This window comes from Prinia subflava, chromosome 2, assembly GCF_021018805.1.
Source record: "Prinia subflava isolate CZ2003 ecotype Zambia chromosome 2, Cam_Psub_1.2, whole genome shotgun sequence".
NCBI classification, from domain to species: Eukaryota; Metazoa; Chordata; class Aves; order Passeriformes; family Cisticolidae; genus Prinia; species Prinia subflava.
Genome location: NC_086248.1, coordinates 10218199 through 10290287, shown reverse-complemented (window position 1 = coordinate 10290287; position 72089 = coordinate 10218199). Strand labels below are relative to the sequence as shown.

Below are 72089 nucleotides of genomic sequence, written 5' to 3'. Positions count from 1 at the left end.
GTGGGACCAGGGGGCTGCCAGGAGCTCAAACACCTCCCTGGGATGTGGGAAGCACCCAGAGGGGCAGCCCTGCTCCTCAGGAACAAAGACAGCATGGTTCCCATCTTTGTTTGGTATTATTTTAATGTTACCAACAGCAAGGAAAAGAGACGTGCTTCAGTCTTTTAGGCTTGACTCCTTCCTGCTCAAAGGGTTTTCTAGGTGGCACAGTGATGTTTTAGATGACAAATGTGGCACTCCTTTTCTAACTGATATATAAGTTCAAACTGTACCATTTTAGTATAAAAAACCTGACATTTCCAGGGTAGATACAGCTCAACCTATATAAAATACTTATACTGAAAAATTTCTTATCAGTATAAGGACTTTTCCATAGTACAACTGTCATTTTAGCAATGTCTAGTTTTGTCTTTTTAAGTATGCCACAAAAAAAAACCCCCAAAAAACGCTTGAATGGCTCAAATTCTCAAACTTCACCATTTCTCAATATTGTAACTAAAGATAATCAGAAAAGGAAGGAAGGAATGAAGGAGGGAAGGAAGGAAGGGAGGGAGGGAGGGAGGGAGGGAGGGAGGGAGGAAGGAAGGAAGGAAGGAAGGAAGGAAGGAAGGAAGGAAGGAAGGAAGGAAGGAAGGAAGGAAGGAAGGAAGGAAGGAAGGAAGGAAGGAAGGAAGGAAGGAAGGAAGGAAGGAAGGAAGGAAGGAAGGAAGGAAGGAAGGAAGGAAGGAAGGAAGGAAGGAAGGAAGGAAGGAAGGAAGGAAGGAAGGAAGGAAGGAAGGAAGGAAGGAAGGAAGGAAGGAAGGAAGGAAGGAAGGAAGGAAGGAAGGAAGGAAGGAAGGAAGGAAGGAAGGAAGGAAGGAAGGAAGGAAGGAAGGAAGGAAGGAAGGAAGGAAGGAAGGAAGGAAGGAAGGAAGGAAGGAAGGAAGGAAGGAAGGAAGGAAGGAAGGAAGGAAGGAAGGAAGGAAGGAAGGAAGGAAGGAAATTTTCTAGGCCAGTTAAGTATGCCTTTCAAAGAATAATTTTAACAAGACTTTATAGTTAATTTTTAAAATAAGTAACATTGAGAAAAATTCTTTTGAAAAATTACAAAATTAATAGGTTTTGTCTTAGCAAAATAGCTCTGCATATTTCATTTAAAAACCCTTTCACTAAAAATTTTCCCTCTGTAGAAGAAATTCTTGGTGAATCAGCAATTATTCAATGCAAATATATTCTGTGTGAAAATTTCCCAAAAGCTCTGGCTGTAAATATTATCACTTTTATGGTACCTGCACAAAATAGCAAGCAGTAAGTGAGAGTATATGTATAAACATAAGTAACATACAATTTACTTGTCTTGTTTTAACCAGGATTTTGAGAGAAAATTAAGTTTTGCTCTTTTTTTTTTTTTAATAGATAATACGTGCTAAATTCATATACATTCTATTCGGTTATCTACTAACATTTTTACATACATCTTCTTTCAATAAAAATTATTTATGCATTTCTGAGACCCACTTTCTGCTACTTGTTTATAAAAGTGTTATCAAAATATTGGTCCACATTTCCTGTGTTATGAGGTTGAGACTCCTCTGTTCACACAAACATACACGTGCACAATGGTGAGTTCAGCAGTGAACCTCTGACTATAAGTATACAATGAAAACTGAAAGCACACTGAGATTTACTCAGGCAAAGTTTTTGTGTGAGAGCTAGTAGGAATTATAACAATGTTGGTCAAAAGAAAAAACAGCTCACAAGAAAAATAAATGGCTTGAAATGTATTTGAATGCCTAATTTTTTTAGTACTTTAACCTGAAGAAAAGAAGCGAGGCATCAATTTTTTCCCCACAAATTGGTCATCCAGTTACAAAGAGCAACAACGCATTTCTTTACAAAGACCCTTGCATGTCCTGCACAGAGCAGTGAACAAATTTAATTCTCTACAAAACTGGAAGTACCTGACCAGCTCCCTCCCACATCTCCAGTCCCATGAGATTTCTGCTGCCTCTATTTTCTCCATTTTCTAAATCCTTTAAGCATAAAAATAGAAATGAGGAAACAAGCCTAAAGATGTGAGGAAAACAGGGTGGAAAGGGGAGGATTTAACAGGTTTTTGAGGCATACACATGTTAGCACATGGTTCACATTACAGGCCAGTGTGCTCAGGGTAGAGCACCACACAGGTGGGAGTGTGAGGCTGGGAGCCATTGAAGTTGGAGCACTGAGAATTTTCCCAGTGTATCACAATTACAGAAACATCTGTGCTAAACAACTTTGTGCCAATCTGATGTGAAAGTTTGGTGTTCAGCAGGCCCCAACATTTCTAATTTCTTACTTGCTGTGGGGTGGTCTGTGACATACAGTGGTCACTGGTTTCAGAGCTATGAAATTGGTTTTTTTTCACTCCTTCATTTTATGTGTGTGCTTACCAATTCAGAAGACTTTCTGTTATATATAGCATGATATGTCCTTAAAGATAAGTAAAAATTAAATTTAAAAAATTATATACAAGGGAAATGTCTTGTGCTGGATCAAAAATATCAAACAGCTAAAAATACTAATTCCAGGGTTAGAAGCAAAACTTTAATTCCAAACTGATCTACTATTGCCCAAGGAAGTGAATGTGGGAATAAAGGTAAAAATTAACCACTTTTTAAAGATAATATTCCACATTTTGTAAAAGATCAGAAAGTTACCTCTGTGCCAACTAGGGTACTTTTAGGTATACAATAAATAGTACTAACAGGACTGCAGCAATTTCTACCTGGAATGTGGCAGAAATGAGAAGAAAATGTCTCTGAGACTCAATATTCACAGAAGCTGCTCCTAATTGTGTGAAACATATAGAGCTTCCTCACATGTCACCTGTCCACTCTCACTTCTGTTGAGTGGCATGGCCAAATCTTGATATTACTGTAATTCAAAAAGGATCATTTCATAAACTGCTGAATTCAACCTATAGTTTATGTCTAATTGTTGTTAATATTAGAGAATCTGCTCTGGGATTTGTCTCACTGACTTTAGCAGTTTAAGGGTTAGGTGCCTGCACAATATATGAACATCTCTCCAAATTCAAGGAGTCAGAAAGGTGCCTTCAGAGGACAGTCTATCCTGTATCACCACCATTGTCTGGATGCTGGGGTGCACCATCATCCAAAAAGACTCATATCTATTTCTCCACTGCCTACACAATGGACCTTAGTAACTAATTTAAACTCAGTGCCTAATATTTGAATGGTTAAAATCAGATGTTAAAGATTCCACTGTCAATAATGTTATTGGGTTGGAATTTATAGCAGTGACAAGTTTCTTTGAGGGATTTTTCAGCTTCTCCTGCAAACCTGTTCTTTGCTGTGCTGGTCCTTGGCTAACAGGTGGCCAGCAAAGCCCACAATCTGTTGGGATTAACCCTGATCTTTTTCATCTACAGAGAACCAGTACAATTTTGCTCAATGATAGATGGATGAAGACAGGCACAGCTTTTCTAAAAATTTTTATTTTTCTTAAATAAGTGATGCTGAGAACATATCTGGGGCAAATTCAAACTATTTGGCTTGCTTGCTTAATATTCCTCTCAAAAAAGGCATCTGATTATTTGTGCTGTATTTACAATTACATTTTCAGTCAAATTGAATCCAGATGTCAATAAATGCCCAAATATAGAGCAAAGAAGAAAAAGGTAACAGAAGTGGAAAATTGTACTAGTGGTGATCATTGACCATTCAATCAAAGCTAAATTTCTGTTCTTAGTTTAGAGTATATGCAAAATCCATGCAGTAATGAAACACTGAAAGATTTAAAATGTGACCTACTAAGATGAATCCATCCATGCTTTTAAGAGAGGATTTTCAGGGATGTTGGATGGTCTGTGTGTCAAAGACTTGTTTGCCTTTCAAGTTTTAGGAAGGCAAAACCTCTGTTTAACACAAATTTTTGAACTGTTTCTCACTCACTGCACAATTAGTTCCCTGAGTAACAGCTCATAGTTACATACAAGAAATATACTCCATGCAAACACAGCTGAGTTGCCAAAGATTCTCATTCTGGTCAAAATGTAGCCAGCGTTTACCAAACCAGTTCATCTCAAAGGAGTCCATTTCCACAGCAAGTTATGTGCCAGATTTTCTGCACATGAAAATGACCACAAGTCCCAGTTTTCCTACTGACATTTCCCCAGTTGTAGCAAAAAAGCATTTGGCTCTTCATCCTCCTCCTCAAGCTATCTTAATGAAGGTTGTTCTTAATAGACAGACTTTTTGAGATATTCTTTTTATGGGGAAAATAATGGCATTTTGTGGAATTGTTTTGAGTTTGGCATTTTGTAAGTTTGTGGGTTTTTGAAGGCTTTTTCCAAGTTTCAAGAATTGCTGGAACATTTTTATACAGATTTTCACCAAAAAAAATCACTTACAGACAGGAACTATTAATAAAATGTTGGAAATGGATAATGATCAACTAAAAAAACTCTGAGTGAAAGAATGTATAGAATAGAAGAGTTATGCAACTTTAAATATATTTGCCATTGCTCTTCCAACTATCAGCATTCCCCAGTAAAAGCAAATTATGAATCTTTTTAGCATTGTTTTGTATTATTGTTTCACATTATTACTCTTTGGCTCAATAATATAAATAATAAATACAGAAGAAACATTTTGTGTCTGAAATATTGGTTATTTCAAAGTGTCATGTTACTAATCCAAGAATATTGAGCCAATAAGGAAATTAATTTGATATTCAGCATCATTAGATTCACAATATCCATTTTGGCTAATAAATATTCTGGAAATATTCTAAAGGATTTTTAGGATGCAATATGTAAAAGGGGATATAGCAGCAGATTGAATGAACAATGGTAGGAAGATGCACAAAAGGAAAAATGAAATCTAAATGTTTTTTAAGGCTAACTTTTCATCCCTTTGTGTCTTACATTTTAATTTACAGGATTAACTTGAAGGTAAAAAATACCATGAAATGCACATTCACATATTACCTGCCCGTGGCAGCAGAATTGAAACTAGATGGTCTTTATGGTCCCTTACAACCCAAAATATTCTGTTTCTATGATTATGTGAAATATAAATTCTAGATAAAAGAAAATATTTTTAAAAATATGGAAGAAAGAAAAATTATCAAGGAGATCAAGAAGAACAGGGCTTTTTATCCTTTTCATATATAAGAGTATGGTAGGATTTCTTTCTGTAGTTTCAAGAACAACAAACAGTCAAACTTATGTAGAGCACTGTAGGGTGTTCCCTCACCTCACTCAGTGTAAACACATGGTCACTGAAATTGCTGTAGGGTAAAAACAGAGTTGCAAACAGATCAGAAAGACTCCAAAGCTGCAGAAAGATTCACTCATGCAACTTCAAGTGCAGAGTCAGAGCTTAAAACTGGAGTAATCTAAGTTGTTGCTGTGGAGGGGAAAAAAAATGCTAATAAAAAAAGAGAAGGAAAACAAGACAGAAAAAAAAAAAAGAAAGAGAGAGAGAGAAGGGAAAAGGAAAAGGAAAGGGGAAAAAAAGGGCAGATAGTATGATTGCATCTCCTCGAGTAAATACTGGAGGCCAGTCTGTGGCAGGGGGCCAAAGGGACGTGGCATGACTCACTCTCTCACCACATCAGCATTGCTGCAGCCAGATCACTCAGGCAGCTCCCCAGACCTTGCCAGGCACCGTGCAGGAGCTGCTTGCTGGCCAGGGCTGAAACCATGCCCAAAACCATGCCCAAAATTGTGCTCACAATTTAACAGCACGCCTTGGCCGTGTTTCACTCACCAGTACTGTCACTGCCACAGGGAACTCATTTGAGGAGGAGTGTTGGAGGAAGACTTGTGCAGAGAAAACCAGTGCTGTGACTGTATGGGGAGCTTTGCCTGTGAGTTTTTGCTATTCAGCTGAAAGGCCAACTTCCAGGGCAAAGCTGAACACATTTCAATAGAAGATCAAGTCTCACAAAGGGTTGCCCAAGTTCTTACTGTCTAATAAAGAGTCAGCAAATTTATGTTGTAGTAAAAACAATTGGGAGTAAAATTTCTTTTAAAAAATACTCCATTCATCTGACTACAAAGTGAGTTGCAATAAATACAGTATTGAGAAACAGAGCAGCTTAGCAGGGTTTTAAGTAGTCTCTGCATTCTCGCTGCTGCTCCCACACATGCACACACACACAGGCTGCCACCCTCTCCTCTCGTGCTGCTAAAAGCAAACAGAGGATACGATGGACAAACATTGCAGGCACAGATGTGTCCATTACAAGCAGTATGAGCCATGCTCATGAGGAGTGCTGTCACTTCTGAAAATCCAAGTGCGTCCGGCTGCGAAAAAGCAGTGGGGTGTGAGAACAAAAGAAAGATATGTTGTGATTAAGACAGGGCTAATGGTTCATTAACAATATCCAAGGCCTGGCTCTACAGCTTAGAAGTTAAGGACATATTTCAAAATTACCTTTTTCCTTTTTTTCTTCTTGCTGTTGCTGCTCATTTCTTTTCTCTGCCTTTTGAAAAGGATTTGTAGCTTCCTTTCTTGCCCTTTTGTCTTATGACTCCTAAAATATGAAGCAAATGAAAACATAGATGTAGAGAAAACAATATTTTTTTTCTTTCTGATCTCTTTTCAACTCTCTCTATGATGTGTGAGTTTAAGGCCAGGGTGGGGAGGAGAGGCTGCATTCCTTGGGTCAGTGATGGTCCTACCCCAGCTGTTAGGGGTCCTGCTTGGCAATCTGAGGGCTTGTGTCTGTGCTGATCAATGAGGAAGGCCAGTGAGTGGTTGAGTGGTCTTTGGTGCGTTAGGGCTGCTGTCAGGTGTCCAGAAACAGTCCACAAATTACCAAAAACCTTAGGTCAGCTAGGTTTTGGAACAGGTTGCTGACACAAGTTGTGCAGTACCCATGCTTGGATGTTTTCAATCCTATCACAGAATCATAGGATAGTTTGTCTTGAAAGGGACCTTAAAGACTATCTCATTCCATCCTCCTGGCATAGGTAAGGAGACCTTTGACTAAACCAGGTTGCTCAGAACCTCACCCAACCTGGCCTTAAACACTTCCAGGGATGGGGCATTCACAGTTCCTCAGGGTAACCTGCCAATGTGCCTCATTACTGTCACAGAAAAGAACTTTTCCTAAAATCTAAACTAAACCTGCCCCCTGTGAGGTGGAGAGATGGGGTGGCTTTCCTGTTAATGTTCTTATGTCAACCAATAAATAGAATAAATACTTTAATCAACTACACATAAATCACTAAAATTTGGTGCAAAGTATTGCGTTCTTGCATTCTGTCCTTTCTTTTGCCTACTGAGATTCAAACTTTCCAGTGATCATGTCCTGGGATGCTCCTGGAGGCCAAGGGACATCCAGAGGATACCTTGTGCAGAGAGCTATTATAAGATACATGGGTAATGCTTGTATTACTAAGTAAAATGAGAAGAAGGTGCTAACTAAAGCAGTGAATAGTAATTGCCTGTACTCTTTAGCTGTTAACACCCTCTCTGTCATGGCTGTAGCTCCTGCCAGATGCCACTCTCAGACATAAATCTTGGCAACATTTGGAGACTACCTTTTTTGGGCAAAGACAGAAAGCCAAACTGTGTGATTGCAAGCTGTGTTGTTCTGCAGATTGGAGATTATCTGTAACAGGCAGTCCTGCTGCCCTAACCGTGGCCAGTGGACAGTCCTGAGCAGAACTGGTATGCGGGTAATCCTTTCATGATCACCACACTTCAGTTTATAAAACCTGTTTTATTTTCCTAATAACTAAATGACCTTCCTGTGTTAGCTTCATGACTGGAGATTAATACACTCTGGGATCTCTGCCCAGTCACTTCTGCCAACACAGGAGCCATTCCAGGAGACATGTTCCTCTGACTCCCTGGTTAGATTTCAGTATATTGCAATTTTCCATTTGTAGATTATAATTTTTTCCAGCCCATGGTGTTCTGCTAACGTGCTAGATCTATTGGAAAGTAGAATCAGCAGCACTTTCCCATGCTAATTTATCTGTCACTGTGGCAGTATCTAAATATCCACTTGAAATCTCCCTGGATAAATAAATCTTCCCCTATTGTAGTGAACTGTGCAGTAATTTGTTCTTTACATCATCCTGCTTTAGATGTTTAACAGTAAGGCTGATTATTGGAGAAAAAAAATCTGTGGTGAAACTGTACAGTACATATCAAGCATCAAAAAACTGATCACAAATGTGAACAATGCATCGTTATGAATCTGATCTTGCCAATCCTTCATATACATTCAACTTCAAGTTCCTGTGGGAATGCCTACAAGTTTATTTTAAGACACAAATTAATAACAGATACAGGCAGCAAATATACAGGCACTTCCCAGGCATGACTGGAGGCCACCAGCACCCTCTCAGCTGAGCAGATCCCTTTAAACTGTTGGGATGACACTGCTCAGTTTGAAGCAAGAAAACCATGAAGTGTTACAATAGGTTAGAATCTCTCTAGGCTTGCCTGGATATGAGTAGAGGCCTTCTGAGTACACTTCCCTAGCCCTCTCCTATTCCAGATGCCTTTTTACCAAATATATGAGCATCCATATTATGGATCAGACAATTTTTGGATGATAACAGAATAGAAATCCTTCAAAATTAACATCTTAATCAACAGCTCAGAAACCATTCACTTCGATCACAGTAATGATGCTAATTTTAAATAAATCATTCATACAAGAGGTCATATGTGGGCCTTTAAATTTCTTTTGCATGCTAGCATACAGTTCTCCTTTCTCTTATATGAGTGCCTCACTGATACTGTGAGTATCACAGAATTATTACCCTGCCAGAGTAAGGAGCTGTGGCTGACACTGCCCTGGCTTAGAAACAAAACTGGCTGTGACTGTCTGGGCTGCTGGCACTGATGCACCATCCTAAACCTGCAAGAACTGCTCTTTTCAGACCAGCACCAGCCCAGGTGTGCAGCAGGACAAAACACGGTACGTGGGACAGCAGCACTGGCCTGCACACCAGGAGGGTGTTGGGATCCTGGGGTGGTTTTTGGGATGGGTGCATAGAGCTAAACAAAGGAATATATGTGGGTTAGAGGCTTTAAATGGGCTTGACAGAGCAGCAAGGTGAGCGACACGGGATTGGATCCTTTGGGGACCATAAAGAAGATGTGGAGGTTGGAAGTCAGGGGACCAGGAGCTGCTCCTGAGGGCAGTCTTCAAACAAACTCCATTTAAAAAAACTGGTTTATTTTACAGACTGCCTCCCACCTCTGGTAAGCAAACCAGAACACCAATCCTGTGGATGCTCAGCTACAAACCAAGGACTGATCTTGCTGCCAGAATGGGGATTGACATGAGTGACATTAAACATGTGCATGCAGTTTGGGTGCTACTGTGATATGCATAATAAATGCATAAAAACAGACTTACCTTTTAGCAGCCATATCCCATCTATATTTATAGATCCACAGCCATAAATGTTATAAATATAGCTGAAATCACCCCCTGTATATTCAATACAGATATTCCAGGATGCCATAAAACATGCAGAAAAATGTGAATTGATTACATAAGCAACTTTTTTAATGAATAAGGTCTATAGATTTTATAGTGTTCCTCTCTCTCAAATCTTGTAAAATACATGGAAGTCTTAATTATATCTGAAGATATCTGAACTATGTTGGCCTTTGATTTTATAATACAATATGCAATTCCTGCTCGCATAATAAACCAATAAATTCAGTATTTGTAATAAATGAGTTTAAGTTTATAAGACTATGAAAATACCTCCTGGCTCCTGTTAATGTTTAGGAAACATTTCAGAAATGTTTCAAGTTCCTGGCTGGTAGAATTGCCTCACTTTCTGCTGAGTTTCTATTGATCCAAAGTCTTGAAGTAATCAACAGTTATATGTATTGTAAGAGCAACACACATGGAGGTGTTGTGTATGTAGGTGAGAGAGGTATAGAAGGAATGGAAGAAAAGCAGAAGTAGTAGTTTCTGTGTAAGTATTTCCTCCAGTAAGAGGTTTGAATCCAAGAGGCCCATCCTGAGCCAGTTATAAATCACATTTTGCTTCAGAAGGTATGAAATAGATGGGCTGCATTTCAAATAGCACCCTCAGATGCCTGCAGGCCCTGGCCATGGACGTTGAGTTTTCTAGTGTACAGCCAGCTGGTGAAATTCATGCAGAATTACAGTCACGTCCTTGGCTTTGCAGCCTCATGTTGGGACTTCAGCTCTTGGTTCTTGGTCAAATTCAATCAGCAGTCATGTGAAATGAGTTCCACATCTCAACATGGAGATAATTAATGTCTGGCTCACATTAAAAGGAGCCAAGAATCAGGTGTTGTAGCTGAATATAGCTAAAAATGTTGCCCCTCGTTCTATGAGTTGGTGCCTCGATGTGGCTCCTGCAGCTGCAAAGATCCAAACCCACAGTTGGAAGAAAAGACAGTAAAAGGAGATGTGACATCTTTGCTTGTCATACCAGGTGATATACATAAAAGGAAGAGGCATCTGATTCTGATTTTAAAACTCCAATTTAGAGCATGTATTAACATAGTCTTGTAATGTTTTGTGACAGAAAAACAGTAAAATTTTCTTGTCAAAATACTAAATACCACAAAAAGGAGTTACAGATGCTGTATTTAGGTAGATTAGCTAAATCATGGCATAAACTGCAGTTTCTTGAAATTCTGTCCCCAAGGCAAAACAAAAATGTTCAAATTGTTGTTTGTTGTTTTTGTTGTTAAGCAAAACTTTAAAAATATCTTGCTTATAAAGTGTTATACCTTCTAAATTATGCTGGCTTTTGGCTAGGTACATGCTTTCTGTTGAAGTTCACACCACAGCCTTAGACATGTTAATTTAGGGTAGGCGTCTACTCAGTCAGCTGTTCAGAAGAACAATATAGAAATATCCATTCAAGTCCTTTCACTCCCTGGAAGCCTGAGGAACATTTTAGATATTGCCTTTCAGCACTAAAGCTGGTCAGCTTATGGTAGCATTTTCTCATTTCAGTTTTTGCAGGTCCAAACCACAACGATCCACAAGGGGATTAAAGCATATATTAATGAGCTTTTTAGCCCCTGTAGATTTTTCCTTCTAATTTGCCAGAATTTTATGTACCCCTTTCCTGACCCTAGAAGTGATATTTTCTTCCATCTGGAAGGATTGTTTCATGTTAATATGTTGGTTTGAATATAAAACACAAGAATGTTGGTTAGCACAAAAACTAATGAAGGCTCTGGGGTTTTTAGCTTTTTGGCTTTATTTATTTTTTCCTTAAAGAAACATTACTCATTTATTCAGGCCAAGAATGTAAAGCTTCAAGTGTTATTCATGCAAATCTAATGTAAAACACAAACATCAGGCAGTAAATCCATATTTAGGCACCTAAATAAGCAGCCTGATTTGACACATTAGCATTATGGTAAAACCCTATATTTCATTTTGTGACCCCTGTCATCTGAATTCAGTCTGACATATTAAAAATTCAAACTCCATCTCGTAGGAGGGGTCTGTGTGCTAATTGCTATAACCACCATTATGACAATGAGATTGGAATAAGATCCCAGAGAACGTTAGAACAACAAACAACATTTTATTTAGGTCTTCCATCTCCTAAATGACCATTGTGAGATGGAACCATTGTAGCTTGTCCAGGCTGGATTTTCATACAGTGGAAATGTATGAAAACATTAGCTTATGCATACTTAAGATGCAATTTATCCTGTAGAGGGTCTGGTAGCCAAGTATATTTTTGAGGTTAGAGTTTTCTTGTAATGTTCTCTTGCTGAGAATTCCAATTTGTTCCTTTTTTTGTTTGTTTTTTTATTTGGTTGGGTTTTTTATATTGTTTTCTTGCTTGTGTCCTGCTTATTACAAAATAAAAGTGTGAGCCTTCTCCTGAGTTAATGTAAAATCAGTAATCATTGGGCCCACTGATTTTTTAACTAAGCAGTTCTACGAGAAGAAGGAAAAAAATACACAAATGGTAAACACACAAGTGCTGAAGTAGATATCCATTTATGGTAAAACATATGAGTTAAATACTAAAATATTTGGCAGAAACACATGACAAGAATCCCTGTCCAGAGCCAAATCCTCATAGACAAAGGGCAGAATTTACCACAAGCTTCCCTATCTCAGCTGCACGCAAGGCACGTTTCCTTCTGGATGCATCTGGACCATCATCCATTATGCATTCCATATGACACACATCTCAATGGGGTCTACTTCACCTGCTTTCATGAAATGAACCTTATTCTTCTTGCTCTCATATAATAAGAACATTTGCTACTGAATATTAAAATGTGGGAAACATGTGGCAGACATCTGTGGTGTGCTGCCATTGCACTTGACTCGCACAACAAAGTGAGCCATCTCACCTTCCAAAATCAACCCTGCCCCCTTCAAAATACATCTTATTTCACAAATGCAGGTGCAAGGCAATGCACCTCAGCAAACACTGAACATTTAAGAGCTTCAAAGAGGTTTAGTCCGGCTGAGTTTTGCTTAGATGTGTCATGAAACAGCACAGGAATCAGTTTTCACTTGGTCTATTCCAGGAGTTTTCAGTCACTTGGGCTTTGGTTTTCCTTTTGTTCTGCTTTCACTTACTCTTTTTTCACCAAAATTTAAGATTACACCTAAAAATGCAGGTGACTGTTAGTGGAAGGCAGTTTCATGGATCCACACCAGCGTGGTCCATCAGCCAAATCATGGCCATGACTGGATTCCTTAAACTCCATGGTGAGATGGATGTAAATGGTGAGAGGGATGTAAAATACATGGGTTTTTTTACAATAAAAGGGATTTGAATGAACACATCTTAATTCAGATTTCCAATGTCTTAAGTACATGCACAAGCCAAAACTTTGTTGCTTGTGTTTTTTTTTAGGAATCACAGTAAAATAGAACTGAGATCCTTTCCTATTACATGGGTTCCTGAAACATATTCGTTATCCTTACCTAATCCACTTTACCATCTGATTCTCACTGCTTCTCCTCACCATGGTCTCATCAAGGTCTGGCTTGCAGATATGGAAAGAGGAAAATCTGCTGCTGATCCTAGGCTGCACCCAGAGAAGATGTATGTGCAAATGTCAAGGCTCTCGTGCCCAAATGTCGGCACGTGCAGCCTCTGCTCACGTAACTTGGAGTAATCACTTGCATCTGTACCATGAGATCAAAACTCAGGGGTTTCACCCTTATTTATCATCTGGCAATGTATAGACTTGAAATTACATTTTTTAAACATCATTCTAATCGACCAGGTAGCATAAGGGCATATTAAAATAAGTTTTCTCTCTCATCTATCTGTTATATCTATCTCATCTGCGTTAGTGGTTTTACACTTACGCTTGCTTTGCACTTGCCTGCTCACCCACCAATCTGAGCCACAAGAGCCTGAAAAACTCAACCCATTTTCTGTAGAAGCTGAACTTTTGTCTTGTATTACTTTCTTAAGGTTTATTGCATCAGAAATTCATCCCCTGATCAGATATTAGTATGTAAATGAAAAGGTATTCAAAATTTCTTCATGTTGCATTAGAATGAGAAAGATCACGAAATAAATTCAAAGCAGACAGGGTTTTTGGAATAAGTTCAAATAATTCAAAAGGAAACAAAAGATTTTCCAACACATAAGGAATTTCTGCAAGCAGGTTATGGGTCATTCCCATCTGGTGTCTGCAGTTCCAGGATAGACAGTTCCAGGCTGACTGCTCCAGGATAGCTGCATCTACCACCTGCCTGTAACCCTGTGCAATTTCTGTCAGAGCCAGAGGAGGTGACAGACAGGAACAGGAGCTACTTGTGTGGGCACCATATGCCACAAGGTGTGTTTCAGTACCCAAGTCCAATGCACACAGACACACATGCATTGTGTAACACCCTTATTCTTTGAAAAACAGCTGAAGGAATGTCTGACGTTCATCTCTACACCTGGCTGTGCAAGGTTTACCACTGTGAGCTCTGTCATGAGTGTTGTAGGCATGGAACATTTGTAATGGATCATAATTACCATTATTAAATTAATCATTACAAAATTTCAAAGCAATTTTGACTGAAAAGGCCTTATTTTATTTAACAATTGGAGCACTTCCATTACCCTTGCAGCACAAAATTACTTTAAAATGGATATAAGTAATCCAGTAATCCTAATCAATCCCTATCCAAGGGACATTTATGCCGTTTCAGTGCAAAAATGAAAGTTTAGGCTGAGAAGAATTATGTGTGCAAAGCACTGGCTGCTTGGACCCATTGCTGTTGTTTCTTCAAGGGCAGCACTTCAGGGCAAAGTACTTTGATTATTCCTCACAGCTTCAAATATAGAAATAGGCATATATCTCCTAGAGAGATGGTCAATGCTCCATGTCTGTCAGTGTTTAAGAGACCTTTGGACAATGCCCTTAACACTGTAACTTTTGATCATCCCTGTTGCTATCAGGCAGTTGGACCAGATGATCATTGTAGGTCTCTTCCAACAGAAATGTTTTATTTTATAGCATGTAGGAAAATAATAAATCAGTGGAAGCTATATACAGCCAGATCCAAATTAATGATACAGTAAAGGTTACAGATCACCCTAAAAACATGGTAGAAATCAGAATAAACAAGTGAAAAAATTACACGGAAAAGTTATTCTAGTCTAAGTAAATATTGTGTATTTACTTTAAGATACTCTGAGGCCTTATGATGTCTGATACCACAGATTTATCATGAGGGAACCGCACTCTAAAATCTCCACTATGTGACTTCAGGCATCTCTGCATTGTGTTTCCAGGTGAATCCAAAGTTATTTGCTCCCTAAGGTGCTGTGAACATTTGCAAATGTACTTGTCAGAGTGTAAGCATGAAAGAAGCTTGGCTCTTCTTCCCCTGTCAGCCTGCACTGCCTTCTGCAGTGGCCAGGCCAACTGCACACTCCCAGCCACAGGCTGTGCTGCCAAGAGCTTCTCTTGGTGGCTGTGAGCAGTCACACTTGGCCATAGAGCCACAGACCAGCCCCCACATCACAATTAGGTGTCTGTAATTTGATGGGCACAGGTGGGCACAGAACACAGCTGATGTGTCCTGGCTTCCCTTGGTGTCCCCTGCACAGAGCACCCCTGGGTGGCAGCATCCTGTGGTGCCTGAATAAAACACAGGTCTTTCCCAAACAGCTAAAAATCTTTAGGCATCACCAGAGGCATGGGGGAGCTGGTTCAGTGCAAATTCAAACCCCAGCATGCCAGCCATTAATCTGCTGGTTGAGGCAAACCCCTATTCCTCCTGCTTTATTGGAATAGTGAACTATTCAAGGCAAAGTCTTTTACTACATGTCAATTTGCCATCTAAGTTCATGGAGTAGGATCACAGAATCATAGGATGGCTTGGGTTGGAAGATACCTTAAAGACCATCCCATTCCAACTTCCCTGACATGGACAGGGACATCTTCCACTAGATCAGGTTGCTCAAAGCCTCATCCTGGCCTTGAACTCTTCCAGGGATGGGCCATCCACAGCTTCTCTTGGCAACCTGTTCCAGTGCCTCACCACCACTGAAGAATTTTTCCTACATGGAATTGTTGTTTGGGTTTTTTTTTTGTTTTTTTTTTTTTGTTTTTTGTTTTTTTGTTTTTTCTTTGTTTTTTTTTTTTTTTTTTTTTTTTTGTTAAATCCAATAAAGAGGTCTGTATAAATGCAGATATGGTCTCCAACAGAAGGCATTATGCAGACAGGGCACTTGTGTAAGTCCTTGTACCACCACACAGCAGGGCTGAGCAAGGCATGGCAAGGCTTTGCAGGAACAATTATGTGGAAGTTGGAAGTAGCAGAGCTGTGTTAGCACTGCTGCACCTGAACTAACAGTGCTGGCACCTGAACTAACAATGCCATGCTGAGGTGGTCACATCCTGAGGTGGGCAGAGTTAGATCAGTAGTTCTACATTACACTTTGTAATGTATTTGTGCCACAGGCTGCCCTTCCTCACAGAAGTCATCATAACATGGCTGGCTCCAAGCCTTGAAGAGGGGCACTCTGTCTCTTGTTTGGCTAAACAAGGACGATGCCAGCTGTCTGTGCCGAAGGTACAGCTGTGGGAGGTGTTGCTCATACCACACCAGGGAGGAATAGCTTCCCTGAGGACATCAGAGGCAGAGAAATAGGGAAAGTGAGATGAGAACTCAGTTGCATTCATTTTTCCCTGTCCCAGCTGATGTGTGCAGAGAGTGAATGATCCTTGGCAGCAGACCAGGATGAAGGATATTGAGATCAAAGGAGAAACCAACACACTATTCTGTACTTCACAGGATAGTGTGTATTTGGCACTGAAACACCTCTGATAAGCATTAAAAATATCTTTTTAATGGATATTTTATTCTCTTGACAGAGACTATTTAGGTTTGAAAGTGACACAAAAGTAATTTATCCTCACATGTAAAAATGCACTCTGCAGATAGAGATATCACATTAATTTTACTTATTCATGTAACACTCTGAAAACTAATCTTGGGTTCCTCCCTCAACACTGTAGAAAGAAAAAATTAATTGACTTGGGTACAAGGCAAGGAATTAATCTCCACCTGCTTTACTTTGAGATTCTGCTTTCAAAGTAAAAAACCTAGGTCATCTGCAAACAGTCATTTGTTTTCTACTATAAATTATGTTTATCTTAATATATTTAATATGTTATTTACTTATTAGTACATTTGTTCTTTAATTTCTATTTCACAGCACACTCCACCATCCACCATGTTTTTAATTTCTTCAGTCATCTGACATACAGTACCTATTGCAGCCATGGTTGCACTTTATATTTATATACTCTCTTTCAACCAGAAGAATCCCAAAGAAGGTTCATAAACTACCTTCTGTGAACAGGCTTAAAAACAATGGTTTAGGACAAATGTAATTATGAATCTGTTATACCTTCATACACATTTTTCCTGTCCTTCTCTAACTGGACATGCATTGCAGATCTGTCATAATACTGGCCATTTAATACTTATTTTTCTTGCTAATTGGGAAGCTTTTTCTCCTCTTTTTCACTTTGAACCTTCTCTTGGTTGCTCCTGGTTTTCTTATCAGAATTACAAAGCATGGAAAAATTTAGCAAGACATTGCAAAATTAGAAAAACTGACAGTGAAGGCTACAAGAGAGAACATTGTGTGCTTTCTTTGCAAGACTTCTTTGCACCAAAACCAAAATAGAGGCCTGTGTTTGAAAACAGAAGTTTCCTTAAAGGAAGTAAATTACAGTTCAGAGGTAACAGAGGTAGGAGATTATTGGAATTGCATATCTCCCATGGGGTAAATTTCAAGAGCTATTTACACAGCTCTGTGAATTACCTAAATCTCATGAAGCAGAATGAGAAAACTGCAGTGTGATCAGCTTCCTTGCCTTAAAGAGAGACAGACCCAAAGCCTAAACTAGTACTTTTTACAAGGTCCACAAAGGACAGTCCTATCACGTGGAGAAAAGTCAATTTTACTTTAAAGTGAGATTAACAACTTGAGGTCAGTGTTACATTCATCTATATATAAAGTAACTGAAATAAATATACTCCCCATATTTTTGTACAGGCATGTTTAAACATGAGACTGCATCATTGGAGAGGAGATCATACAAGATAGGTTTTCTCTGAAATGAACACGAATATATTTTGGAAAGATGGTTCTCTTGGACAATATTAATGACAACAAAATTTTTCATCTATTTTTTTCAAGGAAATCAAGCAGAATCATCGAACCATAGGATATACTGGGTTGAAAGGGACCCACAAGAATCATCGAAGTTCAATGCCTGGCCCTGCACAGGACATCGCAAAAGTCACAACATGTGCCTGAGTGGGTTAAACAAATGCTTCTTGAACTCCAGAAACAAAACAAAATTTTAGAAAAGACTGCCCCTGAAATGGGTTTGGGGAGCTCAAAAGACAGCAGTTCTGATGCCAATTGCCTTCCAGCTCCTAAGGCTCCAAAATCAGGTTACATTTTTTGGTGCTGCCCCTATTTTGTCTGCTCAGTGAGCTACTGTGTCGTAATATGGAAGTCTTTGTAGTTTTAAACGATGCCTTCAGTAATAATCCTCTTCCACAGAAGAATAAATTCTTGAGACTCCCAGAAACACCTCAGTAATATTTAACAATATCTTTCTCTGTTTCCTGGGCTACTATTTCAACAAAAATCCATTCTTTTTATAGGGAAAGCCAACACTTTCTTCTAGAGGACTACATTTAGAGATAAGGGCTTGAAAATACTAGTCTGGGAGATTTTTGATGAACCATGCAGGTTGGTGAAGTTCAGAATTAACCAAGGCTTACTCTACTTAACTTCTATACTTTTTCTCTGAGCCAATAAGTCATCCAGCAGCTGGTCACATACATTCTCTTTCCTTTATTAGTACCACCACCAGAAGATACGCTGGATAAAATTCTTGCCCATGAATTTGGACTGTATTCCTAATGAAACAGGGCTAGGTACAGGAGCAGCTAGGTACAGTCCTGTGATTTTCCTGACATTGAAGTCCTAAGGTGCTTCAAGGTACAGCTCTGGATGCAATGACTCACAGTGCATGAACACAGCTTGGAAACAGCACAAACTAAGCAACATTCCCAGCCTGGACAGAGTCATCCTCTTCAAGAGGTCTTGTTGACAAAAATTACCCTCTGTCACTTGGCTTCAGGACCAAACAGCAGCCCTGCTGTATTTTATTTAAGAGTATGGGAGTCATAGTTGTTAGATGAATGCTCCTGCAGGAGCATCCTCCCATACTGCTCTTCAGATGCTGTGAACACTCTTCAGCAAACACACACTTGGGAAGTAAGATGAATTGACAGCCAAAGGACTGATGGCATTTTATGGTTTCCCACAAGTTTTCATGTTGCAGCTCATATCAATTACCCTGTGAGTATAATAGATTTTTAGGTGGCAGGTTTTCATCCTCCCAGTTTGGCTACATGTATCCATCAGACATATTTTATTGGTGAATGTGATTCTGTTATTAACCCATGATAAGAATTCCAGATGCCTTCATTTCATATTTTTATCTCTAATGGTCCTCAGTTTAATGCACAGAGCATCACATCTCTCTCTGTTAATTTCTGAGACAGAGACTCTTGGCTTTCTAATCAGAGGATCTGATTTTTCAGAGTAGGTTATGAGATTTTCATATGAATGTTCTAAATAAAAGTATCACAAAACATTCTCCAATGACACTGTTACTTACCTGAAGTTATTTGGCTATTTTAGTCACTCTTAAATTACTTCATTGTGTATGAAAGTATCCTTTCTACACCTAAAAGCCTGAAATGCTATAAAGGCATATATGCAGAGTAGGGTTAGATGAGAGTCATCATTCATGCATTGAATTTCATAATATATATATACAAGGCTCACTGTCTTCTGTGGTATTTCAACAAGACTTGAACCATTGCTTCAAGTCAAACTTGTTCTGTGTTGTTTTCCTGAGCAGAAATAGGCTTACATACATCCCCCATTGGCCTGCTGAACCAGCAATTCTAAGAGCAATTAGTGTCAGCATTAAGACCCCCACCAAGACATGACACTGAAATTCAGCAAGGGCTGGATAAAATTGCAGCTTGCATTCTTTAAATATTTATACAGTACATCAAAACAAATGAAACTGGAGATTCCATTTCCAGCATGAGCTGCAATATTGCTTGAGTGGGGTCTCCAGTGTCATACCACTTATTTTCATTTCTTTGATGATTTTTTTATGACACTTCTACTGAATTACTAATCAGGGACAAGGGACAGAGTCATACTGTTTAAAATCTTCAGTATTCCTAAGAATAAACAGATATCCAGTGAAGCAAGTTGGAGTGATCTTTAATTCTGAATTATTTTGAGAGCATGAGTCATTTGCACAGATTCAAGTTTATCACAGCACAGAAAAGACATGTTTGTATTAAAATTTGCATACACAAAAAAAAAAAAAAAAAAAAAAAAACACCTAAGAAAAATCTACCTTTTTAAAACAAATTCCTCATTTAATTAATCAGGCTTGAGATACATAGCTTCTCGTGGAAGTTAATACAATCTCTGCAGGAAAAATGGCTGTAGGTTTTAATAGCAAGAATAATTTATCTGTTACTTTATTTCTCTATTTTGATGCAACGCAAATGCAGTAGCAGATCAGCTGTGATATGAGTGACTTCCATGAGAGCATGACATTTCCAAATATTTGATAAAGTATTTAAATAAATTACAGAATAGTAAAGTCTACTCCTGCCACAGTGCTCTTTAACAAACTCCTGAACATTGTGGTTGCACAGAATCATGGAATCCCATCCAAAGCAATGGACTGCATGGATAAAGGGCTGCATACACACAAGTTTCTGCTGTTGTCATTACTTTTAATACAGATTTTTTTCATTGCTTACATAACATAAATTTCTTTTACTAAAGATAGAATGGAGTATCCAGAGTATCCCAAATATGAACTCAGTGTACAAAATAAAACCCTAAAAGAAGGGCATAATAACATATACAAGACTGTGTCCAAGAAAATGGGAATAATACACTTTATACTGAAGCTGCACAGACCAAAAAAAAGAGTATGATGAAACTGAATCATGGAAGAGCCATGTTGGGTAATCGCATTCAAACACAAATAAAATTTCTGGAGAAGTCATAAACTCCTCTTTCTGAGGGTCTCTAAAATAGATTCGAGCAACTTCTGTCGGAAATTACAGAAGGACAATCCTTCAAGGCAGGAGAAGTGTGGGTAGTTTCTTGAGATCATTCTCAGCTCTGTGATTCTGTAAGCAGTTCTTGTGCTGGTGTTTGGAGGAAGAAATGGGATGCTCTGAGTTTTCATCAGAATGGTGTCTGTAAAATTTATCCAGTTGCATATTGGAGGAAATGTCATAACAATTTTTCTCATTAAAGAAAGTAACACTGTTTGACCAAGATCTCTTGGGTTCTTTCTTAAGTTCCCTGAAATGTAGGAGCAGAACACTGACATTCAGCTTTTTGAATAGTGATGAATTCTACAGGAGAGAAAACCACAGGACTAATTCAATAAAACCTTCAGCTGGTCCAGGATATGGACTCCAGCAGAAAGATGCCCACAGAGGATCAGAGAGCACAGTGAACCATCATTCCTTGTTGCCTTTTTACTTGCTTCACAAGATTCTACAGACCTTTTCCAGTCCATTTAGTTTCTTTCACTGTAATGTACCATACATTTTGGAGAATATGAACAAGGGAGAAATGATGGCTTGACTCCTTTATTCTTTTTCTGATAGGAATTGAGCATTTTCATTGACAATGAGACCATTAATTGCAGTGAGTTAACACACCTGTTTCAGTCTGAAACCTTTGACACCGAGACCCTGCAGAAATAATGGATGTCATTATTTCCCTGCATGGGGAGAGAAGCCTTAGATTCTGTCCAAATTCCACAGTTCATCTTCTAAATAATAGTTTAGAATTCATGATATGCCAGGAGAATTACTTCCTATCTTATAAATTTTGCCTACTTTACAAATCCCATGGATGAGATGCCATATTTTAAAGCAGACATTTAAAAACGTTAAAATTTTATTCTCTTATGGCAGTGAAAGCAAATTTTTTCTTACAACTTTGTTGGAAAAGTTACGATCTACACAAAACTATCCAGAAATGTGCTGAGCCAGAAATAAAATTTCAAAATAACCTTCCAAATGAAGTGTATTTTCCCAACAAGGTGTCTAATGTAAATGTGATCTCAGAGCACCAAAACTAAAAGCTGTGAACCCCCTGGCTGAACTCAACTCTAGAGTAATTCCCATCAATGTGAATTTTTGCTATTCCAATGACTTATGAACTTGTGCAGAATTTCTTAAAGTCTATGTTCTTTCAGCCATTTAAGCCTGAGTTTCAGAGTTTTGACTTTCAGAAACCTCCTCCTGCAAATTCAGAGCTAAACCAAATCCACCAGCTGAATCTCATCTGTTTATGTATTTATTTATGTATATGTATCTTTTATTCAATTATTGTCCTAGAATAGAAAGGGTATGAAATCCCCTGCCTGCTACTAGATTTTGTTAAACACTATCTGCTTGAGCCAGGCTTACTCAAGAATTGCTAAGGCTCGTGTTCTATCCTTCCTCAGTTCATTGCAGCTGTGGCCAAAGGCCAGTTCTTTCTTTTTTTCCCCATTTTCTCTCCCCACCCTCATAGCAGCACGTTACAGTGAATTTGCCATGTCTCCCTCTGCCCATGAGCTGAGCATGCTCATAAAGTTTTCAGCTCTCAAGTTCCTGAAGAAAATTTGGATTTGGCACAGCTTCAAGTTCTACTTTTAAACACAAACACTATCTTCCTTGCCTTGGCACTCTCCTTGTTTTTTCTGTCAGCCTTTCCCCCTCCCTTCCTCCTTGCTATGTCTGCCTTCCCCCATCTCTCACTCAACTCCTCAGCGAATAAAGCTAACACTCTCAGAAATATCCATGTTTATACAGTGATTGTCTTAGCTTAGAGCAGTGCTACTGGGCAACATCATAAATAAAACACTGTTACAGGGCACTGTTAGACAATCCATATCTCGCTCTTTCCTAAACTTGTATGTGTTTCTCTCATTTGGAAAATTGTTTTACTCCTTGTCAATGTTTCCAGCTTTTCTAATTTTGCAGGTTTGGAATGATGCTGCTTAAGGCTTTGCCTCACCATTGCAATGATTTTAGGGAAACTTTAGAATTCAAGACTGAGCACTGCAATTTCCAGCATTGATAAAGTTCTTCTGTATGACACCAAATTTTCTGTGGTAACTAGGTGCTCAGAAGAAACATCTGTATCAACATCTGGAACATCAGTGCAGACAGACAAGGAGCTGCTGAATTCTTGAGGCAGCCCCACTCCCAGCGTGGAGCATCCTGCAGTAGGTGCCCAAGCTCCCAAGGAGCTCTGAATGCAGCTCTTGCATCTGGGTGTTAATGAAGAGGCTCAAACGCTGTAACTGAACTTTGCCAACCTGTTACACAAAAGTCCTGACACAAGGAGGTTGTTTTACACCTTCCCAGTCTTTCCTAAGTGTACATGACCATGCATGGTTAACTCTCACTTAGTGAAAGAGAAATACTGCTGTCCCTGCATAAAGAATAATTGCCTGGAAAAATTAAGGCTGGGAGAAACTGCTGCTCTGAAGGTTTCTGTGGTCATTTTGCAATTGATATCAACTGCATGGGGATTTTCTTCTTTGGTTAAGATAAATTAGGTCTGTGGAAAGTTCTCTGAAGGTGAAAGAGGTTTTATGGACAAAATAGAACTTGCAGACCATATTTAGTCTTTTCAAATATTTTTCTGACATGCATAGTAGTTTACTAGAATAAACTGCATTAAAAATAAATTTGCCTGTATACATATTAATGTAATTTTTAAATAGAGTATATTATCACATATTAAATTACAAATATATCCTTCTTGTGGTTGTTGTTGTTTTTTCCTTAGAGGCTACATCTACTATTTATGATGGTTTCTTTCATTTGCATTTGTATTTTGTGACTTTCACAGGAGCAACTGATTGCTGCATTCATTGTGATTTATGTGCAAAGGGAATCATATTCATATTAAGCATATAATGAGAGACCTGGAACATTAATTTACATTTTGCTGGCAATCACAGTGACTTTAGCAACAGATTTTAGATGACCTTGACATCCACATCTAAAACACAAGCGATAGCCAGTCTCAGCCTTCACCCAGCCGTAGATCTTTGAAAACAGTGAATATAAGATAAAGATCTGTTGTGGTTCTCTTCTCAGCTCTCCATAACATTTCATAAATAGGTCAGTTTTAGCATGTTTATATAAATTGATTCCTCTTCTGGGAATGCTTGGCTGTGATAAACAGTTCTTTCCAATTAGTTTAGGGTTTTGGGTTTTGTCGGGGTTTTTTGTTGGTTTTGTTTTTTTGGGTTTTTTTTAATAGTTAGGGATTACTATTACAGCTAAAAATATTTTAAATATAAGTATCTGCTAAGTCAAGATTTTTTTTCTCTCTGTGAGTGACTGATGAACTGCAAATGCTTTCTCCTGTTCAGTTAGAAATCAATATTTCAGTCTGTGTCCATTGGACATGATCTTTTTGACAATACACAGCAAAATTAAGATCTAGTGGGGAGCACAGTGCCCACTACCATGAGCCATTTTAGCCATAAGGAAGGAATTATTTAGGCCAATGAGGCCTCTTTGGTTTTTAATCTCTGACTTTAACAGACATCTACAGGATCAACTATGTTTTGTCATATTTGCTTTAGAAGTGATTCTGTTGGCTTACTTATACATTCCTTTAGATGCCAGCCAGCCTTTTAATTCTCATTAATAACCCATTTTATTTGATTTTGTTGTCAAGTCCATTTCTAGAAACAATTTTCATGGAAAGTCATGTCAATTGGTGAATAGTCATCCAATAACCTCCATCAGCAATGAGTGGCACAAGATGAATCAGATGTAAGAAATGGTAAGAAATCATCACACAGGACAAGTGGACTTCTAGGTTTTCAGCCATTATTCCTCACCTTGATGATAATATCTTTCTTCAGAATACTTAACAGAAAGATGGAGACAAACCTTGTGCCTTGACTCCTACTTTATCATATCATTGAAGCCAGAGGGGAGAGACAGAGGCTCTGAGTGAGTCTGCTCAGTTTGTGGTAGGTTAGATCTGACAGCAGATGGAATCCCTGAGACATGTCAATTTAATTTTAGGTTGTGTGCCTAGTGCACATGTTGCCAATTACACTGGTGTGTGATGTCTTTCTAGAGAGGAGGTCTTTCTCTCTCCCACTGGGTGAACATGCTAAGGATAAATTTTGCAAAAGTTTTTTTTTAAATCTGGGCTCAGTCATGTTTTAACAGCCGACATCAATAGGAGAATATCATTCAAAGATTATTTCTGACTCTTTAGAAACAAGAGATGCCTCTCCCTCTACTCTCTTATCCAGTCTCTGAGCAGTAGTTCACTCAGAACTGAGCAAAACCTCCAGGTTTCAGAGGGACTTCATAGTTGATGTGGTTGTACAGTTTTGATCAAGTCAGGAACTTCAAACTTCATTTGCTGTGTGCCAAGACCACACATAGGAGGAAATAAAAATCCCCAAGTGGGCTCCCAAATGAGGGTTCAGACCCAGATTGGTGTTATCTAGCTTCTTGGTGGAGAAAAATACAGAAGAGAGAGGAAACTGATATTGGCATCCAAGTCAGTCTACTGTTAAATGCAGGACAGCTTCCAACAGCACTTTTCCTGGGAAGGAGGAGGAGGTGACATTTCCCTAATCCAAGTTTTCTAGCCCTTGGGAGCAGTGAAAGGAAGTTCTGTCTAGCACAGTGAGGCAAATCCCTTGCCAGAGAAACTGTGGTGATTATCAAACTGCTGGGTAATTTGTTAATTGAGCAAATATCATACCCATTGCTGGTTTTATGTCCTCTATTCTAAAAACCCTTTGCTTGTTTTCCTCTCTATCTCGTCACTTCTGGAGGCCTTCACTCCTGCTCACTGTATTGGCCTGGCTCCACAGACACACCAAACCATCAGACAGGACTCCAAATGAAACTTCCACCAGACTTCCTTTTAGCAGGAGCGTGTAAAAATCATTGCTCTTCTCCCTAAGGAATATATTCATGATACAACATCTATAATTCACGGTTTTAAACATTGTCCTACAGACATCACAAAGGGTTGAAATTATTGCATCCTTAAGATTTTTTATCAGCATGTGAGATACAATGTTTTTGCTGTATAAACAAAAACTTTCAGTGTTCATTTCACTGTTTATTCATAACTCTCAGAGTCAAGAGACCCATCCCTGACCCACTCCACAGGCTGGCACCTTTATAGCTTCAGAAGCATGTTATTTAAAAAGCTAACAGCTGTGAGCAGTTTGGATGCTACCCTGAAGACAATACAGGACACTGAAGCTGGGCTTTCTAGAGCTCAAACCTAACATTCGACCTCTGCAATACAAAGAAATAATAAACGTACATGTGCAACAAATAACTCACACTCATGCCAGCCTACACAGATATTGTGTCTACAGAACACCTATAAAAATTAAGTAGGCCAATTTGTATTTGCATATAATGTAGAAGAAAATGTCAAAATATTTAAATAAAAGTATTTTATCCTCCTTTTCAAACTGATTTTTGTAACAAAAGCCTGGGTGTGGACATTGACTCAAAAATAGATTCTGAGACATTCCAACTTGACTGTAAACCCTTCAGCATGGTCATGATTTTTGCTTCTGAATACATGGATATATGTTTGACCTTGGCAAGACACTACTCTGTGTCTGGAATTAAAGAAAAAAAATAAGACATCTGGCTTCTGATTTGCTGACATGAGAGAAATGACCAAGCACCATCCAGCCACCATGAGTACAGTAAGTTAAGCTTCACCTCTGTTGCAAAGTCTAACTCTAAACACTACTCCTTCTCCTGCCAAATGACCTCTTTCTACAAGTTCCCAAGATTCACATGAAAAAGGGCAAGATGCAAACTATGTTCAAGTCCAACTTGAATCTGAACCAGTTGGAATAAGAGAAGAGAATAAACTGCCACCCACACACAGTTTTCAAGCAGGAAATAAAATTCAATTGTTTAATTTATGTATATTTATTTCTTTATAAGTATCTGCATTGTCTATTACCAGAGAACAGTTGTCTGGGTGTTAGGCTGGGAAAACACTACAATTCATTTTCTATAGAAATATCCTTTTGCTGTTTTCATTAATTAATATCATCAAGCCACAGTTTCCACGAAATTTGCTGGCATAATGGATTCAGGCACCAGCTTTAAGGGAGTCATATACGAGTGTTTGTGGAACCCAGAACAGCAAAAATATTAATTGGAAATGTTATTCACACATCTAATCGGGAAAAAGGAATATTGCCAGGCAGCCAGTCCAGCCAGTGACAGTTTGAAAAGCAAATATTGGCTGTCCACACAAAATTTACGTAGCAAAGGTCATTTGGACAACATAAACACTAAAATACACTCATATAGTAAATATTTATTCATTAATTTGACCAATTTTGTATTATGCTTTAAATAAATGTTCTGAATGTATTTTCATTTTCTCCACTTTTGTCAAACTTCTGTTACAGATTGCTGTATCTAAGTTATGGACCTAAACACAAAGCCACGTGCTATGTGGCTTCATATGCTGTGCATGTAGAAACATCAGTGCTAAGTAAAAAGAGTGGCTGGTTTGGCTGAAGTGTTTTCATCCAACTTCTAATTCATCCTAGGTCACAAATGCTTTTGATTTTGGTTTCTCTTCAAGACACACTCTCTAAAACATTGACTTCACGTGAGACTATATGGGACTTTTGAGTTGTCACTGTGAATGGTTTCCATGACAAAGAGATTAAAAGAATACAGGAAAAAGTTCTCAAATTTAAATATTATGAGGCAGTCTATACTACAGAGTGATCAAACAAACCTTTGGTACTACTAACTCACAATTTTAAATCCAATACTGAATTTGTAACAAATCTCCTTTAAGCAGATCAATCCTCACTTCACATCAGCAGAAAGGGTGGAAGAGTTAAACTTTGGATTATCTTCCTCAAGTAGCTTGTCAGCATTTTGAGGGATTAATTCTTCACAAGATCCAAAAAGTCTTGAAATTTTCCCTGAAATAGTTGACAAAAACTCTAAGCTCTACCATCTAGACAGGAAGTTCCCCACAGGTCAAAAATGATACATGAAAGCAGCCAAGGAGCTATGCATGTGCCTATTCACACGTGTATGTTCAGGCAGGAATTACTGCCCTCAGCAATGGCAAATTCAAGAGAAGTACATATTCTCAACTGGATTTGGTAGCTCTTGCTTCTGAGAGCAGGAACACAAAAAATGCCCCAAAGATTTTGGAAATTGAGAGCCAGACTTACCATGTCTTAATCACCTTTCAGTGTCCAATTTATTATTTTTTCAATCAAAAGTACAGGTTATAAATTCAGGATGTGTTGTTTTAAAAGTCCTTTTTACGCCCATAAAACCAGGCAGAAGAACTATAGTATTCTAGATAGTGTTGAAATATCTCCATAAAGTGAATAATTTCACCCTAAATATATTTAAGCTATATTTCTGATTGTAGTCTTCATTTATGTGATGTATTTTTGTTTATATAAATAGGCCAATTTTTTCTTGCAAAAGCATTTCAACATTTGAACTTTTTTTAGTGTGTTCACTTTCAATCTGTTGCGTAAAAGTTTTTACCTGTGTTCCAGGAAGCTGTTCTGCAATGAATTTTTGAATCCAGATCAGGAAAACAGTCTTTTTAAGGACTAAACTAATTTATAGCTTTATTAGGTCAAAAGTGTTTATTTGCATTTTTTCCTTGTTTTGTACCTTGACAGCAAAAAACAAAAATAAGGGGGGACACAGAATTCCCCATGGAGATCTCCACCCACCTCATGAGAAATAAAATTTGATTTACGTGAAGCACTATCATCACTTTTTGATCCACTGAGATTTTTGATAGCCTGTTTAACAGTTAATAAACTTTCCTTCCACAAAGAGACAGCAAATGGAGAAAACAGGATCTCAGAACTTTCTTTAGATTTGACGATGTTTTGCTGTTGAAGTTTACTGAAGAATACAGGCAAATACATCAGTATTGCAATGAGAGCTTGATACAAAACTTTGCACATCTCAGGCTGACCTCCCAGTCTTTTAGCAGCATAAAATCTAAAACTTAAAACGCAGTTTACATGACTTCTCTTACCCTGGTTAGAAATGGGCTAATTCATGTTGTGTTGTACTGCAGCTTGCTTTTCCCATAGCTGGGTGTTCATTACAGCAGTTGCTACATCAACTCACAGGGCTCAGTGTCTGAATTAGGATTCGAGCCAAAGACAGAGTTGCTGTGCCACAGCTCCCTCTGCAAAGCAGCAAATGATGCTGAATGCCTGGACATTGCAACATGAGTGAATCCATGGCATTCATTTATTAGCATAACAAGACTGTGCTGCTGACCTAGTTTGCTCGTTAAATTAATGGAAGTTGGAGAAACTAAAAAGAAAATCGTAGGGGGGTTTCATTTCTGTGCCTACTTGGTTGGATCAGTAGTTCCCTTTATTTTCATTTCTTTTCTCCTGGCTGTATAACCAGATGAATTTGTTTTAGATTATTTTCCTATTAACTAAAATTTCCCAGAGGTTCCTGGTATTTGCATTCAGCTCTTTCAGTAGCAGATACAACATTGCACTGGATACACCATCTACTGAAACAATGAAGTTGTAAGGAAATCAGACACATGTTCCTTACAGATGTTTGACCTGGAGCATATTGGAGTTGCCAAATCCACCTTTGGGTCACACTCTTCTCCATATGGAGATCTACAAACCAGTGTTTGTCCAAATGCAAGGAGTGATTTATAAACTTGGTACTTTACTGAAACTAACAATCATGAATTTAAGTTACAAAATCAATTCTGTGAGTGCTAAACACTTGCAGCCAACAAAGTTGGGACTTTCTGGCATTTTGTGCCTCTGAAAATTGGGACACCATGAGTTTGGTGCTCATATGTTAATTTCAGAAGTTAACTTTGGAATTCTGACTTTCAAATGCTCACATCTCCCAGTTTAGTCAAGCCTTTCTTAATATTTTTCTTCCATATTGTCCATAATGGTAGGAATTGGTCTGAGAAATATGCCAGGGCCAGACAGACTTGTACCCATCATTTCTGCTTCTTAGCTTGGCCATGGAATTTCCCAGAAGAGGGGCTTGTTCTCTCATTCACCATTCAGTCCCTTCTGATGCATCTCATTGCTCTCACAGGAGTGTCAGCAGTAATGAGAGCTTTGTACTTATGATCAGCTTTATCTGTGCTCATTCCATTTTTGCAAGATTGCTATTGAAGGGAACTTGGTAAGTCTCCTGCACCCCAGGAGAACAGGACAGTATGTTCCATCCACCCAGGGATAAAATGCCTTTCTTATTAAAATAACTGTAACTGTATTACAGATATTTCTCCTGAACTCAGAAGGAGAAGAAAAAAAAAAAGAAAAGGAAAAAAAAAAAAGAAAAGAAAAAAAAAAGGAAAAAGAAAAAAAAGAAAAGAAAAAAAAGAAAAAGAAAAAAAAAAGAAAAGAAAAAAAAAAAAAAAAAAAAAAAAAAAAAAAAAAAAAAAAAAGAAACACCACCTGGTAAGGAATACAAGATGTCAGTCAGTAAACAAGACAAAAAGTCTTGAGCTATGTTTAATACTTAAACTCCGTGCCAGAGGAAAAGAGAAGAAGGCTTCTTGGATCACAGAGTTTCTGACTAAAAGGCAGCAAGCACTGAGTCCTTCTTGCTGACTGTTTTATACTGCTAAAATCTTTGCAGGAACTTCTTGCTGTTTGCATAATGTGATAATCGAGCTGATACCAGTTCAGTGGAAATATTAACATCTTCATCTAATTTCCCCTTCTATTCTCTCCAGTGGAGGGAATTACTTTTAATACCCTTCGTGCAGTTTATATACTCGATTAGGTAAATTGGAAAGCTAGGGAAACTGAGCCATTTATTTAAACATTGAGGTGCAGGAAAAAAAGGGAGTTTGATGAAAACACTGTGTCTCTGTGAATTTTCTTCCTTCCCCATTTTGAAAATCTAGTTTTCATTTTTGTAGCACTTTGAAATAGACTTATTAATCCATTGAGGGAAATAAACAGCTGGAAATAAACATTTCCTGACTGCTGGAGAGACACTGTTTCCTAAGCCATATCCAAGTGGTCACCAAATAAAAGCATAAGAGAAAACCAATTCTTGGCCTGGATCTAAGTCTGTACTAATGAAGAAATCAACAGTAGAGGGCTGGGTGAGTCATTCTTCTTCATGGATCATCAAATATCCAGCTTCTTAATTATTTATTGGTTGCTAAGGCCAGCAGCCAGCACTGTTCTCAGAGTTGTTCAGGGCAGCCTTCACCACACAGTCTAAATCTGGCATAAGCAGTATCCAGCAACTCACTGGATGTTCAGTAGACATCCAGCAATGCACTTGAGGGGTGGTGAAAGCCAGAGATGTTTGTAAAGTGTTAGAAAAGTTGTTTTCCAAGTGAAGTGTGTTTTAAGGAAGAACACAAAAATAAGTACACAATAAGCACCAAAAGAATTAACTGACAGTTCAAAGGAAAGTCATGGAAAGTGGCACATTCTTGATGGTCTGTGATTTCTCCTTCTGCCACAGACGATGTTATTTCTCATGTTCTTTTCAAGAACACTTACATAAACCCACTTTCACATGTGCAAAGGGATAGGGAAAAGAACCTGCCAGCCTGTAGCCAATATAGTTTCACTCCTAACACAAAATTTCCCATCTGAAATGAAAAAAAAAAATCTTGAGAAAAAATAAAGAGGTTTGTTAAATTCAGATCAAACAATTCCAAAACAAAAATAAAACTGTGTAAGTAGCTGTCCTATCACCGTGCTCGGTTACAACAAAATGCAACTCACAAGAAAAAACATCTTTTAGTCCTCACGACAATAGGGCCAGCCACAGCAACCCTTGGGCAAACCCCAGTGAGACCAGCTCAATTCAGACTGGAAGAGGCACTAGCACGAGGCTGCAGGGGCTCTCAGCAGGCAGCAGAGACATCCAGGAAAGAGGAAAATGGGCAGAACAGAGGTGGCTGTGAACACTGAAGTGGCCTCAGCAGTCTGTGTAAGTTTGGGAAGAAACACGGGCAATTGTTACTCTTAAGGTTTGAGAGTTTCACTAACATGAGATGGAGGAGCCTGAAAGAGACTTTTCCTGGGCAGAGGAATAGTCCCACAGCCCTGTATTGCTGACATCCTGCTTTGTTCTCTGCCATGCACTGCAGCCCTCCCTCTGGACGTGTGTCTGACCAGCCTCGAGGGCTGTGGCAGGTGAAGAACAGCAGGATCAGGAGCACACTCATCAATATGGAGCATTCCCAGTGGGTACAGTTTAGCACACAGATCCCTCCTTCCTCATATAACTTTAGATGTGATCTGCTTTTATCTCTTTCTATATTTCCTTACTGGGAAGTTTCCTCCTCTCTTCTCTGAAAATGTACCTGCAAGTTCTTTTTTTTAGCCCAGTACTAACTCCTGGAAAATGAATAGGTAAAAAGCAAGCCTCAAAAGAATTTTCAAAACATATATAAACTGAAATATCTTTACATACATTTGGAAGAAAGCTATGTTGTGTCTGGACAATTCTTGAAAGGATAAAAAAGTTGTTCAAATAGATTAATCATTATTCACTCATAAATGTGATTTGAGCAGCTCCAGTTTGAAACCAAAAGACCAGAAGGAGAAAAGGTATCATGATGAGAGAAGGCTGGAAATTATGAGGCTATTTGAAACAAGTGAAGAAAGCAAGAGGATGAAGAGATTAATTTATTCAGAGACTTGGGAAAAAGAAAGATTTGTAGTGAATTTCATTTACTAACTTGAGCTTGATGAAGAAGACCAGAGGGTAGCAAAAAGAAAAAAAGAAAAAAAGGCAGATTGAAATAGATCCAGTGATGTGACAAACAAAAATAAAGTTTCAGCAGCATGAAGGCAAATTAAAATGGAGCTGAATAAGAGGCAGAAACAGATTGAAATGGGCAGGACAGGAATTCTTCTATCAACACTGAGGAAGAAAAAAGATGAGAGAAAGAAGAACTACAAATATGATTGTTTGTTTGTTTTCAAAAAGAAGCAATAATACCTGAGAAATAAAGATTGAGGAAGGGAAAAAAAAAAAGAAAAACTGAGTATCAAGTCTCTAGTACAAGTTGATGTATCCTGTTGAAAAGTTGATAACAATTTCATTTTTTCTCTCTCCTAAATGGAGAGACTAGTGGGGACAGAAGAAAAAGAGGTAAATTAAAACTTGAGAAAATTAAAAATAGACAAAAAAGTGATAATTGGTCTCAATAGTATGGATTTTGTGGCTGCAGCAAAACCATTACTAGGCCTAATTCACAACTTCAGCTGTAGAAGTAGAATAGCTCTGTTTGATTCTGTCAAGTTGCTGTAAAAGAGAGGAACAAGCCCATAAACTCAGATTTCATTACTACACACATATAATGTAAAAATATTGAAAATTAAATGTGACTTCAATCACTCGAAGATCTAGTAAAGACAGAAGGCACATTAGAAATCAGGAAAAGAGGAATGACATTCATCCCATGGGAAACAGCTGAGGTCCCTCATAGGACCAGAACACATGTTCTTCTACTCAGACTTAGCAATGCAGTTCTCTAGTTGTTCAAATTGACTTGTTCCTTAGAAGATGCAATACGAAAACAGAATGAACTGACCTTGCAAATAATTTAACTGATTAGTGGTGACAACGTTGTAGACAAACTTTTGGTAATCACTGACACTGATCAAATTGTTGGTTTATTTTTCAATAGCCACTGAATCAGGAACTATAATGCTATTATAAACTTTTGTATATGTTTGGTGCAATGTCAGACTGCAGCTAAAGCACAGAAGTAAAGTGTAGGGGGAGCCATCACCAGCAGCCAAGTCACAGGTGGAGGACAGAATGCCCCTTTTTGGTTCTCCTCAGGTGTAACTGGTAATGGAATTACAGCCCCAGAGAGCAGCATAGAGGGAGATGTGAACTGGGAGTGGCAGAGACCTTTGAGCATGGCAGGGACCCTGGAACAGCCAGGTCTGGTAAAGGGCAGAGGGAACAGCCCCGGCACAGCACTGTGCTGAGGCCACTGCTTTGCTCTCCCGCTGGTGCTCCTGCAGGGCACTGCCCTCTGTCCTGGAAACGAGCCTGCTGGGGACCAGTGGCACCTGCACTGAGCCTTGGACAAATGCAGAGTTCTGTCAAAAGCTGGGAATATTTTAGAGCAGCTAGGCTCCTGTTTCTTTGAAGTTCAGCTGGATGCTGAGCTCACTTCGGCTGCTCCTTGAGTTTAAATAAGGTAAACTTGACTGTGCAAAACAAATCAATGGCTTTGCTTGTGTCGCCCAGACTGAGAAGTGATTCTTCCAAGGGAAGAGAAGTTTCCTTCACCGCTGCAGCTCTCTGAGCAGTTAAATATGCATGTGGTCAAACTTGGTCCTTGTAAAACCCAATTGACTTCATTCAAAAAACTCCTATAAAGATGACTGATGTCATTGGAGTCCCACCAGGGATGAATTTGGCCCATGCCATTCCTCCTGTGTAGTCACTGGATAGGAATGTAGAGAAGAAAAGCATACTGGGCTCTAGGACTCCATCTCTCAACAAAACTGCCAGGGCTGGAAAAGAATTACACGTGAATATAAATTTGTCATACACACTCCATTAGATCACCCAGACCAGCCCCTGCTTTCAGTTGCCCTCGTACGAATTGGAGTTTCTCCTTTCACTACTGAGGGCTGAGCAGGGGTTTCTGCATGAGCGTGCCAAGTCTCCAGGGAACAAAATCAGCAGCATTACCCCCAACTTACAGATGAAGAAACCGAAACAGGGAACTGAAGTGATTTGCTTCAGTTTACATGTGGTGACAGAGGTAGAAAAGGTACTGAAACTACTTATGGCTCCTCGCCACTTAGGCCGTGTATTCCTGTGATATATCTTTTTAATTTCCCTCTCTTTTCTCCATCTCCCTTCTCCCCTGCCCCCAACCCCATCCACAGTGTCTCTAGCCACACAACTGGGAAGCTGGGATTAATCCATCCCTAGGGAAACTGGGATTAATATACAACTCATGCGGAACCTTTAAAAACCCAATGATTTGTGGTCCCCTTTTCAGAGGCACATGCAATCCACAGCTGAAAAGAAACGATTTGCTGTTCCAGTGCATATTCTGAGAGAGGCTTTTGCTCTGTTCCATGAATGTACACTGAAGACCCCATCTGACAGGATTTCTTCCTGCATCCAACAGAAAAACAGGCTTAGTAGGCTGTGCAGAATCAGGCTCTTGTGGAGTACTAACAGTTTATGGGCAGGAAAAGAATGACTGGAATGCAAAGGGGGGGAAAGAGAGCAAGAGATGTGCCAACACATCTTTATGTTTTCCTTCTGTAACTGGAAATGGTTAAAAAAAGAATTAAAATTTTTTAAAAATTGTGTTTCCCTCATAAATCTTGCAGGAAGAGGCAACTAAAGTCAGGTGCCCTGTTTTTTACTCTTGCAAACTCCCATTGAGTGATGTTTTTCTGATGAAAATGCAAAATTTAAAGCAACTGTGAAAACAGAATCAGCTCTCGATTGGCAGAGAGAGGCCTAAGTAAGTTTTATTCACTGCATGAACGTCAGATTAAAATACATGCAAAGACAGAAATGGAAAAGGAAGAGAGGGAAGGCAATTAATCATTTAAATTGTGATGCTGATTCAAAAGGCACATTTCCTATCTAATTCCTTTCATTTATTTTGGGGCTTAGTACAACTTATCTCTTCTGACTGTCATGGTTTCATCTCTACTTTGCTTTCCTTGGAATCGCTGAACTGATACTGCCTAGCAAATTTCAAAACACTGGAGGGAAAAGGCAAACTGTTCCCCCATGCAGCTGGGAGCATGACCAGATAGATAGCCTTTGTTAGCACCAGGGCAAAAGCAGCCTTCTGGGAGGAGGAAATACACACACATTTAAGTGTAGTACAAGTGACATTAAGAGGTTGTATGTGCATCCTGTGCTCGGCATGCCCATGTAGTTTTAATACATCTGTATTTCTAATTATGTCAGTTCTGGAGGGTTGGGTTTTGTTTTGTTTTGTTTTTTTCTTTTTAATTGCACGCAAAAATGCAGGTCCCAAGAAATTCTTGGCAGTCAGATCACCAAGCTTCAGTTTTTCAAATGAAACCTTTTTCATGCCCAGCTGGGAGGAGTGGTTTCTCCGCTTTTGCGACCCCGCAGCTCTAGTGGCTCCCAGGAACCAGCTGCTGACAGGGTTTCTTACCTTGCACGGGTGTTTCACTTTCCCGGCGTTAAGGAGACGGTGGAGCGACCGTGGGAAAGCCTCGGTGGAGTGACCTGAGTCCCTTCCTCCCTCCCTCTGGACCGACTCGGATTTCTGCCTCGTTGTTACGACCCCTGAAAACCTGTTTCCAAGCGACAGTCCCTTCACTCTCTCGCTCGGCGACAGGACCCCGGGTGCATCCTTTGCTCCCGTACTTGGTGCCAGGGGCGGCACAAGCTCGACGGGGAGGTTGATCGGGGATTTTCTCTCTGATTCTCCCTTTAGAAGGGCACGGAGGGGGATGAACCACCCAGCCTTCAGGCTGCCCCTTAACGCCGTGTCAGTGCTCGGGGCTGCTGGTCCGCCCTCGGCGGGGCGCGGTGCCCGGGGGCGGCCGGCGCGTCCCACGGAGCGCTCCGGGGCAGCGACCCACGCGGGGAAACGCGGCCGCTGCTGCGGGGGCTGTGCAAGGCAATCCCTCCAAACCCCCACGGGGGACCGGGGACAGGCGCGGGAGACGGCGCCTTCAGATTGCCTCCGAGAAAAGCTGCCGAGCAAACGTCCCGGCCCGGCTCGGCAGAGCGGGGCCAGCGCCGCGAAGGGGTGGGTGGATGGAGGGGTGGATGGGTGGATGGAGGGGTGGATGGGTGGATGGAGGGGTGGATGGGTGGATGGACGGGTGGATGGAGGGGTGGATGGGTGGGTGGATGGAGGGGTGGATGGGTGGCTGCTCCTCTCTCCAGCCGGGCTCCGCGCACGGGATGCCGGCGGAGCGGCGCGCAGGGCTCCGCGCTCGTCCCGCCCTCCTCCCGCGCAGGGCCAGCCCCGGCTGCCTGCAGGTTACTGCAGACCTCACCCCGCACCCCTCACTTGCTGCTTTTCAGATGCCAAACCCAAAAGTCTTCAGGCGGTGTGGGAGGCAAAGCCAAAGCAAGCCGGCTTCAAACTGTGCCCGTGCTCCCAGCCCCCGGAGCTGGATGCAGGCACAGGCGGCTCTTCGCATCCCGAGCTCCCCGAGGGCCTTCCCACGTTGGAGGTGGGCCCGCAGCCCGGCCTGCAAGTGCCTTTTCATTAGTTACGGTCCGCTCGAATGGGTGTCCAATAAACAAGAGGGGGAGAGAGGTTCCTCCTCGCTCCTCTTACATTAAATGAGTTACGGCAACATTTTTTCCTGTCCTTGATAGGATTCTTTGACCAAATAAAGAAATAATTACTAAAAACACCGAGGGGGAAGGGGAAAGGAGCCGCACCGGACGGAGCGGCGGCGTCGATGGGCATCCGCGGCCGCGCAGGAGCCGCTGGGCAGCTCCGAGGTCCCCCTGCCACATCGCTAATTTGCAGGAGAAGAGGCTTCTCTTATCGCGGAGCACTGACTTGTGACGGGAGGAGGAAGGTTTAGGTTTGCCGAGAGGACCAGAAGGGACGGCGGCAAGAGGCGCTTCAAAGGCTCCAGCGGATGCCCCAGCACTGAGCTCTCTCCCCCGTCTCGATCCAAAGAGGTTTCGCAGTGGAATAAACATCTCTGATCTAAGACAGCTGCCGGGAATCAAAGGCCGCCCCAATCAGCGCGGAACCGGCCGAAGATGTGACTGAAAAATGCCCGCTCCTGACAAATTTAGGAACGGGGGTGCGAAGGCGTCTCTCCCCGCAGCGCCTCCAGGCTCCGAGAGCAGCAACAGTTCACCCATTACTCATTTGATTTGTTTTATAACACTTCTGACACCTAATCTTATCAGCTAATACCCACGGTTTAGTTACCCAAGACGGGGGTTTTTTCCTCACTAGCAGCAAAATTATTTGACTTTCTGCAGATGTTTACTTTTGTCAGAAAAAAGAAAAGAAAAGAAAAGAAAAGAAAAGAAAAGAAAAGAAAAGAAAAGAAAAGAAAAGAAAAGAAAAGAAAAGAAAAGAAAAGAAAAGAAAAGAAAAGAAAAGAAAAGAAAAGAAAAGAAAAGAAAAGAAAAGAAAAGAAAAGAAAAGAAAAGAAAAGAAAAGAAAAGAAAAGAAAAGAAAAATTAGGAGGGGGAAGCTAATGCACAGAAAAAAAGATCCAGATTTTCCAAAACTGGTAGAAACAACCACTGACAAAATAAAAACTTAACTAAGGAAAAAAAAAATAGGTTCTGAATATTGACAAAGAAAGTTTGCTGAGGAAGAGATCAGAAACCAAATGAACTCATATGTAGTCCATACAGACTTGCCTGTAAAATAACAATTTATTTTAATACTTAAAAACCACACACAATCCAGTGATAAATGTCAATTACCAATAATCAGCATAAAGTGCCAAACAGCCATACAACTTTTTTTTTTTTTTTAATAAACAGAACTTATTGGAATGTCTCTTAATTTGAATACACTGTTCAGAAAGCCAGCATTTAAAAAAATACGCTCTCAAGTTGAGATTTGTTCTCTCACACCAGGACACACGAAGACTTTAAGTACCACTAAAACCACGTTGTGCATACCATCAGTTTGACATATTGCCATCTTTCTTTTCTCTGGTTTTTTAAAATAAGTCCAGAAGTTACAAACTTCCTCACAGCACACTAGACCACAAGGTCGCTGTGTCCCATGAACACTGATCTGTCCCAACACCAGGAACCCGTGGGTCTGAGATCTGGATGCATTTTCTAATGCATGATAGGACTCCCCACTTGAGAGACTTAGGTCATTTCCAAACATTAATTTTCTTCTCCTTTTCTGAAAACAAACTAGCAAATGAGATTTGCAAGTTGCCCCTCTCCTTGTCTTAATGGTGCTGTGATGAGAAACCTTTTCAGTTCTTAATCGTCTTCTGGAATTCTTTGTATTTCCTGAAGTGTAAAAATAAGAAGCTTTATACAGTCAAAAAAAAAAAAAAGTATAAAATAAGAGTTTGGATTTTTCTTAAGTAATACTTTTGGAAGATACGATTTTGGTTTGTTTTTTTAGGGTTTTTTGGGTGGGGGGGTTGGTCAGGGGCATCTTGTGGGTTTTTGTTTGGTTTTAAAGAGATTCCTGTCCAACACGTGAGCACCACCTTTTGGCATAAAGTTTATCAAAGCCACACAAGTCAGCTAGCACTCTCTGTATCATTCACATATATTTTAAATGCAAAACAATCTTTTCACCCACGACTTAGGAAGTTAATTGCTTGGATGGGGGATTGAAGGGGTGCAGATGTTGCCCCTTTTAAAGTAGAAACAAAAACAAAGCACAAACTCCAGTGCTCCCGTCCTGAAAGATTTGTTTCTGCTCTAGTTTTGCTGTAAAGTCTGAAGGGGAGGAAAAGTTCATAGAAGATGGAGATTCAGCACTTAAGTTTGGCGGGTTTGAGTTCCTTTACTTGCGTGTGCAGTGTCTTGTGGACGGCTAGTGTTCTGGACTGGCAAAATCCTTTCCCGCATTCTTGACACTTAAAAGGCTTTTCTTTAGAATGGATATATCTAGAGAGAGAGAAACAATGGAGATGTCAGAAATACCTGGCCTAAATTCAGCAGTGAGCCACCTGAGGGAGAATATGCTGGAAATTTCCTACACCTACAGCTGAGATTGAGAGTGCTGGAGTGCAGTTCTTGGGCAATTGTCTGTATGTGTGTATACAAAAGGGGGGACATCAGAGTCCTAGGGTGCCTTTCTTAGGGATAAAGAATTTCTGTCTTGCTTTGGGGTCACCAGACTGGATGTCTTCATGACAATTCTGAATGATCATAGAGGCAGAGGACACATGATGCAAATGGAGGGTGAAAACATCTGTGGAAGCTAAAAAGGATGTTGTGAAAGTTGTCTTTATGGAGTGAGTAAGGTATATCTTTCACTGTGAGTTACCCGAGCTCTTCCACCAACAGAGGGGAAAGGAAAAACTAGAGCGAACACTCTTGGTTGGATGGGTACGTAACTTTTCTTATAAAAATCTTGATTGTATATGGGTAACTGGGAGAGTACAAATACACAAGAGAAAAAGAACACGAAAAGAAAAATTACCTGTGATCCCTCAGGTGATCCTGTCTTCTGAAAGCCTTGTGACAAATATCACATGTGTAGGGCCGTTCGTCGGTGTGGGTTCTTTCATGGATCAAAAGGTTGTAGGACTTGGTGAAGTGCCTGCCACAGAATTTACACACAAACTCCTTCTTGGTTTTGGACGGTAACCTTCCCCGCGTGGGTTTCTTTTCCGGAGAGAGTTTAGTCACCTCGAGCAAAGACCCCAGCCCCGCAGGTGAGCCCTGACTGTCTGCCTGTCCCAGTTTAGAGTGGTCCTCCTGTGTGGCAGCCACCGCTAAGTTGGCAAAGTCAAAGCGGGGTTTGGCTTTGAGGGTCATGCTGGCAGCCTCTTGCTTGGGCTGGATGACGTGTGGGAAGAGCGGGAAGGTGGGCAGCTGGAACCGCGCGTCCACCAGGCTGGAGACGCCGGGCACTTTGGAGAAGGAGGAGCGGGGCAGGTGCATGGCCGGGTAGCCCAGAGTCCACTGGTGCAGGTGCACGGCGTGCAGGGCGCTGAAGCCGTAGAGGTTGGAGAGGTGGTCGGAGGGCACGGCGGGCAGCCCGTTGAATGCTTGCAGGAAGGAGTAGTTGGTGAGCTGGAGGGAGGGATGGATAGGCACTGGGGCCGGCAGGGTTTTACTTCCCATGGTGGCCGCTCAGGAGGAGGATCTTGGGAACAGGGGAGGAAAATACCTGGAAAATAAAGATGGAGGGGGGAAGAGGGAGAGGTAGATTTAGACGGAAACAAAAGCACCTTACCTCACCCCTCATCAGTATCCCTCTCCAAAGCCACAGGAGGAGGTTGCCTTGAAATTAGAGAGGCCCGACCAGGTCTCTACTGTGAGTGTATCCTCCATCACCCTCTCCCTCTTGCACACAAATTTTGTACTGCATCCATAATCATTCACTTCCCAGCAGCATCCCCTGCTGTGGAGACTTCCAGCGATCCTGTACATGGCAACAGCCGAGATGCCATTTTGGCCCAAAAAGCTCTGTTATCTCTCAGTAATTTAAAATCCTTTCCCAGCCTTTAGAAAATAGTGAGATACTGCCCAATACATCTGTCCACAAAAACTGTGTTTAGCCCTGATTCTTGAGGTGACGCAGGGAAGGGTGCAGAGCTTGCTGCCTCTGGGTTGCTCAGCTCCTGTGGTCTGGCCTCAGCCAAATCTCTGAAATGATGGAGGCACTTGGATGCTGAGAACTGCATGTTGTACCTCTTCCAAAAAAATAAAATAATTTTGGTTAAATGAACATTATGGGGAAAATACCAGCCAAAGCCCTCCCTCTTGTGTACTGCAAAAAGAAATAGGAAAATGCTGAATTTGGGTGATGAATCTGCTGTGCCATTTGCTCTTCCCAGGGAGAAGTGCCTGGCTTCAAGCCCACATCCTAATCTAAGCAATTGCTTAATTAGAGCCCTTCAAAAGGCTAAAAGACAAGGACTGGCGAGACCCTTCCCATGGGGCACCCAGACCAGCAGCTGCAGGGCCTCAGCCCTTCCCTGGGCTGGGTGCCACCACTTTGGTCTGTGTTTCAGGGTCCTGCCAAACCCCTAGTCTCTCTTCTGGGCCAAATCTCTACCCATCCCACCCCACAAGACAGAGGGAAAAAGGCTACAAGGCAGCAGCACTGAGGCACATCTGTCCCAGTCTGAAAATTCAGCCCTGGCTGCTGTCAACCATTTGGCAGGAGATTGCTCCCGAGGGTTGTTGGTGGGGACACAGCTTCCTCCCTTTGTGGGTGTGAGAGAGCACCCATGGCTTTTGGAAGCATCACATCCCTGCAGCCCAGAGAGCCTCCTCTTTACTCCACAGTCCTCAACTGATAGTCACTTTTCCCTCAATGAGCTCTGGGATTTGCCTTCAGTGGGGCTATTTTCTGCCTGAATCCCCACAGGATTGCTGCAGGGTTCCCACAGGATCCACACAGGCTCTCTATAAGACCCTGAAAGGGTTCCTGCTGAGTCACACAGGTTCCCCCACAAGATCCCCACAGGGGACTCCAGCAGGGTCCTCGTGGTATTTGGATTAGAGTTCATCCCCAGGTGAAGAGTCAAGCCCCTCTGGACAAATGGAGGCAGCAAAGTACAGCAGAGCAGTAACTGAGCTGCTGCTCTGAGCTGGAAGTCTGGGGGTGTGGAAACTGCTGGTGGAAGAGGTCTAAAGACCAGGGCAACAAATCTGATTTATATGTGTGCTGTTGCCTGGAAAGAGGAGCTGTGGCCGGGAGGGTGTGAGAGGGAGAAGCTTGCTCTGAGCAGCTCTATACTCCAGGCCCACCTTTCACTCTACTTTACATAAATCAGCAGCAGGAAGAGAGGCTCAGACCTTAGAGGAATTCCACTGCAATGACCCAGGATAAGAGACTGTGACATTTTTTGGTTTGCAATTGGATACATTTTTGATAGTGGCTGATTGAAAAATGCACACATTACATTCTCTATTCTCCTCCCTTTCCTCTTTTTTTCCCTCTTTCTATTTTTTGGGGTTTTTTTCTGGTTTTTTTTTTTTTTTTTTTGGTGTGGGGGGGGGTTGGGTTAGGTTTTTTGCTAAACTATTTAGGGCTGTTGAACCAACCAGACTGTTTTGTTGCTCTACTGGGGATATACTTTCATTTAGTTAGTGCTGCCTATACACTAAGCATGTCCGCATCACGGCACAAATGCCTCAGCTGGTGACCCCGAGGACAACGTGCACAGAAAACACTCTTGTCCTCTCCTCCGGGTACCTGAAAATGTCTGTTTCTGTCTGTCACAATGGCTCCGTGTCTCTTTCCCTGTCTAGGTAGCTCTAGATCTCTCAGTCATGAAACAGGTTATTTCAAATGAAGTTTATCCATCTTTCTTTCTTGTATCCTTAGAAAACACTTAATGTGGAATATATAAGCAGAAATCTACAACGTCAATATGGGTAAATTCTCAGTTGAAACATTTAAAAAATTCTCTTTCGATTTTCCCGATAAAGAACAAGGCACAAAACAAGGAGAAATACAGTCAAGTCATAAAGATATCCATTGCACCCATAGTTTTTTAGTTTTTGTTAGAGCAGCTCTGTTAAAAAAAAAAAAAAAAAAAAAAAAAAAAAAAAAAAAAAAAAAAAAAAAGAAAAAGAAAAGAAAAAGTATGAAAACGCAAAAGACAAAAAGGGATGGGGAAAAAAAGAGAGCAGAAAAGAAAATAGTAAGAAAAGAGGAGGTGGGAGCAGAGCGTTCATGTTATTACAAGTTTCTTGGCCCTTTTCCAGAAATGTAAGCTACACTTTTGCTCTGTACAGGGATAGTCAGAAATACGGACGAAGAGCAGGCTATTTCATAAAGAAGTCCCCTCACTTCGGGACATCAAAGCGAATGTGTTTCACAGTGTACTAACTCTCTGGTCTCCCACTTGCCTGCAGAGAGATCAACGCTTCTTTGATTTCGGTGCCACCTCCACCTTTAATTCTGCTTCATGTAAACAGATCGTTATCGAGTCTTTTTTTTTTTTTTTTTGTCTTTTTTTTTTCAGAAGAAGACCCCTCGAGTTCTCTGCTTGAATTTTCCCGTTGCAATAAAATTGTGTGTTTTTTTTTTTTTTTTTTTTTTTTAACACAAAGTAGATCTATGAGTAATTAAGTACGAACCACTTGTGTTCTGACTGAAACAAAATCCACTCATGCCAAGATAAATTTACCCTGCAAAATAGGATCATAAACTTGAAAGTCTACATCTGTCTCCAGCTTTCTTACCCTTTGCCCTGATTGAAGATACGGTAATGCTATTGTCCAGTTGCCACTGTTTTCAGACCATTTCAATCTTAACCCTCCAGATTAAATTCTACCTACTCTATATACCAGGGGAAAAAAAAACCAAAACCTACCCGCCTTTCTGCTGGTAGCATAGCAAGAGGGGAAATTAAATGGATTTTTAAGTAATCATGTGGCTAATAGGTATTTTTCCTTTCTACATTGAATTATCAGTTTCCGATGTACCCTTTGAAAGGGATATTTGTTACATTAAATACCTGACTCATAAATAATGAGGTTTGCTAATTAGTTCCACATGGAAGATGGAGGAGGTAAATTACCCTGAGAACGCTGCTTATTTTTACAAACATGATAAAGTAGCGGGCATAAAATGATGCATTCTTGTAAGGACCTCAAACAACAGCAATCAGGTTCTTCTGTCAAAAAAAAAGTTGCCCAATTTTGCCTGAACTTTTTCAAGTCTGGTAGCCCCGTCCTTTCAGCTGCACGCATCGGTGTGGAGCATTTTGCCACCACGTCCGCTATTTATTTTGTCTCCTCTGAGGGGAAGAAAAATTCCCTTCCTAAAGTTAAAGGGGGGAAGTGGAGCTTACAAGTTATCTGTATTGGGGAAACTAAGTGGAAAGGGAATAAAACTTCCCTTTCGCTCCACATTACTCGAGCGTGGTGTTCTTGAGGAATAAAATGCATTGTTCAGCACAGATTTATTCAAAGTATTAATGAAGTGTGCAGAATCTATTAAAGCAGGTTTATTTGGGGCTAATTGAGCGTGAAAGAGTTAATTGCTAACATTAATGAGGACTGGAAGGACTCAGTCAGCGTGTGCCTTGGATATCTCCGCTCAATCCTTATAAAATCATCATTCACATTTTATCACGAAATCGGTGTTGACAAGCCTCCCCAGACCACCACGGCGAGCGCGGGTGAAGGAGATGGGCTTTCTCAAATAATAATAATAAATAATAACCCGGGCCCGAGTGCACCAGGACGGCTCCAGTGCCCGGGGCAGCCTTTACCCAAAGCAGCGAAGTTCCCGGGCTCGGCCCTGCAGGGACAGCGGCTGCGAGCCCACGGCGGGCGGGGTGGGTGCTGCGGGGCCAGGCTCCTCCGCTTCTCCCCGCAGAAGAGTTTAGGTATGTTCGCGGGTATTGTATGTGCGCTTTTGCAATCCCCTCGGGTGCTGAAAGGCCCCCAGCACAACATTCACCCTGGCTTTCTCCCTAGAGAAATACCCAGCGCCTCCCCTACACAGGAATAAATCGTCCTTGCTCTGTCCCGGCCGCAGGGAGGATTTTTTGCCTCTTGTACTCCTCGCTTCCCACGGTCACAGCCGCGGGTAGGGGCCAGGCTTTGCGGTGACAGCCGCGGGGCAGCCAGGGCAGGCGGGACTCTCCGCAGAGCTGCACCCCGGGCCCGGCGCTGCCCTAGGGCCGGGCCCTTCCCCGCTGCCTCCGGACTGACTGAACCGGACCTCCCGTGCACCTGCCCGGGACCCTCCCGCCTGGCTCGCGATTCACGGAACAATTCCTGCAGCGCTACCATAATCTCCAAAATGCTCTGTTTTTGCAGTTTTCCTCCCAAAAGCCAACTATAACAACCATACCCTAATCCCCGGCTTGCCACTGACACTTTATAGGCTCAGCCTCCAGAGAAGCTTCGTCTCTCCTGTGCTGAACTTGTTTCAGTCCACTCAGACAAATACAAACATCAGGCTCGTTTCTGCTATGGCCTTGGGAGGAAAGAGAGAATGCTTTTCGGATCTTAAAACACTGGAGTTCCAAGAAAAGGAAAGAAAAGAAAGAAGAAACCTCGCAGAAATGAAGAAAGAAGAGAAAGAAGAGGAAAGAACAGCCAGTAATAGAAAGGAGAAAAGCCGCTAGAAGTTCAAGGCCGTAAAGGACTTGCAGACTTCTGTTTTGCTCGTATGTGTCATTTTTAGCTCGGGTTAGAAACACTGCTTCTCCGCAAGGCGGGAGACACGTCTTTAAAAGGGGAGGACAAATCTTTAAATAGCATCAAAATATCCGAGACCCATGTGAAGGTTTACCCCAGCCCTCCGCCCGCCCCAAAAGAACAGTCCTCCTCACGTGAAACACAACTTCCACGCTTCTGCACCATCCAGTGGACCGTGGGAGGGGATGGGGCAAAGAAAGAAAGGAGAGTAAAGGACGTGTTTGAATCGATATCCCCAACCCCCGAGGCTTGGCAAAATAAAAACCAAACAGAATGAGTTGTTCTTTTTATTTACCTAATCCCGATCTGTGCTCCACCGCTGGCAGCAGTTAAAAGATCCTGGGCTAAATTGGAGCTGGCAAAATAAAATAATGGAAAAAAAAAATAGGGGAAGAAAAAATAAGGAAAAAAAAAAAAGAAAAAAAAAGGAAAAAAAAAAAAAAAAGGAGGTTGGGCTAGGTCAGTGTCTGTGCTGGCCCTGGGGGGCACAGCTCACCCCACCCACCCCACTGCTCCTCCAGCGGGTACGGCAGATCCGAGCCGGGCCAGGTGTCCAGGTGCTCCGGCCGGCGCGGCCGGAGGTGCTCTGGCAGCTCCTGCTGCAGGAGCCGGCTGCGTGCGCTGGAGTGCGAACGCGCCCGGGAGCAGCCGCGCTCAGACTGAACAGATCCCTTCCCTGCTGCCTCCTCCTTATTTCAACCCCCTCCCGCTCCCCCCGCAGCCTCCCACCGCACTCCGGGCATGCGCACGCACGGAGAAAGTTTCTGGCTGGGAAGAACCAACTTTCAACCCGCTGCTCGCGGAGGCGCAGCAGCCCGGGGCTCGCAGCCCGCAACCCTCTCATCAACCCCCCCGCCCCGCTCCGCAGCCTCCCCCGGAGCATCTCCCCAGGGCCCGCTGCCCTCGGCGGGCAGTGCTCCCGGGGGCTCCCCGCAGCTCCGCGGGGCCGGGACGCTGCCCCGGCCGCGCTGCCCGCGCCGCTCCGGCCCCGCCGCTCCGTTCTGCACCTCACGGCTGCGAACCGCGCCGAACAGCGCCGAACAGCGCCGAACCGAGCCGAACCGCGCCGAACAGCGCCGAACAGCGCCGAACAGCGCCGAACCGAGCCGAACCGCGCCGCTCCCGGCCGTGGCGCTGCGCCCCCTCCCCGCCGAGCAGAGCCGCGGGACAGGAGTTACCGGGACCTGCCCGGAGAGCGGGAGGGGGACAAAGGAAGAAAGGATGAAAAAGTGGGGATATGAAGGGGGGAGGGAATCTGCTCCCGCTCGATGGATTCAGGGATCTCAAGTTGTTCTGCCTCTCTGAAAAAGTCTTCAGAGAGGATCCCGGGAGCCGCTTACCTGTCAGGGGTCCACCCCCGGGTTAGAGCCGCTTCCTCCGCCCGTCCCATCATCCCTCCTGATCCCCACTTTCCCACCCCTGAGCTGGGTGCCTTCCTCCTGTCCTTCCTCCCGCGGGCCGGGAGGGTCCCTGCCCGCGCCCCGGAGGGGTTCCACGGTGTACGAAGCTCCGCGGATTCCCGCGGACAGGAGCCGCAAAGCTTTCCTTACGTCCGGGGGAACTGCCCGGGCGACACAGGAAAAGCAAAATAACCCTCGAAAGAAAAAGGTTAAACGTGCTTTATAATTAATCCTGAGGCCGTAATCTCCTCGGTTATTTGTTTTTCTATTCATCCATCCATTCACACTCCTTTAGATCCGGGAAGGGGGGAAACTTGCTTGGGTATATTACATTGTCCCGAGAAGCCAGGGTAATATAATAGGCGAGCGAAGACAGATCCGCCAGGATAACACGGTACGGTGCTCAGGGGCACGCATGTGTCCTTTTAATGCTCATGACACTCCTGTTATTACACCTTTTTTTTTTTTTTTTTTTTTTTTTTTTTTTAATCTTCGAAGGAAAAAGAAGCAAACAAATAAATCCAAAATCAACAAAACAGCAACAAGAAAACAATGCGCTACCATCCTGCAGAATAAGTGTTCATGAACATGAGAGCAGCGTGGCGAAGCAAGCCTAACCCTACCATTTCAGCTCCAAATTCTCTCTATTTTTATGAACAATTTGGGTCCAACATCGCACTTTGCCCCAGCCAGGCAAAGGGATTTTCGTTCCCTTTTTTTGTAAACGAGTGGCATTTTTATGAGGCAAAGGAGAAGCAAAGACGCTCCCAGTTCTTCTTCAGTTCTCTCATATTTCGTGCTGTTATTTTCTCTCTTTCTTTACTATATTCACATACACCCAAAAAAAGAACCACAAAACCCAAAAGAAAACCACACAAAACATTCCCGAACATTAAAAAAAAAAAAAAAAAAATAAAATAAAAAATTTAAAAAACCCACAAAACCCTCAAAACCCAAATGCCTAAACCTCATCTTTTCATTCCTGTCGAGAATGTGATTCGCTGCTGTAAGCTGACTTCTGGGAATAAGTTTGCATTTTCAAATATAGTTTACGTCCAGTTGTCTGAACGTGCATGTAAGATTCCCAAGTGTCCCCAGACCAGATACAGACCGCAGAGAGGCTCTTCTAACTGGAGATGTATCTCTTCCCATAGGAAAAGTCTTGCTATAGATGAGGGTGGGTGCATGCACTAATAAAACAAAAATCGCAATTCTCTTAAGAGAAGTAGTGGATTAGCTGAGGCGGTAAACACAAAATTAGCTATGATACCTGCACGTGCTGCCTTTGAGGGAACAAAATAGAAACCCCATCATTCCAAAATAAATACTTAAACATCGAAATAAGCGGCAGTAAATGATCCAATTGTCTAAAGGGAAGGGGAGACCAAAAAAATGAATCCCACGCGAAAATAGTTTATAATCAAAGCAGGTCGTTGAGATATCATTCTATTCTAGCGTAGTACTGGAAGCTGTAGCTGAAAGCTGCCTGGATAATTTGCCGTCTGATATTTACGTATTTGTTAAAAAACAAAAATATTTGGACTTGTCAACCCACTGGCCACAGAACTGAAGTTTCAGGTTAACTGTCTTGTTTAGTGTATTTGTTTTAAATGGCTGGTGTTTAAGTTATGAAGCGTATGTTGTTCCAAACCCTTTATTCTCGAATGGATTTTTATGATGTTCCTTGCTAATTTGCATTATGTCAACTTGCAGCGGTGGGGAACCTCATACGGGGAACGGGGAACAAAACCACTCTGACACGCAGGGAATATGCTGCGCTTTTCCACAGCGAAGATCTGCTGTCGATTAGGAATGTTACGATTCAAGAGAATTGTGAAAAGGGAAGGCATCTGCTCCCAAAGCTAGCCACGTTTGTACGATTTAGACGTGACAGCCGAAACCCAATTTGTTTCAAGAGAAACCCGTGGGATGACTGGGGAGACCGGAGCCCCCATTCCTATGTCCTACCTGTGTCCTCTTCCCAAAATCGTCCCTGTCCCTATCGTGTCCCACGTATCTGCAAGCCAAAGGCCCCCAGTTCTGTGCCCCATTTTGGGGAGCAGCATCGCGGACCCCAGCCCGCTCCGGCACTGCCTTGTCCGCTGCGCTCCCACAGCGCCGGAGCCGCTGCCGGGCGCTGCTGCCTCGCCCCGGTGCCGCCGGTGCCGGCGGTGCGGTGCTGGTGCCCGAACCGGGGGGAGAGGCTTGTGACCCCTCCGGAGCAGACTCAGGGGCACGGGGAGAACATCTGAGGGCATTTCCTCGTCCCTCCCGTGGGAAGCCTGTTGCGCTTGTCACCTCCTCTCTAACGAGTTCTGGGTTCAAGGGCTAACTAACCCTGCGCACCGCGGGCACTGGGGACCGCGCCTCCTCTGGTTCACACTCCTGGGGATGCTGGTCATCCCTGGATGCACCTACACGTGTGCTGGGAGAGGGCTACACAGCCTGACTGATGTTCCTCTTCCCTGCTGCAGCTGGGATACTCAGCTTCACCCACTTAACCTTTGCAAGGAAAACGATTCCCGGTCCCATTCCATAGCCATGGGCAGGATAAAACTCCCTTTTTCTTCCATGGGACTTTCTGTCCATCGGGGAACCGCGCTTGTCCCTTAAAAATTCTTTTATTGAGAAGAAACAACCGTGCTACTCGGGAAGCATCCTCCGCCGCTGGGGCTGCGGGGAGCAGCGGCTCCGGCGGAGCGGGGCGAGGTTCGTGTGCTCGGCGAGTCCAGGGGCTCCACGGTCCCCGGAGCCTGGCGAACGCAGAGGAGGCGGTGGGTGGGGGGTGGCTGGGCAAAGCCGCCTCCGCTCGGCAGCCCTGCAGCTCCTGGGGAAAGGAAGCGGGAGCAAGACTGAGCAGCCGGCAGCGCTCGGCGGAGGTTCCAGAGCTGCTTCGCTCCCGGATCTTCACCGGGAGGATAGAGCAGCCCCGGCGGCAGACACGCAGGGGAGAGCGGGCACAAGTGCACTTAGCATTCCCCTCCTTGTCCTCACGCCTCGCCGGGCAAAGTGTAATGTCCCCGTTATCTGTGGCACCCGGGATACATATATATACATATATACATATATACATGTGTGTGTGTATGTATTCTGCTTCTCTTCGCTTTGCCTGGTCTCTCCTCTTCCTCCGCTGACGCCCGCGGTGAAGGATTAGAGTGTGAGGACTCTGCCCTCCCTGGAAGGAGGCCCGGACTGAGATGAGAAGGGCGAGTCGGAAAGGGGCAGCAAAGGCCACGATCTCTCGGGGGCCGAGCGCGGAGCGGGGCCGGGAGCTGCGGGTGGCGCTGGGCGCGGGCAGGGCCCGGAGGCAGCGCAGGCGTTCCCGCAGCCCCTTTCCCAAAGCGATCCCCCGCTCCCTCCCGACCACAGCTCGCTCCTCAGGTTCCATGTAGCCTTAGTATTTTAATAGCTGCTAATGACAAGAAAGGGAAGAATAGCGGCAAACAACGCGGGTGGAAACTGCTCCCGCGGTGCGAGTAAACGCTGCTCAAATAGGAACTCCCGCCTCCATCCCTCAAAAAGAAAATCGGTGCATAGATGGATATAACGCTGTTCTGCCAATTTTGAAGTTTTTTTGTTTTTTTCAAACTTCTAGGGCTCCCTGAAAATAAAAGCCAAACTTTGTAACATCTTCATTTTGTTAACAAGGGGAAAATCGCTTTTGCTCGACTGCGATGCTGAGATGTAACCCTGCGCTTTGCCAAATTGCCGCCCGTCTCCAGAGAGTTACTGCGGCCGAGAGAGATCCGCGGGCGCGCAAGTCCCGCTGCCCCCCCCGCGCAGCCGGCGGGGACAGCCCTCTGCCAGCAGCCTCTGCGGAGCGGGAAAGAAAATCCACGGAATGGAGTGATAGGGGATTTCTCTTCAAGAACCACAATGGATTTTGCAAGCAACTAATTAAGCGCAAGATCTCCCCCCACCACTCGTACCCCGCCCCGCACACCCCTTGTTTGCAGAGCGGTGTGGAGTCGGTCGTGTAAATGATTCCACTTTAACTTCCAGCCCCTTTAGATCGCTAATAATGCCTTGGTGGTGCTGCTCACACTGGCGCAGTGAGAGTCAGCATTTCCATTATAATTTCCTATTTTCAGGAGTTTTTACAGTGGTCATAAAAATTCAATCCAGGCTCAAACTTGGCATCCTAGGGCTCCTCCCAGGAGTCATTTCTTTTTGTTGTATTTGAAAGAGGAAACCATTTATCTGTTTTTACATCGAGAGAGAGCAACAAAAGGAAGCAAAAGCACAGTTTGCAGAACATTTTTGTATTTTATATCACTTGCTTTTCCTCATCTTTACAGTATCTGCCATAGCTGTTAAAGGAGTACAGTACACAGTAATTAATAACACACGAAAAACCATCAAGTTATAGAAAAACCAGAATCTGCAATCAGAACTCGTCATATAAAATACTCTTTATCATTCTGAAATCCTTTTCTTTTCTAAACCAATAATTTATTAGCAATACATCCAAAATGTAATTTGACACTGGGGATCACTTTGATTCAAAATTAACTGACCATTTTTGAAATCTGAGAAAGTTTTTGTATGTTTTCATTTTTAAGAAAGATTCTGTAAAAGTACAGATGTTTTCACTGCAGATTTGAGGGGTCTATCCTCCAGCCTCCTCTAAGCAAGTATATGTACAACAGTCAAATAATCTTTGGATTTAGGTGTCCCTAAGTATTCATTTATATGATGGATTGTAATGGCTATATGGTTCCCTTGAAACCATTATGTTCTATCAGGTCAAAACCAGCTTCTTAAAAAAGTTCATTTAATACAAGGGTGGCTGGAATGATTTGTGTACATTACATTTGCTCACATACAATTCCCATGTCCGTTGGAAATTGAGTAAAGATTTAATGATCCCAGAGGAACTGAGGGCTTTGGTGACATGAGTTCCAAAGGGGCCTGTGAGACAAAGACCAGTGTGAATTGGGACACTGAAGTAGAATGCCAGTGAAGCCTGGACATCACATCATTTTGCTGTGGATTATGCCTATGCCACATGTTTTAAAGGGAAATCCTTTCTCTACTGCTATAAAATACACACTCCTTCTAGCCTGGAAACTCAGTAGGAGTATTCTCCAACTCATCCAGCTCTGGTTTGTCTATGAAAAAGGATCGCCAAGAGCAATATCTCAGACTTCAAAGAGTGACTTCTAGGTAGTACCAAAAGATATGTATGGAATTAGAGTTACAAGTGTATACATATAAATACATATGCATAGAAAAGGGAAGAACCCTTGTATATATATGTAGGTACAGAGAGGTTAACACAGACAGCATTATAGGATGCACAATGGAGGTAGGAAGGTATATTGAGTCAAGGAATATCAGTGACCTTTATAATTTTAAATTGTTTTGAATGATAAGTAACTTGATAAGGCTTATATTTACCATTGTTAACAGTTAAAAGAGGACTCCATAACTTTCAGTGAATAAAGGCAACATTTGCTTGCTATGGTCTGTCAATCATAGGACTGGAATCAGAATTCCACAAGATTTATCCTCCATGGAGTCATTTCATCACAGTGACATTGAGCTAGTAACCTCCAGTGGATCCAGCACTTCCTGAAAGCAGGGAACTTCCTGTTGAGATCATTTTAGAGAAACCTTTCCCTTTTTTTTTTTTTTTTTTTCATTGACCATATGCTGGCACATACACAGGCCAAATGGTCCTTGTTTTCGGTATCTCAATTCATAGCCTGAAGGTTAGGGGGTGGGTATAAGTCTTTTCTATTTCTACATTTTAATCAGGCTTTATCTTCAGGACTTAATGAAGTATATATCTGCAGTAATTGATAGGTCATACACCTATGTGACAACAAACTTGTTACAAATGAAAATATGAAACATTTTCTGTACCAGAAGTGGTTAGAAAAGCTTTTCCTAGGACTGAATTACACAACATTTCACAGCAGCAGTTCAGCATCTCATTTGGGATTAGCAGGACTTGAGATAGCAATACAAATTGACAGGACTCCACAATTTACATCCTAATTACTTGGTATCTTGTTTTGGCTTTGTCCACTGCATAGGTATGTAATGAAACAAGGCTATGAGTTCAGTCAATTGCCAATACTCCTGTCCCCTCATCCCAGACTGGACACTGGAGCCCAAAGATACATTCAACCCATGTGCAGTAGCATGAGGGTGACTGGACCATCATTTGTGCCACAGAACTCTAACAATCCATCAGGAACTGTGAGCTTTCCATGCCTTTGGTACAACAGTTGCCTGGTCTGTCTGGTACTGCTAACAGGGAGAAGAGGTGCTGAAGATAGAGAAGATCTTATCCATCCCACTCCACAGTCTGGGACAGGCTCCAGGGGCAGATCTGCTGGGTCAGGTCTGTAGAATCACAGCCTACAGCTCAGAAATGTGGGTGAACCTGAACCTTGTAAAGACATCCAGGGAGGGCAGAACCTGGCTTGGTAGTCAATGGGAGTCAACTTTAAAAACAGGTTTTTATCCTTCACTATTTCAGCAAATATTTGAAACTGCCACTATTTCATGTTCTGTAGAGGGGTAGAAGTTCTCTACAGGACTGAGAGGTTCATGCACTGGGGCCATCTTCCCTGCTCCAAAGAAATGTGTAGTCCATAGCTGCTGGTCCCAGCTCTGCTGCCAGCTCCCTTGGCTGCAAGCTCACTGACCAGTGCTGCTGGCAGACACAATGGCCAGCTCTCCGCAGGGGATGAGGACATTTTAAATTCAATTACATCAATCCTTGGTCCTCAAAACCACATCTGTGCCCCCTCTCTTGTATAATATGATGATTACCAAAGGCCAGTTGGTCCTCAGCCAGCTGGTACACTGCTGACATGACTGCATGACATGGAAGCAGCCATGGTGTTTAAGTATTCTTTCTCCCACAGAAAACGATATGATTTTTTTATGATTGCCTTCAGTGACATGAAGATCTAACAACTGTAGTACTGTGTCACTGCAGATCCAATTTCTTGGCTTTTACTTAGTGGAAAGGTGTTATTTTAACACAAAGTGTTGTTTTTAATAATACAGAACTATGCCTGGCTAAAGTATGTAGAAATATTGATCTGGTGAGAATTTCATTATTTAGAACGACCCTAAAATGGTGTTTATTTAGGATAACATATAAGAAATCAGAATCTTTAGTTGTATAATCACTCACAATGGTTTTCCTGTTTTTTAGCAGTTTCTAAATATATAGCAGCACTATAGAAAAATAATAAAAAAAGAGGGTTTTAAGGTTTTTGTTCGGGTTTTTTTTTTTTTTTTTTTTTTTAGTGTAAGCTTTCAAAAACTGAATAACTTCCCTTTGAAACTACATGGAAATAAACCTGAGGGGCCAACTAAAAGTCACGTAAGCAAAGGAAGTTAAGAGTCAAGCTGGAAAGACAATTTTCTGTCATACACAGTAATGTTGAAGTGTTAGAGATAAAGGTCACCTAACAGGGGGGGCTTTGAGCTGTCAGGTGATCCTAAATATCAAATAAGCTGCAATAAACTGGCCCAAGGGGAGGATTAGGTAGTGACAGAGTTTCAACCCTAACTCAGAACTTCCTGCTATTCGTGGTTTGAGGTCAGGCCTTTAAGGTTATTTTGAGATAGGCTTTTGGGGTTAAAAGCATAGGAATAATACAGTCAGGGCATCATTGAACAACAGACAGGAGCATAAAAATATCTTGTCGGGAGTGCAATCCTGAAGAAAACTCGCCACCTGCTGGCGAACGCCTCCCGCGCTGCCCTTCCCAGGCAGCGCTCGCCGGTGCTCACCAGTTCTCAGCAGCTGAAATAAAACACAGCTCATGCTCTCGCTAGTTAAAGCCTTCATTTTGGGACCTTCTGTCTTAAAGCAAAAAAATAACTTTTGTCTGAAATCTCTGCGTGACACTGTGTTGCACTGATGCTTGAAAATACTACGAACCAAGTATTTCAGCATGAAAAATAGCCTCTCGAGGCTTAAATATTTTTGTATAAGTGAGTTACGTTAAATGCGTTTTAAAAAGTATATATCCGCTTTCTTTCCCTTATGATTACATCAGGAATCTTTGTGGTTTCTTTTGTGATATTTGTGTTGCCACGGGGTCTTTTATTTGCTGTTACTACTTTTATTTACTGTTACTAAACAGTAACTGGAGATTTTTGACATCTCATTAGAAATAGTTCTCATTCCTGTAATGGGAAAGGGAACACCCCCCAATGCTACAGCTTACCATCTAACTTTTTTTTTATGCTGACATTTTAGTAAGCAACTCTAGATTATTTAGTAGCGATAACAGGAGTTTTTGTCAATTGAGTAAGTCAGGTATACAATGTTGCCTTTTTTCATTAGTGTCTGCTCTACAGTCAGCTAAATTAGATGACAGATCTCTTTGATTCCAATCTGATTTAGGTAGACTGTTACACAATAAACCAAAATACAACATGAACACACTTCAGAACTAATATTGAATTTTACAATCTCTTGATCAGGTATCTGAACGCACAAGCCACTAGGAAAACAAAACAAAAAACACCACCAAAACCAACCAACCAACCAACCAACCAACCAACCAACCAAAAAAACCCCCACTACAACCAACAGGTTCTGAACACAGCAAGGGAGAGGCACTGAAGGCTGGGTTCATCCAGACTCAGGGATGTCCCATGGAATGTCCCATGGAAGGGGGCAATAGTCAGTGTTAGGCTGGCGTGCAGCAAGATGTAGAAATTTGTTTATCAATTTAACCAACAAAATGGAGAAGGAAAATAAAATGTGTAGCTTTCCAAAATGGAAGAGAGCAACAGAGAAACAGGTGAGACTTAAACTCTGTTAATTCCAATTTATATTACATTTGAATTTCAATTCAATACTCTACATAATAAAAATGACAAAGGTACTGAAGTTTAAAAAAATGTAGAAAGCAGAAATACTGAAAATATTCTTTAAAAAGTGTATAACATAAATGTAAACATAATACTGAGAAACTAAGATAGAAATATTGGCTAGAAGATCCAAAAGAAATAAAAATGGGCAACTGTTTTGAGTCATTAACTGTTAACAGTTCAGTCTCTCACAATCCCAAAATAATTTTGCCTCAGTGTGTGGTAATAAGGTTGATCAGAGAACAGTAGCAGAGTAAACAAATTCAAGTGAAGCAGCTAAGGAGACGATGGTGTAATGGTGAATGTGAATGCTAAAACCACCCTTTTCTACCCAAGCAAGTGGCAAAAGGGACAAAAGTGGCTACGAATGAAGAGGCATGGAATAAAAGATCAATTGTTTCTACCAAATTCATGTACAGCTTTGTTCAAAGCACTTGATTAATTCTCTGCTCTGGTATATACATCTGTAAGAGGCGGGTAAAAATATTCACCTAGCTGCTGGGGATTATGTAAAGAAAAATATTAGATATCATATTTCACAGAGAGGAAAATAGCTGGCAATCTCCATTTTCTTCAATTTGGCCTTGTCTCAGCTACTGTTATATTCTGTCTCAGTTTAGTCACAATGAAATTTTTAAGGAACTTGGGGAGGATTTGCTTGGAATTGTCAGCTTGCTAAAATTATTTCCTAAATTGTGATTTTTTCAAAAAACTTGCTCTCATAAAACAGTGTTAAGTTTCTAAACTGCCAGACTCTCCTTGAGGGCAGATTTAAAGCAGGACCAGAGTCATGGACTTCTGACTTCTAACTTGCTCTACTCTTTCTGATGCTGATGGAAAACAACCAGGACATTATGTTTGTCTTAGAGTGGCCTGGATAGGAGTGGAGCCTCAAAATTGAATCTTACCTCTTCCACAACAGTTTTTCTCTGGTCAGGCATCATGACTTCTGACTAGCAACCAGATGACCCTGTGGTCACCACTCCCTCCCAAAGAAGGGCAAAAGTGAAACCAGACAATGATGCTTTTCTCACCTGTGGATAGTCATCCAAGACAGAGGTCTACACTTACATTTCTTGATCTTCTTTGGAAACTACAGGGACTGCCTTTTGAGTCACGACTCTTAGCATAACCTTTATGGAAGGAAAATAACCTAAAGGTACAACCCAAACATCTAGTTACAGGAAAAAATTAAGTCTAGAAACTGAACTTGAATGATTTTCCTGAGTGAGAGTGGTTTGACCTCTGCACTCTGGATGTCCAGTTTTGTATTTTTGTCATGATTTAGCCCCAGCCAGAAACTTGGACCCCCATAACAGCTCATTCACTTCCTGTCAGTGGAATGGGCGGAAAAAGTGGAATGGTAAAAATGGAAAAACTCTTGGGTTGAGATAAAGGCAGCTTCATAGGTAAACTAAAAGCCTCACAAACAAAAACTGCATCAGAAAAATAAAACAAGGATTTGGAAAAACATTTCCCCAGGTCCCAAGGGGAAGCAGGTGATCACCCCTTCCCAGGAAAACTGGGCTCCATCACACATAATGGTGATTGGGAAGGCAAAATGCCATTACTCTGAATGTTCCCCTCTTACTTCTTTTTCCCACTACTTTACATGCTGAGGACAATGCCATATGATATGGGACATCCCCTGGGTGAGCTGGAGTCTATTGTCACAGCTGTGTCCACTCCCAGCTCCTTGTGCCCACTCAGCCTCCTCGCTGGTGGGGTGAGGACCTTGACTCTGTTTAAGAGCTGCTCTGCAATAATGAAAACATCTCTGCACTATCAACAGCATTTCCAGCACAAATACAAAACACAGATCCATACTAGCTGCTGTGAAGAAAATTAACTCTGCCCAAATCAAAACCAGCACTATTGTCTTCACATGGAATTCTTACACATAATTGTAAAACTGCTGAGAATTATTTTGGGTGTTTTTTTCATGATTTTCTCTCTATTAGAAAGCCATTTCAGGTTCTATTGTCCCACATCTTACATCTCATGGGCAGTTCATTATACCCATGTGCTTTGTGCTAATTTAAACTGTTTATCTTCATTGATGTTCCTCTTCCTCGACTTTCGTATCCTAAGGTAAACAAATCCTGTTCAGAAAGATGGATGCTTCATGTCCAATTTCCTTTTGATGAACTTTCTCTGCATCCCCTTCATTTTGAATTAGTGGTCTTAATGGTGGCTTTCACAGCAATTTAAGTGCCAAAGGTACTTGGTACCCAAGATATATGGTTATGCAATGTTTGCATCTATAATCTCATTCATCCATACAAATAAACTTGATTAACAAACACCATCTGAAATACAGCCCCCTTTGAAGTAAGACCGTGCTATTCACAAACCAGTTGTACAATTTAGCTATTTTTGCAACACAGTTGACCTTAACAATATTGGTTTCAAATCTCCTCTCTGAACAGATACATCCTGTCTGTACACACCTCAGTTCTTGCAGCCTTGCTGTGTGCAGGCCAGCTGAGTGTCTTTCCTCTTCCTTTTCCATCTGCTTGAGGCTCTCTCATCTCTCACTTGGCTCAGGGGAAAGTGTTTACTGAGGAAAGATGTTATGGAAAAGGTTATGACTTTCAAAGATGAGATCCTTACTGTGGCTGACTGTACCCAAGCACCATTTCTTCCACTGAAATCCAGACAGTCCTGTCCACTGCATTGGGACTGGTCATGTTTCCATCTGGGGGCTGTTATCCTCTTCCAGGAATGTCTGCCATCAGGAGTGTAAGGTTAATTCAAACCATGAGGACAACTGCACCTGCTTCCTCTCATCCAACAGGGCAGCTGAGCATCCAGATGTTTGTAGTTGTGGTTGGTTTTAGATATTTTTCCTCTACTTCTCACAGGAACTAATAGTATTGATTTCCAGTGACCATACAATCCTGACTTCCTGTCTTAAAGGACTATAGTATCCTTTCCACCTTTTTTGTCTTTTTCAAAGATTTTCCCTTTATATATTTTTTTTAATAAAGCTTGTTAACATTTTAATAAATGTGTGGGGGTTTTGTTCTTATTTTAGATTTTAAAGCCAGTATTTCAGTCAAGTATTTCTAGATTTAGCACAGCTACTGTAATGCTAAATGAGATGCTTGGGAATAATTGACTGAGCTTAACTTTTCAGATCAAATGAAATTTTTGTATTTCACACTTCATGACACTTTACTTATGGATTATGAATGAAGAATGAATGAAGCTCTTTGTAATCTGGCTTTATTTTATATCATTTGATTGGTAGCATATTAAGCTTTTCATTTGGCAACAAATTGCTCAAATTGTTTGCAATGGAGACTTTTGTGTTTTCACAAATTCATTAATTTTCTGATCACATATTATTTTTCTACTTTGACTTGACATTTTGTGTTAGAACTCTCAACCAGTGTATGTGATCTGTATATATTTTCATAGAACCCCTACTTTCCCCAGATTTCCATAAAAACAGAATTTCAGTCTCTAAGACAGTCTTACCAAAAATCATGACCAAAAAAAAGAGTTAGAATTTTTAGCTGAATGCTGCTTCTCAGGTACTACTTCTGCATAATTTACACAACTTGACTTTGACTGTCAGGCTGAAGGTTCACTTTAAAGCCATCTTCTGCGATTGAGTTTTCCTTCAGTCTCTATGAATTTATAAGGGAAGTCATAAGTGAATTACATCAGAAGTAAGTTCCAAATGTGATGGACTCTGTAGGTACATAGTGAGGGTTTTCCACCCTAGTATGTGTATAGGATTTAGTATGATCTAAAAAAGTAGGTGATACAGAAGAATTAGCAAAAAGATTTTTTTTTTCAGTTTATATTTACTTGGTTGTTTTCTTTCTTAACTTCTGTGATAAAGAGAGTGATCACTGGTAGTCACTAGTAATTAAAACAGAACTATTTCTGTTTTCTGGGGAGGAAGTGTGAAAAGCAGCAGGAAATGACAGTGTCTTGTTCACTTTTAGAAATCTGCAGTGTAGAATTTTGACTCTGGACTAAGCTGCCTTGGAATCAGCGGGAAGAAGCAAGCAGTCACAGAGTGCTATTCATCTAACCTGTTTTAAAGTCCATTCTTTTAGCACCTGCTGCACACTAACACACTCCTGGCTATATTTGGCACAGAATCACTCTCTCATGCTGCTCGTGGCCTTTGGCCCTTCAGGATACAGGGTGGTAAAAAGGATAGCCCTCCTCATTTGATCTACAGGTCCTCTGCCAATGATCCCAGCAAGCCTTGCCAAGTTATCCCAGTGGTAGGGCACAGCCTTTGCCATGCACAATCCTTTCTGCTAAGACTTGGCCTGGACTCACCAAATCTGTTGATTCATATTTAGTTAAGTGAAGGTGACATTATGACTTGATGACTTCTGTTAACCACATTTTTGCAAATAACACATGAATATAACTGAGCCTTTAAAATTTTATTAAAGATTAATGATCTGAACGGGTTTTCCTTCTGGCAAGGATCACCACACCATTCATTTGTCATGAAAGCCAAACTAATCAGTAGAAGGGCAGAACATGTACAATTCATTCTTGAAAGGGGTGTGTGTTAGGGGTGGGAGGACAAATGGCTCTTGTTAACCTTCTTTGCCAGCTCTCATAACAAGGAATAAAAGATGTCCCATTTTTCTCCTCTGCCATCTGTTCATTGATTATGGCATTGCCTTTTAATCAGGTAGACTTTCCTAGTGGGATGGAGTTAGAGGCTCTCTAGATAAGAGACAGTAATCCTTATGTCCTATTCCCTGCTGTGGGATATAGGGGTTTCTCACATTACAAAAGCAGTGGGGACACGAGTTTTGCCACCACCACCACATCACAGGAAAGAAGTTATCAGAGGGGAGGGGGAATCTCTTGCTGTGTCCATGGCAGGTGAGAACAGTATGAATGCACAGACTGGTTATAGCCAGGGCTGAGGTTTGGAGCTGTGCCTTAGGCTACGCTGCTTTCACTAGCTCTTCATTCAGTGTAAATATCTTCCATCTTGGTATTATGCTATTCACTTATGGGCCGTGCTTAAGGTCATTTAAGGTCAAAGGATAACATTTCTTACAAATGTTGGGAAAAAAGGACCAAAAGGACAGATTTCCACGGTTCTCAGAGAGTAGTCCCAGTACCTGGTTTCATGATTAAGTAACCATTTGTGGGTGCACAGAGTGGTGTTGGGTATTGGCATGTGTGTATGTGTGCACAGAAGAGTAAAGCACTTCGCCTTCTTTCACTGGCAATCTTTGAGCACTTTCACACAGGGTGAGAGCAGAAGGTCCAAATATTTTCAGGCTGGGGTGGGTCTGAACTAGCATCCCAGGAACAAGCAATATAATAAAGATGTTTGTCCAGTTCCATCTATTTTTTAAGAAAAATGACTGCATTGAGCATAAGTATGCTCAGATTATCTTCTTTTTCAGATTCTAGGCATTATGTCTGTAGGTCACTGGTGCTTAGGCTGGACTCAATACTCAGCTGTCCTAACCAGGATGCTGTGTATCTGTCTTGGTTATCTATAGAAATACTCCAAAATCAAAACATATTTTTACATGCTTTTTGGAATCAATAAAGCTGTAATCAAACTTTAAACCCCAAAATCTTTAGACAGGACTTAGCCAGACACAGTCGCCTGACTCTCAGTCTTCTGTTACAGGAGCAAGGAAGAAAAAACGTTTCCCTCCTCAATTCTAGGGCTGTTCAGACTGCTGTTAGTTTGGTTCTTTCTTCCCATCCTTTCTGTTTTTGCTCTGACACACTTCCGACCTCGCAACAGCATTTTTGTTTCTCAGCACTTGCCCTCAGTGGACTGTATCTGGCAGAAGGTTTCTGCTGAGGCAGTGAAGACGTGGAAACACTGAGGAGGTCTGTCTGTGGTGGGAGGAGAGTCAAAGATGATTAACAGGAGCTGGTGCAGAGCTTCAAAAGCCAAAGTTTGACAGTACAAGTGTTTACAAGGTGAATTCTCTCCATCAGGCAGGGGAGTAGCTCCCCACAAAACCCTGCATGTGCTAGAGAGAAAGTGAGGGATTTTTTGGTTGTTTAGACTGTTTGGACAAAAGTTAGCATACCACCAGGGCTGAGAGGTGTGGACAAATGCATTGCTTTTGCAACCTGGTTGGACAGGATCTGGAATAGAGAGTGGCCCATACACATGTATTGTATCATGGTTAGAGTGTATATAAACACAGCCTAGCCAAAATCCATGATCTAAGAAGACAGGTTCAGTGAAAAGCTCTTCACCCGCCAGCACTAAATTTTATAGGTTTCTATTTCTTGGGTCAGTGGCTTTATTAAGACCTGAAGTACTGCAGGGTGAGTATTCTTTAACTTACTGCCAGCTGCTGGGGATATGCTTATTTGTAACATACTGGTTTTCCAGCACGAGGAGAAGTTCAAAGAGAAATTGTGAGGAAAAAAGTGATAAATAATCCAGACAACAGTTCGATTAAACATCTAAATCCAGCTGTAACTCCAAGGTGCCTTGTTGGATGAATCCTTGAGATATCCAGGGTTTATTCACTGTGTCAATGCTTCTGTAGATACAATTTGAGGAAAATGTGTCTTCTGCAAAAATACACAACTCCTAGCCATTCTTCATAAGTATTTTAAAAGGGTCTAGAGTCCAGCTTCTTCAGTTTAATACACAGACTACACCCCAAGCCAGAACTTTTTACCAAGCATTCACTTGGGAGAGCATCAGCCTTCATTCACATACAGAGCAAAGGTGCCTCCTCCCTTTCACTCCCAGGAGTGAAATACTGTGATTCAGATTCCTGTTATAAAGGAGGAAGAGGAGAATACATGGGGCTCACACACACCAGATAGTTTGTCTAATCTCTGCCCTTCAGATTACAAGAATATTGGGCCATTCATTGGGAGAAAGACAATCTGAGGCAGGCACAAAATTTCAGGAGAGCACTGAGTTTAAAGCCAGAGGTTGACTTAGTCTACACATGGAGTAGGGCAGCAGCCAAAAGCTGGAAACCTGTTAAAACCCAGTGTTTATGCTACCTACTTTTTCTATGGCAGACTCCAGCCACCAGGCTTTTATTTTCCCTCTGTTTTATGTCCAAGTCCCTGAGCAGAACAATCCATTCTTGTCTTTGAAATGATACTGCTCAACTGAAATAAGCTTTTGATGAATCTCACAGTGGTGTTGTAATATGGAGGGAGGCTGTCACTCCCTGCAAGGACAGAAGGAGAATCCAATGTCTTCTTTGGGTATGTTTGGAGGTTTTTTTACTAGTCCAGTCAGTTACAAACAAAATATTTAATAGGCATTTTCTTAGTCACTTATGTATAGAGTCACTTGGTATTTTTGGGGGGTTAAGGGTTCCACAAAAAACCAAATTCCTTATGGTTAAGGTGGTACAGTGCTAGAAAGGCTGCTCAGGATATATGAAAACCTAAGTAATAACACAGTTCATCAGTACTGGGACAAAGGATTCATGAAACATCAATTAACGTGCTTTTATGATATATCCTTTATTATCTTAACTCAGCAGCTGAGGAAAACACCTAGAAGTTCTAGGGACTGAGGAATCTAAACCATCAAACTTCTATGTGCAAGGCACTAAACAAATTGTAAATAAGCATATGAAATGTATGTGAATTTGATATGAAGGAGGTGCAGATCACATTCAGGTTCCTTTAAAAGCCAAAATGATTTTTGAAAAGTTTCTTCCAGGCACTTGCCTATTTTCTCAACTGTTCATATTGTTTTATATTGTTGTTTTGAAGGACAGATCTAAGATATTAATTCATCTCAGAGTAAGATCAAGTTGAATTAAGGCTGTTTGGACTTGATGGGAAAATTGGACAAGAGCTTAACTATATACATCATACAGAAACAGCATTCTTGATGCTAGACCATGGACGGGTGCTAATTCTTTGCCCTGTCTTTCTTCTCCAGAGACTGAGATATTCCTGGTGCTAGATTTCTCCTGTCCTGCTAACCAAATAAGGTTCTCAGCCTTCTTGGTTCTCTCTCTGTAGGCTCCCCATCTTTCCTGAATTAGAAGTTTTGCTCAAAGTGCTCCAACAAGAAGCCACATTCTCTGTTGACTCCTTCAGTAACATTTTTGGCTTTAGCTTTTCTGTCTCTTAGTTTCCTCTGCTGTAAAACAAAGGTAATAAAGTTTAGATTTTTTTACTCCCTAAGACTATTTTGAGGTCTACAGTAATTCACTGAACAATTCTAGTTGCCCCAAGCTACAAATATTTTGGCTAAAAAAGATGTGATTTTCAGAGGTGCTTGCCTGACAATTTCTCCATCTTGGACTCCTGTGAGGTGGGTCATGTTAAGCACCACAACATGGACACACATTCACATGCAAAACTCGCAAAAAATGCTGCTTTTGTTCTTCCTGTTTGGTGTTTGAAAAGAAGATATATCCAGTAAAAAGTAGCAATCTTCTTTTATAAAAAAGAGAAATATATATTTTCATAATAATGATAATCTATTTTTTGGATACGGAACATCTATTTTTAAATTGACACATCCACTGCAAAATAAAATTTATCCTCACATACATTAAGCATTACATGCTTCCCTTCATAATGCATAAATCACTTGTGCTGCCAATAATGTTCCAGCAAAGCTCTCGTTGGTAAGGTATTGTTTTAACTGAATACGCCCTGGGAGGGAGAAACTTCCATTAACAAACAAGTAAGGATCATCCATAGAGGAAATGGTTAAAAGAGGCAGAAGTGCTGTAAGACAGAATCAGAGAACACACATAATCCCAGCTTGATGCAATTACTCTAACATGAATTTAAAATAAAATTAAAGTTAACAGTTTAAACTGATGTTTGAGGGGTTTTAAAAAGATTTAGTTTCCCTTGGAACCACTATGTTATTTGAGCCACTTATAATCTCAGAGCACAGTGCTCATAACTTCTCTCAAGCACTGTTACTACTAGATTATGCCCACAGGTTAAGTTACAAATGTCTAAAACCTTAAAATTATTAAACCTAGATTAAAGTGTTTAGAGAATATAGTGTTATTTTAGTCTCCTGCCATATCCTACATTTACTATAAAACTGTTATATTGGCATTCTAATGAAATGTCATAAAGCAAGTATGTAAGGAGGTGTTTTGGGTTTGTTGCAGTCTGATGGAAGCCAAGTTAACATGGCAACCAAAATGCGTAACAGAAACACTTAAATGTTTTTCATAAACTGCAAACCTTGTAAGAGCCTAAGAGAATGCTGACTACTGGGCAGTGCATGACTGAAGATTACTGCCATATATTGATGCTTCATCTTAAACTCCTTTTACACAACTCAATTATCTCAAGTGAATAAACGACCTTCTTTCAGTCACACTCTTGCACACCAGTCCTTTGACTCCAGCAGCCACACTGAAAGACGAAGAAATTATTTATTCCTTGAACATTATGAGCAAAGTTATTATATTCTGTCTGGTATGTAGAATGATTAGAGCTGGACGGTGCCTATGTGATCTTCTGGCCTGTCTTATTTTTCTTGACATTCCCCACACCTTGAAGAATACCTTATTCTGAGGCCTTTGAAATGGATATTGAACATTAACAGAGTCTGTAATGCCTTCCTTGCTGGATATGCTCCTGTTATTTTTCCTCTCTGTAATGCACATGTTCTTTGTTCTGGTACACAGTTGTTTCAAAGTTCTTGTTTAACTTATTAAAACAAAAGAAGAGTCTCATTATTAGACCTCAGATGTTCACAAAAATAGAAGGGTTCAATGATATCTGGAATACAGCTTAAAATTTTACCTCCTGTCATGCTCAGGAGAAGATAGAGATCGTCACACACAAATTAGTGCTCTATTCTTGCTATCAAGGAATAAATAAGTCTGCTCAGGTCCAGTTCTGAGAGAAAGAAAATAACTTGATAGAGTTCCTTTCACCTAATGAACTCCAGATGAATCCTTTAAAAATGCTCTAGTTCAGTCACTCATGATAAGACTATTTTATTTCTCAGCAGCAAATCTTCCACTGAGAGCATAGATAGCTAAATGAGTATATTCACATAGGGTAGAGCAATAGAGAGAGGAAACCACAGAGGTGTTAAGGAAGAGGCAGAGAGCTCCCTGAAAGAAAAATGCCTGCACTGTAAGGGCATGTCTTATGTTTATTCTCCTCAGCTGATTGGAGAAGAAAATGCAAGAAGCTATTCTATTGCAAGAGTCAGTGTGATCATTTACAGACCAAAGAAAAATTTGCATAATAATTACAACAACAACAACGAGACATACAGCTGACCAGAGAATCAGACAATACACTTTGCATTGGTCAAAAAGGTCTGGGCAGTCTGGGGAATAGAGTGCTAAAAGCACAGGATGAGGGAAGCAGACACCTCAGAGATCCACAACAGAAAATCTTGGGTAAAAAAAGAGGGCTACAACAGAATCACAGAATAAGCTGAGTTGGAAGGGTCCCATCAGGATCATCGAGTCCAACTTGTGGCTTTGCACAGGGCACCCCAAGAGTTACACCATGTGCCTGAGAGCATTGTCCAAATGCTTCTTGAGCTCTGTCAGGTTTGGTGTTGTGCCCACTGCCCTGGGGAGCTGTTTCAGTGCCCACTCAACCTCTGGATGAAGAAGCTTCTTCTAATGTCCAATCTAAGCCACCCTTGACTCAGCTTCAGGCCCTTTCCTCAAGGCCCTGGTCACGAGAGTGAAGAGATCAGTGTCTGTCTCTCTCTTCCCCTCCAAGGGCATTGTAGCTGCAGTGAGGTCTCCCCTCATTCTCCTCGAGGCTGAAGAGACCTCAGCTGCTCCTCACACAGCTTCCCCTCAAGGCCCTTCACCACCTCGTGACCTTTCTTGGGTTCTCTCTAAAGGCTTAACAACTTTTTTACGTTGTGGCACCCAAAACTGCCCCCAGCACTCGAGGTGAGGTTGCCCCAGCCCAGAGCAGAGGGGACAATCCCCTCCCTTGCCAGGCTGGCCATGCTGTCCCTGCTGCCCCCAGGACAGGGCTGGCCCTCCTGGCTTCCAGGGCACTGCTGGCTCATGTCCAGCTTCCATCAGCCAGGACCCCCAGTCCCTTTCTGCAGTGTTGCTCTCCAGCCTCTCATTCCAAATGTCCAAATAGTAATAATAATAACAACAGCAATAATAATAATAAATGTAAGAGTATTGTTAGGTAAAATTATTAAAAGTGAAACTTAACATTAATCACAGTTCTAGCTGAAGCCATTGTGAATTAATAAAATACTTTCTGCCGAACAAGCATGTGGCAAAACACTGTAAAACATTTAATTCTTTGTGTCTGTTCATCCCCTTCCAAACCTCTTCAAATCTCTACTAAATGTTTTATTTTGAGATAATCTCTAGAATTTGAGAAACTTTAATTTTTGATCTAGGGAACATACCTTTCAAAGATAAAAGGACACTTTTCATTTTAAAAATATGGTGAATTATCCATTATCCACTGTCTTGATACCTTTCATTTTTGACAAAATTAAGAAACAAAACTTGTAAGTCAAAACACCCGAAAAAGAATTGCTATCACAATCCTATTTCCAGCTACAGATGTCAGCAACACAAATGAAAGTGAAGAGTGAATATAGGAAGATTACTTCAAGCTGCCCATTAATCACTACTTATCTTCAGTAGACTTCTTCTTGATATGGGTGTACAGGTCCAACTCCCTTACTGTCTGTTTTTCTGATGGTAGCTGAACTTTGCTCAGAAACCCTGAATGATGCATAGCACGGAAGGTACAATTGTGTAAATTAAAAGATGAGGCTGAAGCTGAGTACCATGGTCTCTCTGATCAGAGCTTCTAAACTCTGAACTAATTAAATCCCAATTATTTGCAGCACAAAGAAGAAAACAAAAGTGTTAAGCCAGCATCTGCAAGCCAATCACATCACCAAAATAGAAGTAGCTGTAGCAGTACTGCAAGAGGAAACACATTATAAAGGCAAGGCAGGGGCTGCTTCCTGTCAAATCTACTGTATTTGTTTCCAATCAAGCAGTGGTGAGGATCATTTAGAGCCCCATCTGTGCCTCACATTGTCTCATGGAAATGGAGTGTGGAGCTTATGTCTTTAACAGAGAACTCCAGTCTGCAGGCACTGGTGGGCCTGGTACATCCCTTGGATCATTAATGGCTGAAGTGCCTTGCATTTGAATGCCTCGTTTGGCTGGCTCAGAGGAATCTCTCTTTCTGTTGGTACAGCTGGCAGAACCCATCAGCCTCTTCATTGGCAAAATATCTCCATTTCATGAGCTACAAACTTCTCTGCTACAGCTGACAGAACTCACCATGAGATAAGTGATGATGCTTGAAAGGTCTTTTAGCACCAGACCTCACCATTCCCAAGAGGGAAACAGCTGTGAGGCAAAGTAATTCTGACATTTTGCTAGCTGTAACAACAGACAGCATAGAGGATATAGAGGGGACACAGCAGTAGTTCAGGACATGTTCAACATTACAGTTGGGAGCACCTACAAAATCTAGTTACAGAGGAAAGTGACAAAGGGACCTTGAAGATTGCGAATAAAAGTGTTACTGGCAGAGTTTATAATCTTTGGGTTTAAAATTTTATTAACTGTTCATTAAAAGGAAAACAGTGGCTGAATCTTCTCTAAACCTCACCCAAAACTGTTGGTGAGGTCAGCACAGAACAGAATAGGAAATCGTTTTATCAAATGGTAAAAATTTGAACATATCAAAAATTTATTCTTCAATATGTAGACAGACTCCTCAATTTTATGTAATTAAGATAATTTTCCTCCAGTTTCTAGTAGACCAAAATTTCCTACATGAATCAAGAGCAACATGAATTTCCCAATAACCTTCAGGCGCTTCATAAAAGAACTGTTTACTTCAGATAAATAGTTATGTTTCTAAGAATAAGAAATTCCTTAACAGGAAAAAGAATTCAAAGGCATTTTGTGGAAAATGGCTATGTTTATGGACAAGTTTTCATTTTGATAAATCAAGGGTTTTCAGCAGAACAAAACTAGCAAAGAGGTAAATCTCCAGTCTCCTCTTTTATGGATGCTTTTGATATTTCACATTAATCCAGATTAAGAGATATTTTCATGTAGGTGGGGTCTTGAGAACAAACTGCAGGAGATTTCAGAAATGTTTAATGAGTACTTTTTATGCAGAGAAAGTGTGAAACACATTGGTAGGATCCATTATTCTTAATGAGACTAATATCAGAGATTGTTTTTAAAACTATTTTATTGGGTCAAAGGGTTCTGACCAAGGTCATTAATTCCACAGCCTTATAAAATTTCCTAGAAAACTCTGTCTTCCCCCATAATAAGTCTGCAGTTCTTGGACCCAAAAGCTGAGGTTCTACACCAGCCTTCACGCAGGTGTGCAAACAACTTTTGGTGTAATAATATGACTTCACTCACATTTTGAAGTAACAGAACTCTACTTCAGCAAAACGAGATTGTAAAATCATACAGTTCAAAGACAGTTCAGGCAGACACCCAGTGTCTGACCCAAAGAAGAGTCATCCACATCTGCGATGTTTTCTAAGATCTCCAGCAATGGAAACTTCACAACCTTCTCTGGTTAAGAAACATCAAGATAATTTTTTCTTCCATTGGCATAGGACAGCAAATATTATGCTATTTGTTGTCTAATGTATGAAAATAAAGATGCATCCTATACTTTTGTGATTCGTATTTTATTGGGAGGGTCAATATAGATCATGTTCCAAGTCTTGAACTTTGGAGGCTAGATTTTATTTGCCATCTCAGCCACCCCCTTTTTAATATGGCTTTGGGTAACTCTGTCTCAGCAGGTTTTTTTCCTCAGAAATATACTGTAAACAGTACAACCTTCTTCCACCTGGAAGAGTAAAGAGAAAAATCTTCAAGGAGATTGACCCATTGCTGACAAATTTCCAGTGAAGTCACAAGGCTGCTCTCTTCTGTAAAATCAATCTTCCTGTCTTGGCTCATCAGGCCAGGACAGTGTCAGGGTCTCAAAATTTCCTTTGAGATTCTTTGTCATTTGGTAACCTGGTTCTTTGGTCATAAGGAAGGCTGGTTTTGGCCAATGGCTTCAAGACTTTCAGGATACTTCCCTACTAATCAACCAAACTCATGAAAACATGAACAAAAACATCTTCTCATGACCATGAGCACAACTTAACTGCTGCCAGGATCCCTGGCCTAGTTTGGACCCATAGTCATGAGCACTCTTCCTTACAGTGCCCAGGCACATGGGGAGAGGTTTCAGGGGCCAGAAACAGCTCTTGACAAAAAGTGTGAGACCAATCAGTTTGGGAATTCAGAGCCAGAAATGTAAACTTTACCAGGACACTTAAATGTCTGGAGAACAGGCATTGTGCCATTTTATGTATTTGTGGGAGAAGTAGTCACATGCCTGAAGGCCAGAAATAGTCCAACTTGACTGTAACCTACCAGCAGGAAAAATGGCTGGGTTGCTGTAGCATGTAACTCTCTTCTGACAGTTCTTGAGGTGCTTTACTACCCTACATAGTCAATCAGGAGAGAGAGATACCTCGGAGACAGATGATAAACAAACAGTGTGAGCCTTAGCTGGGTTAGCAGCTGTTAACATCAGGTTTAAGTTAAGTTACAAAATCACATTTAATGTAAGTAGCAACTGTAGTCAGAAAAGGGGAAAATCAGAGCATAGCAATGTGCTCCAGCCATGAGTGTTTCTAGCCCTGGTTCAGACCCAGACTGGCACGTTAGTTTTGAATTCTTCCACAATCAGAGATATTTCACAATAGATAAACCTATAATAATGTGGATGTACTGCAGAAGCCTTGCACACAGAAGTCTTGCCAGCACCCTTATTACACCTGAGTGATACGAAGTCAAATTCCTCCCTTCATATCAACTTTAAAAGCACTGGTTCAGGGGGAAAGAAAGCCAGTCTCTCAGGTAACCAAATCCCAAAACACTTAGGTCTTTATAGGTTAAAACCAACACCTTGAACTCAGCCCAGAAATTTATTGGCAGCCATTGCAGATTTTGGAGACTGGGGGGTTTTATGTCCTCTCTGCATGATGCTCCACTTAATAAACAGGTGGTTGAATTGTGCACACTGGATTCAGTTGCCAAATGGCCTCAAGATGTAGCCTCACACGGAGTGCATTAGAGAAATCTAACCTTGTGGTAAGAAAAGTATGGATAACTTGAGCAGGGACCACATGTGACAGGAAAGGTTGTGCTCTTCTTGCCAAACACAGCAGGAAAGGAAAAAACCCCTCTTGGCTGGCTGTGTCTGCTACCACAGAATCAACAAGCTGCCCAAGGACTGTGTGCTCCAGGACCCAAATGCTCAATGGGAAGCTGGACCTAAGTTCTGAAATAAGTTGCTTGGATTCTCCAGTACTCTGGAGCAGGAGTCTGGAAATTATGTGACACATTCACTTAAATTGAATAATGGAAGTTTTCATGACTAAATGTAAAACGAACGATGTAGCCTGTAATATAGTCCTTGTGTTATTTATTCTGATACTAAATGTAATTTTATGCTGTTCCTACAATTTCCATGTGGAATGTGCTTACTATTTTGAATTCATAGGAACACAAGTTCATCACTGAAGTGGGAATATGAGGTTTGGGAGAATGTGTGTGGGCTGTTGAGGATCAGGAGAATGGTGGTGGGAAGTGTGGCATTACAGCACTAAGAGGCCATTCCTGCTAAATTTGCCATCAATGAAACAGATAAAAAATGTAGCTATCTTAACTGTCACTTGTGTTGTCCAGCAAATTCTAAGTGAAGGGACTATGTTGGAAACCAACATTGTATTGGTCCATTTCTTCAACATTTTCCGCACGGTTAGGGAAAAATTAAATCAGTACCTTAACACAATAACAAAGATCTAGAGTGATGGGAAAAATTAAAATTCTCCAGCAAACTATCTAAGCTAAAGAATCCTGAGATGACTAAGCCCCAGACTACCATAAAAATCATCCAGTTGATTGGCAGTGCTGAGGGAGGGTAAAAACATGAAATAAAGGGAGCCTTCACTTTCCTTCACCCAACTCTGAAATTTCTCTACATCATCTCATTCTTACAAATGTGTTAACTTCTAGTAGCAGCCTTCATTGGATTCTGTCCATCCTATTTAAACAAGGAGGTAAAAAGAAGTAGATTTCTACCAACTACAAACTTAAACAAACATTGTGTTGTTGTTGCAACTTTTTAAGCTTGAGTCAATTTTTTCAGGTTGTGTCTGTTGTTTTCAGAGATACAAACAGTTGTTTAAAAACTTATCAAAAAACCCCAAGTTTCTTCATTCCCAAATCAGTGGGAATATTTGCCAGAGTATTTACACAGTGTAGAAACATTCATTTTTGCCTGCTTATGCAGTGTAAGTACCCTGATGTCTGTGCCCTATTGCCTTTACTGCTGTTTTGTACAGTGTACACTGTGGAAAATAGACATACACAATATAGC

The 72089-nt window shown here is 41.3% G+C and overlaps 1 protein-coding gene across 1 annotated transcript; it reads right to left on the bottom strand.

Moving 5' to 3' along the window:
- Positions 1–38703: 38703 nt before the first annotated feature.
- On the bottom strand, positions 38704–45877 carry OSR1 (odd-skipped related transcription factor 1). Its single transcript, XM_063424516.1, has 3 exons — positions 45746–45877; positions 39755–40447; positions 38704–39216 (listed from the first exon to the last, which is right to left on the bottom strand). Exons 2-3 carry the CDS (start codon positions 40399–40401, stop codon positions 39081–39083), a joined length of 783 nt encoding a protein of 260 aa, XP_063280586.1. The 5' UTR covers positions 40402–40447; positions 45746–45877; the 3' UTR covers positions 38704–39080.
- Between the last annotated feature and the right edge of the window lie 26212 nt (positions 45878–72089).

Excerpts from the sequence above, each read along its gene's own strand:
- OSR1 (XM_063424516.1), bottom strand. The coding sequence starts at position 40,401 with ATGGGAAGTAAAACCCTGCCGGCCCCAGTGCCTATCCATCCCTCCCTC. Across the intron at positions 39,217-39,754 it reads GATCACCTGAGGGATCACAG|ATATATCCATTCTAAAGAAA; the intron begins GTAATTTTTCTT and ends CTCTCTCTCTAG.